Source organism: Lactuca virosa, chromosome 8, assembly GCF_052849685.1.
Source record: "Lactuca virosa cultivar CGN04683 chromosome 8, Lactuca_virosa_CGN04683_v6, whole genome shotgun sequence".
NCBI lineage: Eukaryota > Viridiplantae > Streptophyta > Magnoliopsida > Asterales > Asteraceae > Lactuca > Lactuca virosa.
The window spans coordinates 357,304,417-357,376,505 of record NC_136433.1 but is presented as its reverse complement, the minus strand read 5'-3'; positions in this window follow the sequence as shown (position 1 = coordinate 357,376,505).

The following is a 72,089-nucleotide window of genomic DNA, read 5'->3' as shown; positions in this document are numbered from 1 at the left end:
TTAATTGAGTGAATCTGCCCTAAGCCCACAACCAAACGAGGAACAGCGAGTAAGGCGGAAAGCACACATCCAACTACCTATTGGGTATTAGTTTTATATATAAACATGGTGTATAAACTAAGGTATTATAGAGTTACTCACCTAAGGTCCTTTAAATTGTACTGGTTTAATAAAATGGATTAAACCCTTTACTGGGAAGTTTCTAGTTTTGTATACCAAAAGTACTGATTTTGGAAGGTATGTTTTGTACTAGAAAAACTGTGCTTTGACTTTGTGTCCTATAACCTGACCTAGACCTAGTAACCTTATGATGACTTAATGTATACTAAGCATACATATATATAGAATTGGATAGAAAATAGATTGGGTGAATTCGTTCCAAGCCCACAAACAAACAAGGAACAGGAAATGAAGCGGAGAGCAGACATCCTATTATCTGTCGGACTCTGTTGGTATATATATATATATATATATATATATATATATATATATATATATATATCATGTGATGTATACATTAAGGAGTCATAAGACTAGCATTATGGTCCTTTCTTTTAGATGTATCCTTCTACCAAGGAATCTTCTGTTATGTGCTAGACTCGACTGTTCCGTTTGTCGTTTGTAAAAATGTATATTTTCCCTAGTTTATAACTATCTTGACTCGAAAAATAGTTTGAGTTTGACTTTCAAGTGGTATTGTCACTTTATGAAAGTAATGGGAAATTTAAGTACACAGTTGTCGTTTATAATGACATACGGATGTACTAATAACCTAAAAACATATTTGTTTTATTACGGTTATAATGTGAAGGCTAGAACCCCTACTAAACGCTCTCCCTGTCAAGAGATTAAGGGAACCAAACGCGATCTCTGCAAATTCTTGCAAGCCGTGTAATTCACATTAAAGTATATGATCATGTATACCCAATATAACTATCACCTTTTATTTAAAACAATGAGTTAGTGATTCATTGGTATAATTAGATCCTGTATGTGTTCTCATGCTATAGCAACCTAACTTCTTTGTTTTGTACTGTATATTGTACGTTGTGTTTGTTTCTTGTAATTGTGTGTTCTCTCTGTATGGTATTGTTTGATTCTCTTCACTATATGTTCTGTATGGTATTGTTTGATTCTCTTCACTATATGTTCTGTATGGTATTGTTTGATTCTCTTCACTATATGTTCTGTATGGTATTGTTTGATTCTCTTCACTATATGTTTGATTCACGTATGAACTGACTCTTTGTGTGCTTCATTGTACTAGAAGTAATGATTAGCATTCTCCTAAACTATACCTATTATAGTTTACTAATGTTCTACTTGGACTGTTACTGGAAAGACTCGTTTATCTACTAAGTTATGTTTGTATTTTAAAAACAGAGTTTTGTATAACTATAAAGTAACATAACTTTAAAAGAGTTTTTGAAATGTTTTGACAACTTATAAATGACATAAGTAACATTTTGAAAGATGTTTATAAAAAACATTTACACAATTATCATTGTGTTCAACTTGTAATCCCCCCCTTAATTCAGTTAAAACAGTTAAAAGATTCATTACGGGGTATGAACTCACCTGATGTGGGTGATTCAAACGGGTATGCGTGTAAGGATGAGAAGTTCCACGAATGAAGTCCCGAGACACAATAGGTCCTAAATGACATATAAGGACACATATTGACATGAATATAGTGTTTATAAACAACTATATGAAAGGAAACACCTTCCGGGACTAGGAAACACCTTGATCAAGTGTTGGAATCACATGTGATTCAACAAAGGAAAGTGAAATGGTACTAACATGTGTTTACGGTCATGGGTTTACGGCCCAAGGGAATTTACGGCCGTAAACTCATGGTCAAACATGCCTAATGTTGGTTTGAAAGCTATGGAAACTTTAGGGACTTTTGTTCTATACTTGTATGAGAAAGACCACCTTAAATGAGGCTTTTGATGAGTTTGCGGCCCAAAGGAGTTTACGGCCGTAAACTCATGGTCATTGTGAACTTGAGAGTAGTTTAAGGTCTTACAATGATCAAGGAAGAGTTCTGGGTCACTTGCCTTGCATCTTATAGGGTTTATGGACCTTACATGCTTCAACATTGATACTAACTAGATATGAAGTATAGGGAAGTGTACTTACGATCTAGAAGCTTGAAATGGTTGATATTGGCCCAGAACACTAGTGTGTGTTCTTGGTGTTTTTGGTGAAACTTGAAGATCTAAGAAAAGAATGATTTCCATGGATGAAATCATGTAAGGATACTAGATTAAGAGATGTATCATCAATTCAAGGAAGAATACTTACCACTGATGAAGATCTAGGAAGGAATTCTTGATGATACTTGAGAGGATTTGAAGGAAAATCGGCCAAGGAAAGGAAAGAATGTGCAAAATGGCCAAGTCTTACCTATATACATTTGAGTTTACGGCCACATGAGTTTACGGCCGTAAACTCATGGTCTTGTGGCCGTGAACTCATTTAGGTGAGGTTTAGGTTTGCTTTGCTACACTGTGGTTCTAGCAGGTACTTTCTGACACTTAATCCTTAAGTGTATTAGGTTCAAAACTCCTTAGAATGACCTTTAACCGGGATAGAACTCAGTACTAATGAGTTTGACACTCAGTTGAGTTGATTGACTGGGTCTTAAAAGCAAAAAAAATTCGGGTTGTCACAGCTATGGAATTTGTGCATTGGCAGCTATGGACTTAGTGCCGGCCTTATAACCCTGGAAGCAAGGGACTTCGGAATAAACGAATAGATGAATCTTAGGGTAGACCCTTGAGAGTAAGGAAGATAATGGGGATGGGTAAATGGGGTTGATTGGTTGTTGTCCAAACATAATAATTATATTATTGCGGGTTGAAAACCCTATGTACTCACCAGGTTTCCCAACCTGACCCACTGAAGCTTATTTGTATCATAGGTGTCGATACGAAGCTACTTTGCACTGAGAGATTTAAAAGAGATGTAGATTACTAGTGTAAATAATGTAAGTTCTGTTTATGCTTATGTTTCTGTATTGACAATGACATCCCAATGTTTTGAAAATGAATAAAAACATATTTCCTCGGAAATGCTTTGATAACCTATTTATCATGTTTTCTGGGAACAAATTCCGCAACATTTTTGTTAAAAGAAGTACTCTGATTTTTATAAAGCATAAACAAAATGGGTCTTTTCTGGCCGTGAAAATGGGGATGTCACATATTCTCAGGTAACCGTTAAGCAGGTGAACTTTTAAGTGTATGAATTTATTTTGTATAATGTCAATCATCGTACAATTAATATTTAGGAAAATGTAATCTAAGACAATGTACTTGATGTGAACAATACCAGTTGTAATATGTAATGTTTGGTGATGATTGTGTTATGTTTCATGTATATTCATTGTGATGATATTTCAATTTGTGACACCCCCGAACCAGACGGCGGAAACGTCTGGGGGCTAGTGTGACTAACAATTGAATAATCATCACAATGAATATACATGAAGCATAACACACCCATCACCAACATTACATATTACAACCAGCATTGTTCACATCAAGTACATTGTTAAAATACATAAGTTCAAATTGTTCAAAGTACGATAAGTGATGTTACATAAACAAAACCATACACTTGCATAACTTCCAGCTTAACGATTACCTGAGAATACAAGTTATTTTGAAAACGTTCAACATATATAATCTGGGTGAGTTCATAAGTATATTTGAGTAAAAGTCTCTGTATCTTTCCTAAAAACCCAGAAAATCCGATATTTTCTGTAAAATGTTTTGAAAATGATGTGAAAATCGAGTATAAATGCATGTGTGAATTTAATAGATAGAACTTGTAAGAGTGTAGTTTAGATTCATTGTATTTTGAATAAATGATAATTGTATACGAATAATTTCCCCAGAAAATCCGATATTTTCTGTTTTATAACAACGTCTAAATTCTTGTATCGTTAAATACGTCGTTTTGCATTAACACAATTAAAGAGTTTATCATCAAAAGGTTATCTTTTGGTATTGAATCCCTATATGAGCTGTTATAACCATGCATGATAATGACTAGGTCGCCCGTCTTGGTATTTTTCCAAATGCCGGTCTTGCTAAGGATGTTGTCGCCCTAGACTGGCCTAGTCTAGCTGTAGCGAACAGCTAAGGCATGGGGGGTCACCCCGTATAGATCTATACACATGTCACAACTAGCATTCTAGCTAGGAAATTTTGTACTCTTGTAAACATTATCTACTGTAACTCGTAACCCAAATTCATGTTATGCTTGAAGTTCAACCTATGGAAACACATTCAAACCTAGATTCATCAAGTAAAGTTGAAAACCCTAGAAATCCCGGTTTAGGTCCTATATGGACTAGGGTTTCCTTATTGGGCCTAATGGGCCAATAAGCTTCCAATTTGACTATTTTGGGCTAAGAACTCTTAAATGGGCTCTCCTTGGACCCACTCTCATAAGACTGATCCTTTTTGGACCTTATAAGCCTAAAATGGACTAGTTTATCTTTAATGGGCCTTATTGGGCCATAAGTAATCCAATTAGCTTTAATGGACTCAAATCCATTCTCTTATACAAAAATTGGGCCGTGAGCTACCCTAAGGGCCCAATGGGCTGTATGTTTTCCTTATGGGCCTCATGAACTCGAACCAAGGCAAGAATGGGCCAAAGTGATTCCTTCCTCCTTCCTTAGCCCATTTCGGCCCAAGTAAAACAAAAAAAAATATAAAAGAGTGGATAAATGAGGGTTGACAATTGTAGTGCCACCTCATAAATATACATAGGGTATCCATGCACCATTCTTATGTTTCCATGCATGTCAACTCATCTCACTCTCTCCCCTCTCCCCTCTTCTTGTTTCGGCCGAAGACACACAACACACACACACTACACAAAAATTCTCTCCATTTCTCTCTAAGGCCATCTCCTTCCTTCCTTCAAGGAATTCTCGAAAATTTGGCTTGGATTCAAGAGTCTTCATCAAGTGTTGTCAATCTTTGGTAAGTCTTTACACATCCAACCTTCATAACTTCACTCTCTTGTTAGATCATTCCTTTACACAAAGTTTTTGGTGTTTATACTCTTAGAAATATTCTTGAGTTCGAGATCTACTCAAGGAAGTTGCTAGGACCAAACTATTCCATTTCTTTCTTCAAAACCGAACCCACAAACCTAAGGTGAGTTCATACCCCTCTATTTTCGGTTTTCATATGATTTATGGGGGAGAATACAAGTAAAATGTGAAGATCTATGTGTATTTGTATGTTATGTGTGATTTCTTGTGTTTTTGTGGTAAATATGTGCTAAAAATGAAAGATATTTCGAGATCTACAGTTCAAGAAGGAAAAATATGTGATCTAGGTCATCTTTCACTTAACATGTCAAGATAAACTACTATACAAGCTTTAAAATAAACACACTACAACATAAAATTTGTTATTGGACCATTTTTGATAAATAAACAAAAGATGGGGAAAAAGATCTCATTCACGGTTTCTACAAGGATCAAAAGGTCAAAACAGCTAAAATAAGAGTTTTTATAAATATCAGGCCTTTTAAAGGACTAAAAATGTAAATTTTAGCCTAATGGGCTAAAATTTGGGCTTTTCGGCTATTTAGGCCCAAAAATGCGAAAAATCAAATATAAGGGGCTGAAATGGAATGTTTTCTCAAAACAGGGGCTATAAACGTATATAAACCTATTTCAGGGGTTAAAATGGCCTTATTTATCAAAAGGGACTAAAAATGCAAAGATTTTGGATTTTGGGTAAAAATTGAAAAAATTGCGAAAAATGAGGATTTAAATGCAAATCTTTTAACCAAGGGGCTGAAACTGTCCTAAATAAAATTTTGGGCTTAAAACATCATTTAATTAAGTGTTTAGGTCAAAAATGTCAAGAAAAATAGTTCAAGGACCTAATATGTCATTTTTCATAAAAAGGGCTAAAAATTGCCAACTTTACCAAAATAAGGGGCTGAATTGGTCAAACTAATATTTTTAGTCAATTATGTTAATAATAAAATAATTGGGTCAAAATATACAAAACTTTATAACTTATGGGTTTTAAATAGAAAAAGAACTATTTTTATAAATATATGAATCGGTATAAAACAAATTGGTGTTTATTACGACATATCGATTAAACAACTTCGCAACACTAATACTATACAAAACAAGTAAACATTCTAATTTTTGGGCTTGAAAGATTGTAATCATGCTTATTGGGCCTTCGTGACCCATTAACATGACTTTTGGGCCCAACATAAATAATACATGTTATTGGGCCTCCTGTGAGCCAATTACATGCTTAAGGGACTCTCAATGGCTTTTACATGCTATTGGGCCTCAGTGGCCCATTAGCATTGCTAGTAAGTTCCAAATGAATCTTAGGTGAAATGGGCCAACGCGCCTTTCGTATACTCGACAACCTTAAATAACATACGTAATTAGTAGGGCCTAGTAGTCCTCTTCTCCTCGTCTGTTTGGCTTACCTTCTCTTCAAGTAAACTAAAATCAGGTGTGACAACCCGAAAAATTTTAAATTTTTGCCTGATAAAGCTCCGCCAGCCAACTCGACTAAGTGTCAAACTCATTTTTTGCTATCTTCTAGCACTGTTTAGAGTCAATTAGAGTGTTAAAACCTAGTATAATCAAGGTATGAGTCGTGGGATGAGTATTGTGAGTGTAACATATTGCAAATGAGCCAAACACACCAACACAAGGTGTGTGCGGCCACACACCCATCCCAGCCGCACACTCCCACCTATATATTCAACACTTAGTCATTTTGAACACTTTTTCCACTTCTTCAAGGCTAGAACTCGTTTTCTCTCAAGTATCATCCAACTTTTTGCTTCAATCTTCAATCGAGTAAGTGATCCATAAAAACACCTATTTGGTGTTAGATCTCCAAGAACACCAAGAACACCAAGAACACACACTACTTTTAGGGCTTTTAACTACACTTTTAAGCCTCTAAATCGGGTATACACTTGCAATAGCTTGTTATAAGCTAAGGACCCTTGAATTTATGCATGAAAAACGCCATTTCATATGATCTTCAAGTGTGTATGGCCGCACACACCATGTGTAGCCGCACACACCATGTGTAGCCGCACACTCTAGCCGCACACACCATGTGTAGCCGCACACACACTTTGGCCGCACACCCATGGCCGCACACCCATCAATATGGCCGTACACTCCCATATAGTGAATCACAGGTGATTCCAACACTTGGACAAAGTGTTTCCTAGTCCCGTAAGGTGTTTCCTTGCATTTGGTTGCTTCTAAACACTATATTTATGTCAATATATGCCATTATATGTCATTTAGGACGCGTTAAGTCTCGGGACTTCATTTGTGGAACTTCTCATCCTTACACACATATTCGTTGAATCACCCACATCAGGTGAGTTCATACCCCGTAATGAATCTTTTAACTGTTTTAACTGTTTTAAGGGGGGGAATACAAGTTGAACACAATGATAATTGTGTAAATGTTTGTTATACAAGTTGAACACAATGATAATTGTATAAATGTTTGTTATAAACATCTTTCAAAATGTTACTTATGCCATTTAGAAGTTGTCAAAACATTTCAAAAACTCTTTTAAAGTTATGTTGCTTTATACTTATACAAAACTCCGTTTTTAAAGTACAAACATAACTTTGTTGATAAATGAGTCTTTTCAGTAACAGTCCAAGTAGAACATTAGTAACCTATAATAGATATAGTTTAGGAGAATGTTATCCATTACTTCTAGTACAATGAAGCACACAAAGAGTCAGTTCATACATGAGTCAAACACACAGTGAAGAGAAACAAACAATACCATACAGAACATATAGTGAAGAGAAACAAACAATACCATACAGAGAGAACACATAATTATGAGAAACAAACAGAACGTACAATATACAGTACAAAACAAACAAGTTAGGTTGCTATAGCATGAGAACTCACACATGATCTAATTATACCAATTGATCACTAACTCATTATTTTAAACAAAAGGTGATAGTTATATTAGGTATACATGATCATATAGCAAATGTGAATTACACGGCTTGCAAGAATTTACAGAGGTCGCGTTTAGTTCCCTTAATCTCTAGACAGGGAGAACATATAGTAGGGGTTCTAGCCTTCACATTGTGACCATAATAAAACAAACATGTTTTTAGGTCATTAGTACATCCACATGTCATTATAAACGACAACTGTGTACTTACATTTCCCATTTCTTTCAAAAAGTGACAGTACCACTTGGAAGTCAAACTCAAACTATTTTCGAGTTAAGATAGTTATAAACTAGGGAAAATATACATTTTTACAAACGACAACAGAAGAGTCGAATCTAGCACATAACAGTAGATGCCTTGGTAGAAGGCTACATTTAATAGAAGGGACCATAATGTTAACCTTATGATTCCTTAATGTATACATCATAGGATATATATATACACCAATAGGATCCGACAGGTAATAGGATGTGTGTTCTTCGCTTCATTTCCTGTTCCTTGTTTGGTTGTGGACTTAGGGTATCGGTTATTTGTCCGAAGGTTGTTTGAATCTTAGTTATATATTATGTATATGTGTATAGATATAAAAGTTCCTTCATTCAGTTCAATTCCTTTGGGTAGCAAAGGTATACAAACATGTTTATACATACAAACAACATCACTAGTAAACTATAATAGGTATAGTTTAGGAAGTAACAATACTATTACTAGAACAGTGAAACATACAATGAGTCAGTTCATACATGAGTCAATACACACAATGATGAGGAACAAACGTAACGTACAGATAGAGAATACTATAACGAGAAACAAACGATAACATACAGAGAGAACATACTTTTATGAGAAACCGAGAGAACATACATTCATACTAGACAGAGAGAGAACATACAATATAGCTAGTACATACAATACATATACAAGAACATTGCAACAGTTATGTGAGCCATGTAACGGGGCATGGCATCACCTGTCATGGCTCGTTTTGTATCCAGAATCTCCTTAAATGGAGAGCGTTGAGTTTGTGTATAGATCTATACTGGATTGACTATCCTACACCTTGTTGCTCGCTACGGTGGGTCTTTCAAGTCTACGGGTGCCAAATGTCATTTCTTCCGACTACTTTCATCGTCGTGTTTATAGTCGGTAGTATGGTACAGGCATGTCACATGTTACTTTAAATAACATTTTGGTTTAAGGTAATTAGTACAGCAGTAGTTACTTAATACAACACTACAGTACTTTATTATTTCCCCATTACATTCACTTTGTGATCTTCACACAATGAACGGTAATGTAAAACTATATTTTTGATTAATAATAGTCGTACTTGGGAAAATACACACTTTTACAAGAAACAGACATACAAACATTTGATGCCTTGGTAGAAGGCTACTTTTAGTAGAAAACATAGGGTTTTCTAGGAGAGTTCAAACATTTACAAACAATTACAAACATTCACAAACTTACACATCACATACTTACAAACAATTTCATACAAGAAATGACACTAAAATACTTATGATCTCAACAGCTTTAAAGCTGATAAACTCTTTCAAAATAACTTGTATTCTCAGGTCACCAGTAGACAGGTACTGGTGCCAGGTTTTAAGAAGATGGAGCTCGTTCAAAACTCATCTCATATTTTGATTTACATTTTTGGTGTCTATTAAACTTTATAGAACACACTTGTATTAAATTATATTATTAATGCAATGGATGATGTTGTTGCTTGTTTACTACTATGCATTGTTGTGATACTGTACATGACGTCCTCCACCCCCGAACGTTTCCGCCGTTCCGGTTTTGGGGCGTGACAGATTGGTATCAGAGCATTGTTTATAGTGAATCGAGTATATCAACCTATAAAAGATATACAAACTATAAACACAAACGGGATTAAAATACTCTGACTAAGAGTTTAAACTTTTAAATAATAAAATATTTAACCAAGTATATATACCTGCATTCATACAAAAATCAGTGTCACTAGGGCAGAACAAAAGTATTACGATTGTTGGGCATCGCAATTAGACTTAGACACATATAGTCAACCCTGGGAAGATAAAGCCTGATCAACTATATTATCCGTGGAGTGACTAGCATGTGCCTAAGGGTGGTTGTGAGGTTGCAGCAAGTCTAAAAACTTACCAACACTACTACAATAGAAACAATAGAACAGAACATAAACTTAAAATACTATAGGAGTATTTTGTGTTACTATAATTACTTATCTGAGAAGTAAAGGTCTTTATTAGTATGTCAATTGTTGCTGAGTGGATACGCTAAGGTTATATGTGACTAAGATGTCATAGACTTAGAATCTGTGATCTTTGCTTTACTTCCTGTTCCTTGTTTGGTTGTGGACTTAGAGTTAGGGTCACCTATTCGAAGGTCTATCCTATTTTGAGTACATATAACTGGTATGCACTAAACAAGTATTAGAGTAACTGGTAAAGATCATCTTATAGTTATCTAATTAGCGCGTCTATTTAGTTATATCTTATACCCATTTTCTCGCGTAGATATCATGGATCGATTCGATATCCCCAGAGACACGTACTATCCCAACAACGGCAATGCAGGATGGCTGGGAGAAGAACCAGAAGATGATCATCCAATCCCTCTGGATGATCACCTCCCTGAAGGCTTTTCTGATGATTCTGACTCAGATCCATAAGTTAACAACCTAACCCCAGTAGCTCAAAACCCAAACCCTCGTCCAGCATTTCAAGGACTCACACCTCTGTGGGCCACAAACTTGAACAGCTGGAGTCAGGAACAGGGTCAATCCATTCCCTACAATGGGGACAGAAGCTTTTACAACCTAAACGAGGGAGGTTCAGCTGATAGAGTCCTACCCATCATGGTCTGTAGGATAGCTCGGAATGTGGAGCAAGGTCGAGCAACTATCGATCGAGTCGTGGAGATTGACGCCAACTCTGGAGTCAACACAATCTGCATTCTTCAGCTGGAGTCTGCTCGCGAAAGGACTCAAAATCAGAATGCAACTCTGTAGAGAGAACTTGATGAAACCCAAGCTGAAGTCAGGTAACTTCGAGCTCAGCAAGTAAGATCCGAAAGGCGCATGAGGGACATAGAACGCCTTCTGTCGGAGTCAATAACTCACTCTAGTAGTTCTCGTCACAGATAGAGTCTCCTCTACTTCTCTTTTGGATATAACCTAGTTTATGTAAAAACTCTAGTCTAATTTCCTATCTTTGTTAAAAACTTGGACCTGTTAGGTCTTGATTAGGTCGTAGTTCTGTCAAAATTTTCCGACTTTGGTTGATGTAAGGCCTACTTCTAGGTCATTTTTTCCAAACTTGTTACATCTGTAATTCCAATATTATTGACAGATATCTAATCTCATGGAAATTATATCCAAATGCTTTCATCTTTTAGTACTAAATCTACATTCAATCATACGATTCAATTGTGTTGTTGGGCTATGGAGAGTTAGTCCATGAGTCAGTATCACTAAATTCTCCCTATTAAATTCTTATCAATATCTTCATCTTTGTAAACTTATAGTTAAAAAATGCCTCCACGCCGATCAACGAGACGCGCTCCTCCGATAACTGCAACACCACCTGCTCCTCAAATCGATATGGCAGCTCTAAATGCTGCAATAGCTTCTGTGGCAACAGCCATGGCTCAATATCATTCTTCGAGTGCCACCAGAGGTTGTACACCTGTTCATTCTACCCATGGTGAAGCCCCTGTGCGCTTGAGAGAGTGCCCCTATAAGGAATTCACCAACTGCAAGCCATTATCCTTTAAAGGGACTGGCGGAGTCATTGCCCTCTCCCAATGGTTCGAAAAGACAGAGTCGATCTTCGAGATCTGCTCATGCCCGGAAGGAAGTAAAGTCAAAATTGTTGCGTGCACCTTCGAGGCAAAAGCCCTGACATGGTGGAATATCCATGTCAAGTCACTATCTCTCATAGTGGCTAATGCTATGGGTTGGGAAGCTCTGAGAGAGCTGATGATCAAAGAATACTGCCCGAGGGGCGAAATCCAAAAACTGGAGCAGGAACTGTGGAGCCTAACAATGAAAGGCTCTGACATAGTCTCCTACACCGCCAGGTTGTGCGAGCTGGTGGCCCTCTGTCCCAACATGGTTCACACAGAGGGAAAGAAGATAGAGAGGTAGATATAGGGGCTGGTGCCTCCATTTCAAGGGAATGTTTTGGCTTCAAACCCCACTACATTCGATAGTGCCAAGCGGTTGGCACAACGGCTTATTGACCATGGGGTTCGTACCCCAACAGGAACAACAACCCTAGTCATCTCAGAACCTTCCAAATCCGCTGATTCCAAGCGGAAGTTCTGGGATGACAAGAAGAAGAAGAAGGCTGCCAAAAAGCAGCAGGTCGTGGCAGTTCATGCTGCGATAGCACCTGCTGCTGCTTCTCCGGTCAAGCAGTACACTGGAAGTTTGCCTAAGTGCAACAAATGCAACTTCCACCACATCGGAGCCTGCCGGGAAATGCAGTGTTCAAACTGCAACAGGAAGGGGCACACTGCCCGTTTCTGCAAAGCACCGGCGAGGCCAATAAACGAAGTCCCCGACTCAGGAGTGGGCCAAGCTTGCTACGGTTGTGGCGAGGTGGACCACTACAAGAGGAACTGCCCTAAGGCAGGGAATGTCGGTGGAGTAGGAAGGGTTCTGGCTATAGGCCACGAGGAAGCGGTTGCCGACCCCACAGTGGTCACTGGTACGTTTCTCCTCGATAACTCTTATGCATACTATTTGATAGTGGAGCGGAGAGGAGTTTCGTGAACCAAAAATATGCTCATTTACTTAAGAAAAAATCATGAGCACTTAAAGAACCGTTCACTATAGAAATGGTTAATGGATAGACGGAGAGCACTAGTAGTATATTCATAGGGTGTACCATAACTCTAGATAATCATTCATTTTCGATCGACCTCATGTCGGTCTCAATTAAAAGCTTCGACGTCATTATCGGCATGGACTGGTTGAGTCTACATCGTGCCGACATCATGTGTTATGAAAAGGCTGTTCGCCTTAATCTGCCGTCTGGCGAAACTCTGGTAGTCTATGGCGACAAACCCGGCACTAACCTTCGTATCATCTCAAGCATTCAAGCCCAGAAATTCTTGCGAAAGGAATGTCGCGCATTCCTTGCTCATGTTGTCGATGTGAGCAAAGAAACGAAAGTCATTAAGAACATTCCAGTAGTACGTGATTTTCCCGACATCTTTCCAGAAGAACTCCCAGGATTACCTCCGCAACGTCAAGTCGAGTTCAGAATCGACTTAGTTCCAGGGGCTACCCCAGGAGCCAAATCGCCCTATCGTCTAGCACCTGCAGAGATGCAAGAACTGTCCGGTCAACTTAACGAACTGCTCAGCAAGGGCTTTATAAGACCAATTTTCTCGCCATGGGGAGCTCCGGTCTTGTTCGTCAAGAAGAAAGACGGATCATTTCGTATGTGCATCGACTACAGGGAGCTCAACAAACTAACCGTCAAAAATCGTTATCCTCTGCCTCGTATTGACGATTTATTTGATCAACTGCAAGGGGCAAACTTCTTTTCAAAAATCGATCTAAGATCCGGATATCACCAACTACGAGTGCTAGGAGAGGATGTCCCGAAGACAGCCTTCCGAACTCGTTATGGGCACTACGAATTCGTAGTGATGCCGTTCGGATTAACCAAAGCCCCCGCAGTATTCATGGATTTAATGAATAGGGTGTGTCGTCCTTACTTGGATCAGTTCGTCATCGTCTTCATCGATGACATACTTATCTACTCTCGTAGTAAGGAGGAGCATAGTCAACATCTGCGACTACTCTTAGAAACACTGCGTTCGGAGAAGCTTTATGCGAAGTTCTCGAAATGCGAATTTTGGATCCGAAGAGTCGAATTCTTAGGGCACGTGGTTAGCGAAGAGGGAATACACTTGGACCCTTCCAAAATCAAGGCCATTGAGAGCTGGTCAGCACTAAAGACGCCTATAGAAATTCGTCAATTTCTTGGCCTCGTTGGCTACTATCGCAGGTTCATTCATAACTTCTCCCGAATTGCGAAACCTCTTATAACTTTGACCCAGAAGGGCGTAGCCTTTGACTGGGAAGAGAATCAGGAGAGAGCGTTCCAAACGCTCAAGCGAGCCTTTTACACCGCATCAATACTATCCCTCCCCGAAGAAATAGAAGACTTCGTTGTCTATTGCGATGCGTCAAATCAAGGGCTCGGCTGTGTTCTGATGCAACGAGGTAAGGTCATCGCCTATGCCTCGAGACAGCTGAAGAAACACGAGGTCAACTACACCACTCACGATCTTGAGCTAGGAGCAGTTGTGTTTGCTCTGAAGATCTAGAGACACTACCTATACGGTACGAAGAGCACGATCTTTACAGACCACAAAAGCTTACAACATATATTCGACCAGAAGGAGCTCAACATGAGACAACGACGGTGGGTCGAGCTACTCAGTGATTACGAATTCGAAATTCGTTATCATCCGGGTAAAGCCAACATAGTAGCTGACGCCCTAAGTCGGAAAGAATACTCTGGTCGTAGAGTCAAATCATTGACTATGACTATCCATTCACACTTGTCCACGCAATTTAAGGAGGCTCAGCTCGACGCTTTGAAACTTGAAATGGTGGTGGGTGAATCCCTGAGAGGGATGGACAAGAACTTGGAAGTTAAAGGTGGCGGAGCCTTATATCTCATTGATCGGATCTGCACACCGAAACACGGTGGTTTCAGAGACTTGGTCATGACCGAGGCGCACAACACTCATTATTCCGTCCACCCAGGTTTAGATAAAATGTATCTGGATCTTAAGAAGCTATACTGGTGGCCTAACATGAAAGCAGAAATTGCTACCTTCGTGAGTAAATGCCTTACTTGCGCCAAGGTCAAGGTCGAATACTAGAAACCCTCAGGTCTATTACAGCAACCGGAGATACCGGAATGGAAGTGGGAGCGAATCACAATGGACTTTATAACCAAGTTACCCAAGACAACGGGTGGACTTGTTACCATTTGGGTCATCGTCGACAGATTCACCAAGTCCGCACACTTCCTGCCTATCAAAGAGACAGACAAGATGGAGAAGTTGACAAGAACCTACATTCGGGAGATTGTACGACTGCACGGTGTTCCCATATCCATTATCTCGGACAGAGATAGTAGATTCACTTCGAGGTTCTGGCAGTCGCTACAAAGTTCCCTAGGAACTAGAGTGGACATGATTACAGCCTATCATCCACAGACCGACAGACAAAGTGAGAGGACTATCCAAACCTTGGAAGATATGTTGCGAGGCCCTCTATGGCCGAAAGTGCAGATCCCCTCTGTGTTGGGCTGAGGTGGGTGATACCCAGTTAGCTAAAGGACGAGTTCCTGAAATCACTCTCACAGGTCCGGAGATCATTCGGGAAACGACAGAGAAGATCGTTCAGATTCGTGAACGATTGAAAGCCTCTAGAGACCGACAGAAAAGCTACACAGATAAACGAAGGAAACCGTTGGAATTGCAGGTGGGCGACCGTGTTCTATTGGAGGTCTCACCCTGGAAAGGCTTGATACGCTTCGGAAAGCGTGGAAAGCTAAATTCAAGATACATAGGGCCTTTCGAGATTCTCGCTAGAATCGGCCCTGTAGCTTACAAACTTAACTTACCTCGTGAACTCAGTAACGTACATTCTGCTTTCCACGTCTCGAACTTGAAAAAGTGTCTATCCGACGAGACTCTTGTAATCCCACTCGACGAGATCGAGATCAACGAGAGCCTCAACTTCGTGGAAGAACCTGTAGAGATCATGGACCGAGAGGTCAAGCAAACAAAGCAAAGTCGTATCCCGATAGTGAAGGTTCGCTGGAACGCCAAGCGAGGACCTGAATTCACTTGGGAGCGAGAGGATCAGATGAAACTGAAATATCCTCATCTTTTTGCTTAGTTATTTGTAACTACTTAATTGCTTAAACTCTAATTTCGGGACGAAATTCCTTCTAACGGGGGGATGATGTGACAATCCGAAATTTTTATCTTGTACTCTTATTCAAATCAATGAAGGTCAAACTAGTTTTTGTTATCTTCTAGCACTGTTTAGAGTCAATTAGGGTGTTCAAAACCTAGTATAATCAAGGTATGAGTAGTGGGATGAGTATTGTTAGTGTAACACCTTGCAAATGAGCCAAACACACCAACACAAGGTGTGTGCGGCCGCACACCCGAGTGTGCGGCCCCACACCCATCCCAACCGCACACTCACCCCTATATATTCAACACTTAGTCATTTTTGAACACTTTTCCACTTCTTCAAGACTAGAACTCGAAATCCTCTCAAGTATCATCCAAATCTTCATCTTTATCTTCATAAAAGTAAGTAATTCTTCCTTTTGATTTGTTGATGCACGACCCTAACTAGCAAAACCCTTTGCTTTGATCCATGAAAACATCCATTTTTAGTGAAGAACACCAAGAACACCAAGAACACACACTAGTTTTGGACCCTAATCACCCTTTCAAGCCTCTATAACGTGTATAAACATATCATAACTTGTTATATGCTAAGAACACTTGATGATATACTAGAAATTCACGATTTTATCATCTTCATAAAGGGTGTGCGGCCGCACACATCATGGTGGCCGCACACACCCTTTTTAGGTCCAAAAATGGCAATGAACTCCATATAAGGCTAAAGCATGAAGTAAGAAACCTTCCTAGATGAGTCCTAAAGCCTTAAAATAAGTTTTGGCACATTTCATATAGAGTGTGCGGCCACACACACACCTTGGCCGCACACCTTGGCCGCACACACACAAATATTGTGCTTTTTCACCATACACTCCCTTGTATGGCCATATACCCCTTATATACAATCATATATGGTTGTAACACTTCAAAATAAGTGTTTACTAGTCCCTAAGGTGGTTCCAATTCAATAATTAGTTGTTATAAGCACTAATTGTATTCATATATGTATCATTATATGTTAAATAGGATCCGCGTGTATGCTCAAGTCTTCACTTGACACTTAGCATCCTATCCAGCACTTTCATCCAAACCACTCATTACAGGTGAGTTCATACCCCTTAATCAATCTTTTAAATGATTTTAAATGCTTTTATGGGGGGGGGGAATACAAGTTGAACTATTATAGTTATTATATCAATCACATGTGATTAATAACTACCAAACAAGTGGATTTCTTACTTTTCAAACTGTGTTAACAAACAAACTACTTCAAACTGTTTTTACAAACTCTTTTACATGTTAAATACTTTTATTAAACTTATACTTTGTAAAATGTATATCTATATAGATATAGTTATATAAGTGGGATTGAAAGGACTTAGGACTGATAGCTCACCTTACTTCCTGTTCCTTGTTTGGTTGTGGACTTAGGGTATCGGTTATTTGTCCAAAGGTTGTTTGAATCTTAGTTATATATTATGTATATGTGTATAGATATAAAAGTTCCTTCATTCAGTTCAATACCTTTGGGTAGCAAAGGTATACAAACATGTTTATACATACAAACAACATCACTAGTAAACTATAATAGGTATAGTTTAGGATGTTACAATACTATTACTAGAACAGTGAAACATACAATGAGTCAGTTCATACATGAGTCAATACACACTATGATGAGGAACAAACATAACATATAGATAGAGAATACTATAACGAGAAACAAACGATAACATACAGAGAGAACATACTTTTATGAGAAACCGAGAGAACATACATTCATACTAGACAGAGAGAGAACATACAATACAGCTAGTTTTCTATCCAGAATCCCCTTAAATGGAGAGCGTTGAGTTTGTGCATAGATCTATACTGGATTGACTATCCTACACCTTGTTGCTCGCTACAGTGGGACTTGCAAGTCTACGGGTGCCAAATGTCATTTCTTCCGACGTCTTTCATCGTCGTGTTTATAGTCGGTAGTATGGTACAGGCATATCACATGTTACTTTAAATAACATTTTGGTTTAAGGTAATTAGTACAGCAGTAGTTACTTAATACAACACTATAGTACTGTTGGGTTATAAGCATTCTAACACTCCTAAGTGTACATGCAACCCTAAATACCTTGGATCTATGTTTTCTCTATTATACATACAATTATGAACATCCAAGGTATTATCCTAATCTAGCATACAAAATAATAAATATAACAAGATAGAATACATACCTCTTTGATGTAGAATGTCTTCATGAAGCTTGAGTGCCTAGTGCCCCAAGTGTGACACCTCAAATGGTTCACACAACACCAAATACACTTGGAATAACTTGAGAGAAACTTGAACACTCCTTGAAATCGTCTAGCCCTCACACTCACACATTAGTGTATGATTTCTTGAGCCATCGGATTCTTTTATATGGTGGCTATTAGGGTTACACCATGTAACTCATAACTTTACCCATTCCTTATGCTCCATGGATTTTAACCTCCATGGAGTATCCATGGGTCACCCCATGGACTTAGTCCAACATAAGGAATCTTGGATCACAAGCCCACATATATAAGAATGAATGATTTACACAATCAACCCATATATTTAATTAGTCTTCTTTTGATCACTTAATTAATTCCAAATTAATTCTTGATCAATACTAATTAAATAACCTTATTAATATATTAGAACTTATAATATATTAACCAACCTTAAGTGTTATTTCTCTCATTATAGTCTATCCAAATGCATGATGCCATGCAACCCAAATGGACCATGCCGGGTCGGGTCAAGTCTTACCAATTATAGTTATGGACTTAGACATTAATCCAACAGTCTCCCACTTGGATAAGCCTAAAACTATTATTGCGTATGACTTCGGGAACCGATCAGCAATCGTAGCTCTCAAAAGCTTCTGTCGAACTCTGACCTTGTCGATGAACTCTGACCTTTGTCAATGACTTGTCCATTAGATAAGGGATCATATATTCCTCCATTCTAGATATCATATGGACTGAGACATGGATTATCAATCATTATCTCTGTCCATTTGTTGTTTCCCGATTTCCGATTCATGATTACTGACTGATTGAACAAATCAAATCAGTCCTGGCTTGGCCAAGCACTCACATGTATCATCTTTAAATCATCGAGGGGCCCACAGATATTGCTTTTATCCCGAAGGTAAAAGGAATGGATAAACTTCGACTCATATGGCTTGTTCTACTACTTGTTGAATCATACACAAAGGCACGTTTTATAACATCGAGTTACCAATGCGTTTTCGTGCAATCAATGTATAACCAACTCATAGTAACAACTCATATCTCTAGGTTTGAAGAATATAAGATACTATCGTCTCATGATCACTCGTGATAAAATCCATGAAGTGATTCAAATGAGCGCGGGTTGAATCCAATACTCAGAACTTATGAGCACTCATGAGTGTTGTAGCACCACTTTTGTCCACCAACTTGGACCTCTACAAACCAACCCATGATAGTCTTGATTCATATCTACTTCCAACATATGACCGACTGTGGATGGTTTGAATAACTTAATCATTCAGGAAGAGCGACTTAGTTATTCTGGAAGTCAAAACATGCAAAGTGAAACACAAGAATAAATGAATCAAATATGGTATCAAACCCTATGAATATAAATAAACACTTTTATTTATCACCATACTGATTACTCATTATTCATTGTTTCGGTTTTATCAACTTTATACTTGAATTTAAAACAATAGTTGTCCCATGCTCCAAGCATGTACACTATGTTTTCTAAACACTAGTCATGCCATACACCAAGTATGCATACTATGTTTGTCTATGATCTTTACTTTGTAAAATAGATCAATTGAACATCACTCCAATGATCCTCTTTTCACAGTCCCAAATCCTTACTACAAATGCAAGAATTCCAAGTTCATGCCATTTACTGAAATCTGTTAGATTCTAAACTTATATGCATTGATCCTCTTAATGATTATGCACGAAGTCAGAAAGACTTGACAACAATCATTACAGAGCATTCCAAAGGAGATCAGCTCCTTGGAAACATCCTTCTTTCATTAAGTTTCCTAATCTTACACAGATTGAATAATTTCTAACTTTGAAACATTTCCATATTCCATTTTGACTATCATTACAGAGCATTCCAAAGGAGATCAGCTAAAGGGTTGTATCTAAGGAGAGTATCGCCTCACATTGGAGTTTACTCCTCAAATGGTAACCCTATATGTGTTTACGGTTTCTGGACCATTTCCCCCATGAGTTTACGGCCGTAAACTCATGGTAATGGTGTATTTGTGTGTTTTAAGGTCTTATACCTCACAAAGAAGTGTTCTAGGTTTGCATCAAAGGTTTGGGAAGTGATTAGGGCTCGAAATGGATCACTTTTGGAGTTTACGGTCCTTGGACCACCCGTGAGAGTTTACGGTCGTAAACACTTGGGTTTACGGTCGTAAACCCATGCGTTTACGGCCGTAAACTCATGGTTACTCCAATAGTTTCGTGTTTTGGTGTTTCTAGTTCATGCATGCAAGGTTCTAGTCTTTTATCCAAGCTATAGAAGGTGTTAGGGGCATCTAAACACCACTTGGTGGTGTTTACGGTTCAAGGATATCCCTTGACCGTAAACACATATGATCTTGGGGATTTTGATGTTCATTCCATGGATTAGCAAGTATACTAAGCAAATAACTAGTTAGGGGGAGTATACTTACTTATATGAAGCTTTTAAGAGTGTTTAGGGCCTAAGAACACTAGTGTGTGTTCTTGGTGTTCTTGGTGTTTTGAAGAACACTTGAAGATCTAAGTAAAAATCAAGAATCCATGGATGAAATGATGTATAAACACTAGATTAAGTGTTGTATGAACGAATCTAGGAAGGAAACACTTACATTTTGGCGGATTTGAAGAAATGATCCTATGATAGTTGAGAGAAAAACTTGGGTGTTCTTGAGGTTGGAAGTGTAAAGTGAGGGAACAATGGGTAAACTCATGCTATATGCATGAGTTCTTGGAGAAATGGTGTTTACGGCCCAAACTCCTCTTCTTTGGCCGTAAACATCTAGCTAAGGTGTTGTTTGTTTTGTTTGTAACACAACACTCATAACGACACTTCCTTTTATTTATTCGTTTGACGATTTTTAAAATTAAACACCCAAACGGACTTAAATCTGGCCAAAAATGTACTGAAATGTATTTGACTATTATTTGAAGTATTTGACTGTAGAGATTATACAAATGAAAATTTCGGGTTGTGACATGTATCTGCTGCAGTCACAGCAGCCATGGCGCAAATCCACCAAGAGAACAATGGCGGAGGAAACGGGCAGGGGGCTGGAAGTTCAAACAACGGAATAAATCAAGGACCTACCAAGACATGCTCTTACAAAGATTTTACCAACGCCAAGCCAGGAACCTTTAATGGAACGGGAGGTTCCATAGCCCTAAAGAGGTGGATTGAGAAAATTGAATCCGTCATTGAAATTTGCAGATGTCCAGATGGGTGTAAGGTCAAGTTCGCAGCATGTACCTCTGTTGATCAAGCTCTCTCAAGGTGGAACGGTCACATCGAAGCCATGACCCTTCCAGTGGCAAACGCGATGCCCTGGGAAGAACTGCAGGAAATTATGTTGGCAGATTGAAATTTGCAGATGTCCAGATGGGTGCAAGGTGAAGTTCGCAGCATGTACCTTTGTTGATCAAGCTCTCTCAAGGTGGAACGGTCACATCGAAGCCATGACCCTTCCAGTGGAAAACGCGATGCCCTGGGAAGAACTGCAGGAAATTATGTTGGCAGAGTACTGCCCTAGAGGCGAGATACAAAAGATGGAACAAGAATTGTGGAACTTGACAGTTCAGAACTCCAATATCAACGCATACATATCCAGGTTTAGCGAGCTATCCCTTCTGCGTCCTGGTATGATCACCTCGGAAGGGAAAAAGATTGAGAGGTTCATCTGGGGGTTGACTGCACCTATCCAAGGGAATGTCATTGCGGCAAACCCTGAGACGTTTGATAGCCCCAAAATATTGGCCAAGAAACTGTATGATCATGGCAGCAAGAAGAGTGTTAAGATTGTGGAAGCGGATGTTAAGAAGGAAGAAGAGAATAAGAATGGGAAGAACAACAAGAGAAGAGGTAAACAGAACTCAGAATCATCTAAGAAGCAACAGACAATGACTGTCCATGCAGCAACCCAAGCTACTACAGCACCACATGCTCCAGCCTCATCCACACCGAATGCTCCGAAACAGTACACAGGGAATCTTCCCAAGTGTAACAAATGTAACTACCATCACCACGGGGAATGCAGAGAGATGATGTGCACAAGATGCAACCGGAAGGGCCATACAACAAAGTATTGTAGGACCCAGCTTCCACAAAATCAGATGCCCAACAACAATAACAACAACAACAACAACAACAACAACAACAACAACAACACAAAGGATGCAGCCATTTATACCTGTTATGGGTGCGGGAAGACCGGACATTTCAGGCGGAAGAGTCGCAATGCAAACAACCAGGCGACAGGAGCAGTAGGAAGAGTGTTGACTATGGGTCAAGGAGAAGCGGTTCAGGATCCCGTTGTTGTCACTGGTACTTTTCTCCTTAACCACTCATATGCATGCATCCTGTTTGATACTGGAGCAGAGCGAAGCTTTGTGAGTAATAAATTCAAACACTTGCTAAAACAACAACCCCAAAAGCTTAATGAAACCTTTACGGTGGAAATGGCTAATGGGAAAATCGAATCAACTAGGGAAATCTATGTAGGATGTACCCTAACCTTAAATCAACATGCCTTTCAAATAAACATGATGCCTGTAACTATTAGGAGTTTTGATATGATGGTTGGCATGGACTGGTTAAGCCCCCATCATGCCGAAATTATGTGTTGCGAGAAGGTCGTTCGCCTTCATCTCCCTAACCACGAAACCCTAATTATATACGGGGACAAACCCAGTACGAACCTTTGTCTTATCTCGTGCATTAAGGCACAGAAGTATCTACAAAAGAAGGACTTGGCGTGTCTGGCTCACATAGTGGATAAGTCCAAGGAAGAGGTCAATATTCGAGACATCCCAGTGGCTTGCGACTTCCTAAATGTCTTTCCTGAAGATCTTCCGGGGATACCCCCAGAAAGACAAGTCGAGTTCCGAATTGACCTGGTGCCGGGAGCCACGCCCATTGCCAAATCACCCTATAGGTTGGCTCCTGCGGAGATGCAAGAACTGTCAAGCGAACTTGGCGAACTCTTGAGCAAAGGATTCATCCGACCTAGCTTCTCACCCTGGGGAGCTCCGGTCCTCTTTGTTAAGAAAAAGGACGGATCCTTTAGAATGTGTATTGATTACAGAGAACTAAACAAGCTCACTATCAAAAATCGCTACCCACTTCCGCGAATCGACGATCTATTCGACCAGCTCCAAGGAGCAAGTAACTTCTCTAAGATAGATCTGCAATCCGGATACCACCAACTCAAAGTCCGGGAAGAGGATATCCCCAAAACCGCTTTCCGAACTCGCTATGGACATTACGAATTTGTTTTAATGCCCTTCGGTCTAACGAATGCCCCCGCCGCATTCATGGACCTGATCAATCGAATATGCCGACCATTCCTCGACAATTTTGTCATTGTTTTCATCGACGATATCCTTGTCTATTCTCGAAGCGAAGAGGAGCATGGCCGACATCTCCGAAAAATCTTGGAAACCCTATGAACTTAAAAGTTATACGCAAAACTCTCTAAATGTGAGTTCTGGCTCCGTAGTGTGAACTTTTTGGGTCATGTTGTCAGTCAAGAAGGGATACATGTAGACCCTTCTAAGGTCAAAGCCATAGAAGGATGGGTGGTCCCAACGACACCCACATAAATTCATCAATTTTTAGGTCTCGCAGGCTAGTACAGGAGATTCATTCAGAACTTCTCCAAAACAGCCAAGCCACTTACCATGCTTACACAAAAGGGCGTGCCATTTGAATGGACAGAAAAGTAGGAGGTTGCCTTCCAAACTCTGAAGCGAGCTCTCTGTAGTGCACCAGTACTATCACTACCAGAGGGAACGGAGGACTTCGTAGTTTACTGCGATGCTTCGAATCAGGGTTTCGACTGTGTACTCATGCAGCTTGGAAAGGTGATAACTTATGCATCCCGACAACTAAAGACACATGAGGTGAATTATACCACCCATGATATGGAATTGGGATCTGTGGTCTTCGCCTTGAAAATTTGGAGGCACTACCTTTATGGTACCAAGTGCACCATTTTCACCGACCACAACAGTCTCCAGCACATTTTAAATCAAAAGGAGTTAATCATGAGGCAGCGAAGATGGGTTGAGCTGCTAAACGATTATGAGTGCGAAATCAAGTACCACCCAGGCAAGGCTAACGTGGTAGCTGATGCCTTAAGTCGGAAAGAATACTCAAATCATCGTGTGAAGACCCTTTCGATAACCGTTCAATCCCATCTGTCCTCGCAAATCAAAGTAGCCCAGTTCGATGCCATGAAGATAGAAAACAGAACAAGCGAAGCGTTACGTGGAATGGAAAAGAACTTTGAAGTCAAGAAGGACGGAGCATATTACTTCATGAACCGAATTTGGATCCCTAAACTTGGGGGATTCAGAGAAGTAGTCATGAATGAAGCCCATAAGACACGATACTCCATTCATCCGGGTTCAGATAAAATGTACTTGGATATCAAGCAGCAGTATTGGTGGCCTAACATGAAGGCAGAAATTGTCACTTACGTTAGCAAGTGTCTCACCTGTGCTAAGGTGAAGGTAGAATATCAGAAGCCCTCGGGACTATTACAACAATCAGTAATACCCGAATGGAAATGGGAAAGGATTACTATGGACTGTGTGACCAAATTACCCAAGACAACCGATGGATTGGATACCATATGGGTAATAGTCACCAGGCTGACAAAATCCGCTCATTTCCTGCCAATAAAAGAGTCATACAAGATGGAACGATTGACGAGAATCTACATCAAGGAAATTGTGAGATTCCATGGAGTACCAATATCTATCATCTCAGATTGCGATAGTAGATTTACTTCACGCTATGGGAACACAACTCGACATGAGCACTGCCTACCACCCACAAACCGATGGTCAAAGTGAGCGAACGATTCAAACGCTTGAAGATATGCTTCACGCATGCGTGATAGACTTTGGAAGGTTGTGGGATACCCACTTGCCTTTAATTGAGTTTTCGTACAACAACAGTTATCACTCAAGCATCAAAGTTGCTCCTTTTGAAGCCTTATATGGACGTAAATGTAGATCACCGTTGTGTTGGGCTGAGGTAGGTGACACTCAGCTAGCAAGAGAACAGACACCAAGCAATGCATTAACAGGACCATAAATGATATGCAAAACGACAGAGAAGATAGTTCAAATCAAAGCTCGACTTTAAGCATCACGAGACCGACAGAAGAGCTACGCTGATAAACGACAAAAGCCCTTGGAATTTCGAGTCGGGGATCGGGTGTTGTTAAAGTCTCTCCCTGGAAAGGGGTGATTCGTTTTGGGAAACGGGGAAAACAAAACCCACGATACATTGGACCATTCGAGATTCTTGCCCGAATCGGTCCAGTGGCTTATAGACTGCAGCTACCTACCGAACTTAGCAGTGCACACCCCGCGTTCCATGTTTCAAATTTGAAAAAGTTCTTATCCGACGAGACTCTCGTCATCCCGTTGGAAGAAATCGAAATCAACGAGAATCTCCTGTTCGTGGAAGAACCCGTCGAGATCATGGACAGGGAGGTGGAAGAACCCGTCGCATTCCAATAGTGAAGGTTCGGTGGAACGCAAAAAGTGGACCGAAATTCACATGGGAACGCGAAGACCAGATGAAGAAAAAGTACCCTCACCTATTCTCGCATTCTCAAATCTAGCTTCAAAAAGAATTTCGGAACGAAATTCCCTCTAACGGGGGGATGATGTCACAACTAGAATTTTTGCTAGGAAATTTTGAACTCTTGTAAACATTATCTACTGTAAACTCGTAACCCAAATTCATGTTATGCTTGAAGTTCAACCTATGGAAACACATTCAAACCTAGATTCATCAAGTAAAGTTGAAAACCCTAGAAATCCCGGTTTAAGTCCTATATGGACTACGGTTTCCTTATTGGGCCTAATGGGCCAATAAGCTTCCAATTTGACTATTTTGGGCTAATAACTCTTAAATGGGCTCTCATTAGACCCACTCTCATAAGACTTAACCTTTTTGGGCCTTATAAGCCTAAAATGGACTAGTTTATCTTTAATGGGCCTTATTGGGCCATAACTAATCCAATTAGCTTTAATTGACTCAAATCCATTCTCTTATACAAAAATTGGGCCGTGAGCTACCCTAAGGGCCCAATGGGCCGTAAGTTTTCCTTATGGGCCTCATGAACTCGAGCCAAGGCAAGAATGGGCCAAAGTGATTCCTTCCTCCTTCCTTAGCCCATTTCGGCCTAAGTAAAACAAAAAAAAAATATAAAAGAGTGGATAAATGAGGGTTGACAATTGTAGTGTCACCTCATAAATATACATAGGGTATCCATGCACCATTCTCATGTTTCCATGCATGTCAACTCATCTCACTCTCTCCCCTCTCCCCTCTTCTTGTTTCGGCCGAAGACACACAACACACACACACACTACACAAAAATTCTCTCTATTTCTCTCTAAGGCAATCTTATTCCTTCCTTCAAGGAATTCTCGAAAATTTGGCTTGGATTCAAGAGTCTTCATCAAGTGTTGTCAATCTTTGGTAAGTCTTTACACATCCAAGCTTCATAACTTCACTCTCTTGTTAGATCATTCCTTTACACAAAGTTTTTGGTGTTTATACTCTTAGAAATCTTCTTGAGTTCGAGATCTACTCAAGGAAGTTGCTAGGACCAAACTCTTCCATTTCTTTCTTCAAAACCGAACCCACAAACCTAAGGTGAGTTCATACCCCTTTATTTTCGGTTTTCATATGATTTATGGGGGAGAATACAAGTAAAATGTGAAGATCTATGTGTATTTGTATGTTATGTGTGATTTCTTGTGTTTTGTGGTAAATATGTGCGAAAAATGAAAGATATTTCGAGATCTATAGTTCAAGAAGGAAAAATATGTGATCTAGGTAATATTTCACTTAACATGTCAAGATAAACTACTATACAAGCTTTAAAATAAACACACTACAACATAAAATTTGTTATTGGACCATTTTTGATAAATAAACAAAAGATGGGGAAAAAGATGTCATTCACGGTTTCTACAATGATCAAAAGGTCAAAACAACTAAAATAAGAGTTTTTATAAATATTAGGCTTTTTAAAGGACTAAAAATGTAAATTTTAGCCTAATGGGCTAAAATTTGGGCTTTTCGGCTATTTAGGCCCAAAAATGCGAAAAATCAAATTTAGGGGGCTGAAATGGAAAGTTTTTCTCAAAACAGGGGCTATAAACGTATATAAACCTATTTCAGGGGTTAAAATGGCCTTATTTATCAAAAGGGACTAAAAATGCAAAGATTTTGGATTTTGGGTAAAAATTGTAAAAATTGTGAAAAATGTGGATTTAAATGCAAATCTTTTAACTAAGGGGCTGAAACTGTCCTAAATAAAATTTTGGGCTTAAAACATCATTTAATTAAGTGTTTAGGTAAAAAATGTCAAGAAAAATAGTACAAGGACCTAATATGTCATTTTTCATAAAAAGGGCTAAAAATTGCCAACTTTACCAAAATAAGGGGCTGAATTGGTCAAACTAATATTTTTAGTCAATTATGTTAATAATAAAATAATTGGGTCAAAATATACAAAACTTTATAACTTTTGAGTTTTAAATAGAAAAATAACTATTTTTATAAATCTATGAATCGTTATAAAACAAATTGGTGATTATTACGACATATCGATTAAACGACTTCGCAACACTAATACTATACAAAACAAGTAAACATTCTAATTGTTGGGCTTGAAAGATTCTAATCATGCTTATTGGGCCTTCGTGACCCATTAACATGACTTTTGGGCCCAACGTAAATAATACATGTTATTGGGCCTCCTGTGACCCAATTACATGCTTAAGGGACCCTTAATGGCTTTTACATGCTATTGGGCCTCAGTGGCCCATTAACATTGCTAGTAAGGTCCAAATGAATCTTATGCGAAATGGGCCAACGCGCCTTTCGTATACTCGGCAGCCTTAAATAACATACGTAATTAGTAGGGCCTAGTACTCCTCTTCTCCTCGTCTGTTAGGCTTACCTTCTCTTCAAGTAAACTAAAATCAGGTCATTAATCAAGGTTAATCAAATTCATTTGGATTAAGTGAGTAATAACGGGCGATACCAATAAGTTTCGGTCATAGTCTGTAGTTGTAATCAAAGTCTCCTAGAGGGAGAGCGAGAGTTTGTGTATAGATCTATACAGGGGTGACTTCCCCACACCTAAGCTGTTCGCTACAGTTAGACTCGGCCAGTCTAGGGTGACAAAATCTTAAGATCAATTCCGGTGTTCATTAGAATGCCAAAGCAGACAAACTAGTCATTATCATGCATGGTTATAATGACTCACATAGAGATCCAATACCATCTAAGTAATCAGGGGAAATCATATTCATTCGCTGTGACGATACAATAATACAAAACAATCATAATATTTTATCGGAAAACATCGAGTTTTCCGGGGAAACCAATCTTACTCACTTGTACTTTCAAAAACTATAATGCAAAACTTCTCATTTATACACGTTTTGAAATCATTCACGCATATACTTACAAGATCATCACAACATTTTCATGAAAAGTCTTATTACAGAAAATATCAGATTTTCTGGGTTTTACGAACGACATAAACTATTTTACATCAAACATACTTATGAACTCACCAACATTATATATGTTGACCGTTTTCAAAATAACTTGTATTCTCTGGTAATCGTTAGAAGGAGGAAGCATCCAGTGTGTTGAAAGTTTCTTTTGTAGTTGCTAATCACCAAAGACTTTATATTTTGGGATCATGTAATGTAAACCATGTACTTGATGTAAACAATGCCAGTTGTACTATGTACTGTTTGGTGATGAATGGGTTATGTTTCATGTATATTCATTGTGATGATATTTCAATTTAAGTCACACGAGCCCTCGGACGTTTCCGCCGTCTGGTTCGGGGTGTGACAACACAAACTCCCGCTTTCCTACTAGGAAACTCTGATTATAACTACAGGCTACGATCGTACACTCAGTGGTGCCAACCGACAAGTCTCACTAGATTCTTAACCTCGTTTTGTATTATGTTTAATGTTTAGGTATTTGTGAGATGTTTTTGTATTCATAAGGGTATCGTTACGGCTTACTATCACATGAAATTTCCATTCCAAGCCCTATTAGTATGAAATTTGGCCACAAAGGCCCAATCACATGTAAAAGGGTAATTTAGGCCCAAAAGGCATGTAAATGGGCCACAAAAGCCCAATAAACATGTAATCCATAACTTAGGCCCAAATTAACAGGTAAGTGGGCCACAAGACCCAATAAACATGTCATGGAAAATATTGGGCTCAATACACACTTAATTGGGCCCTTAGGGCCCAATGGCCAAGAAATGTGAATATTGGGCCCAATAAATATTTTTTGACGTATCTCGTTCGTTCGTTTGATTCGGTTGTTTGTTTTAGTTCGAGACTTAATAGATTGATGATAAAAAGCTTTCATTTTGTAAAAATGACATTATTGGCCAATAATACTCAAATCTTTAATTAAGGTCCAAAGTTTTGTAAAAATGATGCTTTAGTCCATAATTTATAAAAGTTTGCAATTTTCTCCCAAATGTCTGTAAATTTATGGTTTTGACCTAAAATGTTATCTTTTCACATTTAAAACCCTGTTTCGCAGAAAATTACATTTTTAGCCACTTATTGGTAAAAGTTTAGCTTTTCGACCCAATTTTGGAAAAACTTTACGCTTTTGGTCCAATTTGAAAAGAAATGATATTTTCACCTCTAAATTTGGTTTATTTACATTTATGACTCAAACATTGGCCAAATAACATTTTTAAACCTAAAATCTTCATTTGTTTCGCAAATTGGGCCCAAAGGCCGTGAGGCCCAATAGTTTGGGCCAATAAGCTTAATTTTCATTTTTTACCCTTTTAAAAGTATGTTTAGCATAAAAAGTCCTTTTTATATATGTAGGACCTGTTTGGCCCTTTTAAAAACAGAATTTTCACTTTTTACCGTTATCTTTTGTTTTCTTGACAATTTTGACCTTTAACAAGGTTTTTGTTGAATTCTTTTGCATCTTAAACATGTGTTCACATTTGGCTTCATAATATGATATATATAGTGTTGTAGTTCTTAGATCTTTGCTACATAATACTTAAAATTTTGAGATTCACTAAGATCTAACACATTTTTACCAAATAAACTAAGAATTCACACAAAACATGCATAACACACATAGATCTACACATTTTACTAGCATTCTCCCCCAAAAATCATATGAAAACCGAAAACAAGGGGGTATGAACTCATCTTTGCTTTGATGTTTCGGTTTTGAAGAAGAAATGAAGAAGATTTTGGTCCTAGCAACACCTTGAAGTAGATCTCGAACTTAAGAAGATTTCTAGGAGTATGATCACCAAAAACTTTTCTTAAAAGAGTGATCTAACATGAGAATGGAGTTATAAACTTGGATGTGTAAAGACTTACTAAGAAGTGATGATTGTCTTGTGAAAACCTTCTTGAAACACAAGCAAATATCGAGATTTTTGATGGAAGGAGTAGGATGATCCTTGAGAGTGTTTGAGAGAATTTGGTGTAGTGTGTGTGTGTGGGTTGTCTTCGGCCGAGAGTAGAAGAGGAGAGGGGAGAGAGAGGTGAGGTGACTAGTATGGATACATGTTGGTCCTTGCATGGATATATGATGTATAAAATGGAGGTGACACCTCCCAAAGTCAACCCTCCCCATTTCACTTCTTTTCCTCTTTTTTTTTATGTTTTATACATGGGCCGAGATTTTCGGCCAAGAAGAAAGGGTGGAGTAGTTTGGGCCCATTAACTTTAGCTAGGATATTTGGATCCTAAATATAAAATTTTTCGGCCTATTAGGCTCTTGGAAGCATTCACGGCCCAATTAGAATAAAAGAATGGGCTTATGGCTCACTAATGGTTAATTGGATTAGTTATAGCCCAATAAGGCCCATTAGGGTTAGAATGAATCATTATATACCCAAATGGTCCAAATTGTTTTAGATTTATGAATTGGGTCCAATTAGGATCCAATTAGGGCTTCTAAGTCCAGTAAAGTTGAATTGGCTACTTATTGGTCCATTAGGCCCAATAAGGAACTCCTAGTCCAATATGGACTTAAACCATGGATCTTAGCGCTTCAGACTCTTTGATGACCATGAATGGTGAATCTAAATGTGCATTGAGTGAGATTTACTTAGAATATAAATTTTACAATAGTTGAATGGTTACACAGGAATAGAATTTCCTAGCTAAAATGCCAGTTGTGACATCATCCCCCCGTTAGAGGGAATTTCGTCCCGAAGTTATTTTGAAAACTAGGATCGTGAAGGAAGGAATAAGTGAATCCGGGGAAGAACCTCGAAAGGTCCAATGTACCGCGGGTTCAATTTTCCTATTTTCCCAAATCGAATCATTCCTTTCCAAGGAGAGACCTTTAACAACACGCGATCCCGGAATTGAAATTCTAGCGGCTTCCGCTGATTGTCAGCATAGCTCTTTTGTCGGTCTCGCGATGCTTGAAGTCGAGCTTTGATTTGGACTATCTTCTCGGTTGTTTCACGAATGATTTACGGTCCTGCACGAGCACTGGCAGGCGATTGCCCTTTTGCTAGTTGAGTGTCACCCACCTCGGCCCAGCATAGGGGCGATCTACATTTACGACCATAGAGAACATCGAAGGGAGCAACCTTGATGCTCGCATGGTAACTGTTGTTATAAGAGAATTCGATCAGAGGCAAGTGCGCATCCCCTGATTTGCCGAAGTCAATCATGCAAGCTCAGAGCATATCCTCGAGTGTCTGGATTGTACGCTCACTCTGAAAATTCGTCTGCGGGTGGTAGGCGGTGCTCATATCTAGCTGTGTTCCCATTTCCTTCTGAAGAGATTGCCAGAATCTTGAAGTAAATCTGCTATCTCGATCCGAGATAATTGATACTAGCACTCCATGGAGTTTCACGACCTCCTTGATGTAGATTCGGGTTAGCTTTTCCATCTTGTAGGATTCTTTTATTGGCAGGAAATGAGCGAATTTTGTCAATCTATCGACAATTACCCAGATAGCATCTAATCTGTCCACTGTCTTCGACAATTACCCAGATAGCATCTAATCCTTTCCCATTTCCACTCGGGTATCAATGGTTGTTGCAATATTCCTGAGCGCTTTTGGTATTCCACTTTCACCTTGGCGCAAGTAAGACACTTGCCCACGAAAGTAGCTATCTCTGCCTTCATATTAGCCCACCGATATTGCTGCTTGATATCCAAATACATTTTATCTGACCCCGAATGAATAGAATGTCGCGTCTTGTGGGCTTCGTGCATGACTATCTCTCTGAATCCCACAATTTTGGGAACCCAGATTCTATTCATGAAGTAGTGGGTTTCGTTGTCTTTAACTTTGAGCTCCTTCTCCATTCCACATAGCAATTCACTAGCGACATTCTCTGGCTTCAATGCGTCCAATTGAGCTTCCTTAATCTGTGAAGCCAGATGAGATTGGATGGTGATCGACAGAGTCTTCACACGATGATTTGAATTCTCCTTTCTGCTCATGGCATCGGCTACCACGTTAGCCTTGCCGGGATGATATTTGATCTCACATTCATAATCGTTTAACAGCTCAACCTATCTTCGCTGCCTCATGTTTAGCTCCTTTTGATTTAGAATGTGCTGGAGGCTCTTGTGGTCTGTAAAGATGGTGCACATGGTACCATAGAGGTAGTGCCTCCAAAATTTTAAGCCGAAGACCACTGCCACCAGTTCTAGATCATGCATAGTGTAATTTACTTCATGCGTTTTCAGTTGTCTGGATGCATAAGCAATTACTTTCTCTCATTGCATGAGGACACAACCTAAGCCCTGATTTGAAGCATCACAGTAAACTATGAAGTCTTCGGTTCCCTCCCGTAAGGATAGCACTGGAGCACTACAGAGGGCTTGCTTCAATGTTTGAAAGGTAAATTCTTGCTTTTTGGTCCATTTGAAGGGTACGCCTTTTTGGGTTAACGTGGTGAGGGGTTTGGCTATTTTGGAAAAGTTCTGAATGAATCTTCGGTAGTAACCGACAAGACCCAAAAATTGGCCAATTTCTATTGGCATTGATGGAATTGCCCAATTTTCGATTGCTTTGATCTTGGAGGGGTCCACATGTATTCCTTCCTGACTGACTACCTGGCCCAGGAAGTTCACACTGCGGAGCCAGAATTCTCACTTGGAGAGTTTCGCATATAACTTTTCATCCCGTAGGGTTTCTGAAATCTGTCGAAGGTGTTGGCTATGATCTTCTTCATTTCGAGAGTACATGCGAATATCGTCGATGAAAACGATGACGAATTTATCAAGGAATGGGCGACAGACTCGATTCATGAGGTCCATAAATGCAGCGGGGGAATTTGTTAGACCGAAGGGCATTACGACGAATTCGTAGTGACTGTATCGAGTTCGGAAAACAGTCTTAGGAATGTCCTCATCTCAGACTTTGAGTTGATGCGGATCTCAGATCTATTTTTGAAAAGTAACTAGCTCCTTGAAGCTGATCAAATAGATCATCAATTCATGGAAGTGGATACCAGTTTTTGATGGTGAGTTTGTTTAATTCCCTATAGTCGATGCAGATCCTGAAGGACCCGTCTTTCTTTTTAACGAAAAGAACCGGAGCTCTCCACGGCGAGAAGTTGGGTCTGATGAGTCCTTTCTCTAGGAGTTCGCCCAGTTGGCTTGATAATTCTTGCATTTCATCAGGGGCCAACCTACAGGGTGATTTGGCTATTGGAGTGGCTCCAGGCACTAGGTCGATTCGGAATTCGATTTGTCGCTATGGGGGTATTCCCGGAAGATCTTCTGGAAACACGTCCGGGAAATCACACGCCACTGGGATGTTGTGAATGCTTGCTTCCTCTTTGGTTTTTTCCACCACATGAGCAAGGACTACATAGTTCTTCTTTTGTATACACTTTTGTGCCTTGATACATGAGATAAGGCGAAGGTTTGCGCCGTGTTTATCTACGTAGATTATTAGGGTTTCGTTATTAGGAAGATGAAGGCGAACGGCCTTCTCGTCACACATAATATCGGCATGATGGGGTCTTAACCAATCCATGCCGATGATCACATCAAAACTCCTAATATTTACAGGCATTAAGTTTATTTGGAAGGTGTAATTTTTTAGTGCTAACGTACATCCTATATAGATATCTTCTGTTGTTTCTGATTCCCCATCAGCCATTTCCACCGTAAAGGCTTCGTTGAGCTTCTGGGGTTGTTGTTTTAGCAAGTATTTGAATTTATTACTAACAAAACTTCATTCCGCCCCACTATCAAATAGGATGCATGCATACGAGTTGTTAAGTAGGAACGTACCGGTGACAACGGCTGGGTCCTACACTGCTTCACCCTGACCCATTGTCAGCACTCTCCCTGCTGCTCCTGCCCCTTGATTGTTCGCGTTAGAGCAGTTTCGCCTGAAATGCCCGGTCTTCCCACATCCGTAACAGGTATAGATGGCTCCAACATTGTTGTTGTTGTTGTTGTTATTGTTGTTGTTGTTGTTGTTGTTGTTGTTTGTCATCTGGTTATGTGGTAGCTGAGTCCTACAATACTTTGATGTATGGCCCTTCCGATTGCACCTTGTGCAACTCATCTCTCTGCACTCTCCATGATGGTGGTGGTTTCATTTGTTACACTTGGGAAGAACTCCTGAATACTGCTTTGAAGCATTTGGTGTGGATGAGGCTGGAACATGTGGTGTGGTGGTAGCTTGTGTTGCACCATGGACAGACACCGTTTGTTGCTTCCTAGATAATTTCGAGTTTTGCTTCCCCTTTTCTGTTGGGTTTTAAGCATTCTAACACTCCTAAGTGTACATGCAACCCTAAATACCTTGGATCTATGTTTTCTCTATTATACATGCAAATATGAATATCCAAGGTATTACCCTAACTAGCATACAAAACATTGATACTTGGGTAATAAACTAGATAGAAATACATACCATGTTGATGTAGCATGACTCCATGTAGCTCGAGAGCCTAGTGCCCCAAGTGTGACACCTCAAATGGTTCACACAACATCATATGCACTTGTAAGGACTTAGAGAGAAATGATACTTCATGAAATCGGCTTTCCCTTTCCTTCACATACTTGTGGCCAATTTTTCCCAAGAATATGATCTTTATATAGTGTCACAATTAGGGTAAACCCTAATTGTCATGGCTTTCCATTTCCTTGGATCCATGGGTTCAAATACACCATGGAGCATCCATGGAGCATCCTATGGGTTTTAGCCCAACTTGATAATCCATGGAGTCTTAGCCCACTATACAAATATGGATGATTTACACAATCAACCCATATATTTAATTAGTCTTCTTTTGATCACTTAATTAATTCTAGATTAATTCTTGATCAATACTAATTAAATAATCTTATTAATATATTAGAACTTATAATATATTAATAAACCTTAAGTGTTATTTCTCTCATTTTAGTCTATCCAAATGCATGATGCCATGCAACCCAAATGGACCATGCCAAGTCGGGTCAAGTATTTGAACCAACTGGAAATCGTAGCCCTCAAAAGCTGTTGTCGAACTCTGACCTTGTAGATGAACTCTGACCTTTGTCAACGACTTGTCCATTAGATAAGGGATCATATATTCCTCCATTCTAGATATCATATGGACTGAGACATGGATTATAAATCATTATCCCTGTCCATTTGTTTTTTCCCGATTTCCGATTTATGACGACTGACTAATTGAACAAATCAAATCAGTCCAGGCCCGGCCGAGCACTTACATTTGTCATCACTAAATCATCGAGGGGCCCACAGATATCGCTTTTATCCCTGTAAGGTCCTTGATGGAAGGATCTTCACCAATGATCAATCAAGCAAATGAAAATAAAGAAGAAATGGAGTAGAACTGGAATGAAACTTGAGCTTGCATAAAACTCACACTTGGAACCGTCTGATACAACTCAATGGACCGAAAACTAGCAATGAACAACTGTAGATTAACAACATCCTACTGACAACCTGACAGCCTATATATACTTATGTGGACCGAAAACAGGTTTCGGTCAGTAGACCGAAAGCCTGTTTTCGATCACTTCCAACCGAGAACTTGCCTAGACCGAAAACGTCAAACACACACAAAAGACTCCAAAATACATTGACAAATGCCCTAACTCATCTATACATTGTTGCCTAGCCCAAACCATATATATTGGCCCTTCAATCTCCCCCTTGGTTTGGTGCTAGCATGAATTCAGTCTTTGTCAACCACCAGCACGTCTGACTTTCCCATGGCTCCATTCCACATCTCCTTCTGAATAATATCAGCAACCATCGAAGTGTACTCCTTAGCAGCAGACTCAAAAAGGTCTTCAGCCACCTTGATATGATGATGAGAAAGCTCATGTATATCCCACTTTCTAAACTGTAGCAGATCCCTCTTGTCATACAAACGAATACATCCATGTTCAAGTTTGATAACAGCGGAAGCTGTAGTTTCATCAAACACCCAGTATTGCATGGATTTTAGTGATCCGTCTGGATGGTTCTGAAGGATAGGAATCTGCTTTACTTGATTAGTAGCAGGCCACTTCACAGATCGAAGTGGCTGATTTGTTTTGGCATCAATGACACTCGGGTATATCTTGATGATAGACTCTGCAGTCTTCATTAAAGGAAAGCCCTTTGCCACTTGACCTTCTAAAAATAACTTGAACTGTGTCGCCTTGTGTTCATTTGATGGATTTGCAAAAGGAGCTTTGGATAACTCAGTTAGATCAACCCTGGTCCAAGAGTTGAAATCGTGAGCATGTTTATATAATTCGGTATTGCCACTCTTCCTTCTTACGATCCACATTTTCAGAGGGTCATGGAATCCCCATGAGATGATCCCTGATCTATCACCATAAACGTCTCTGAAGCGATTTTCTCCAAGATCCGTAAAGGTGATCCTTCTCGACATGGAATCCCCATGGAATCCCCATGAGAGGGTCATGGGAGCATTCTGATCCGAGCTCCTCTTGAACAAAAATTGACCCTTCTCGACAGACTTGGCTAGTTTAGCACGTTTTAACGCCACGACATTTGGAGCCTGCGCTGGTTCTTTGTCAAAACGATTGACAATCGTGGTTGTTCTTGTAGGAGGTGGAACCACGAGAGTGTCTTGATTGGGAAGATAGACCCTTGGCTCATCGACAGATGATTTGAATTTGTCACCAAATTCTTCTTCCAGCTTCTTCTTCAAATCATAAGAGCTGGCGGTCAACAAACCAAAATGCGTCTGAAGATCGGTGATCTGCTTTGTCTTCAGAGCTTTATCTTCAAGAAGATCGGCAACTTGAATATTTAGCTTGACGTTCTCAGTTTGAAGGTCTGCAACCTTGATATCAAGCTCGATATTTTTCTGGTTCAGCACACCAATCTCCTTTCTCAGCTCAGGCACTGAGGCATCATCATCTCCAGATATACCTTCCTCAAAGGATATTCCTTTTCCGTGTGATGAGTGAGTTGGACTTGATTGTTGGGCCAAATGAATGGCTAGTCTCTCAGAGACAGCATCATGATAAGGCCTTGGAGGAGATGATCCCTGGCCAGCTGACGAACCACCAACTTCATGGATTGAGTTGGGACCTTCTTGAATGGGCACAGATGAGGAAGGGGCAACTGTTGCAGATGGAGGAGTCTCTGTGGTTTGAGTTGGGTCAGGAAAAATTACTCCCACCCTTGGATCAATTCTGCGTCTTTTCATCGGGGGCTGGGAGGTCAGGACTGTCTGGGAATCACTTGTAACTGGCTCGGATGTACGAACCACATTATCAAGAGGAGGAATTCCTGATGATGTGTCCATTTGAGTTGAAGAATCAGCCACTTGACCGGTAACTGGAGGCTCAACTTCTCGATCGTCAGCTTTCTCCCTTATCTCCGGTGTAGGATTGGCACCATCATCGATATCTTTGAGGAAGTCATCGAGGTCTTCATTTGGGAAAGGGTGCTCAAGTCCAGTAAAATGCATCGAAACATCATCTTCGTCATAACCAGACAGATTAAGATTATTATACTCATCCTCTTCTCCTCCTTCAGTCTCAGTGAATTCTTCTGTAGTGCCCTCACTGAAGTCACTCTGAACCGCCATGTTTGTGAGAACATGCTCTGTAGCAATAATTGCAGTTGGAGCAACAGTTTCTTCCTCATGGTCTGACACATCGATAACTGTTGGGTTTTGAGCATTCTAACACTCCTATGGTGTACATGCAACCCTATAAACCTTGGATCTATGTTTTCTCTATTATACATGCAAATATTAACTATTCCAAGGTTTCATCCTAACTAGCATATTATGAAGCACCTATACTACAAAGTTCTAGTTAGATGACATACCTTTTGATGTAGCTTGATGTCTTCAAGCTTTAAGAGCTTAGCCCCAATAGTGTGGAAGCCTCAAATGGAATCACAAATCACCAAAACACCTTGGAAGAACTTGAGAGAATATGTATGCACACTAAAATCGGCCCACTCTTATTTTCACACACTTGTTCCAATTTTGTGAGCCAAGGACCCCTTTATATATTATGGAGGATTAGGCTTACATCCATGTAAACCCTAATACCCATGACCTCTCATTTACATAGGATCCATGGGTTAAAAGCTCCATTGACCATCCATGAAAGCTTAGCCCAACCTAAATGAACTTGGCCCATTCCATATATATAAGAGTCCATATTTAATTAGTTCTTTTTGATCACTTAATTAATTCTAAATTAATTCTTGATCAATACTAATTAAATAATATGATTCCATATTAATATATTAGAACTTATACTATATTAGTATAAATCATAAATATACTATTCTCAAAAGACTATCCATATAAATTGTGTCGTTGAAGTGCAACCCAAATGGACCATGTCGGGTCGGGTCAAGTACATACCAAATATAGTTATGGACTTAGACATTAATCCAACAGTCTCCCACTTGGATAAGTCTAAAACTATTATTGAGTATGACTTCAAAACCTAACTCGCAATCGTAGCTCTTAAAGCCGCTGTCGAACTCTGACCTTGTCAATGACTTGTCCATTAGATAAGGGATCATATAATCCTCTATTCTAGATATCATATGGACTGAGACATGGACTATAATCATTCTCTCTGTCCATTTGTTGTTTCCCGATTTTCGATTTATGATGACTGACTGATTGAAAAAATCAAATCAGTCCTGGCTTGGCCAAGCACTCACATGTGTCATCGCTAAATCATCGAGGGGTCCACAGATATCGCTTCTATCCCGAAGGTAAAAGGAATGGATAAACTTCGACTCATATTGCTTGTTCTACTACTTGTTGAATCATACACAAAGGCACGTTTTATAACATCGAGTTACCAAATGTGTTTTCGTGTAATCAATGTATAACCAACTCATAGTAACAACTCATATCTCTAGGTTTGAAGAATATAAGATATTATCGTCTCATGATCACTCGTGATAAAATCCACGAAGTGATTCAAATGAGTGCGGGTTGAATCCAATACTCAGAACTTATAAGCACTCATGAGTGTTGTAGCACCACTTTGTCCACCAACTTGGACCTCTACAAACCAACCCATGACAGTCTTGATTCATATCTACTTCCAACATATGACCGACTGTGGATGGTTTGAATAACTTAATCATTCAGGAAGAGCGACTTAGTTATTCTGGAAGTCAAAACATGCAAAGTGAAACACAAGAATAAATGAATCAAATATGGTAACAAACCCTATGAATAAAAATAAACACTTTTATTTATCACCATACTGATTACTCATTATTCATTGTTTCGGTTTTATCAACTTTATACCTGAATTAAAAACACTAGTTGTCCCATGCTCCAAGCATGTACACTATGTTTTTCTTAAACAATAGCTTTGCCATACACCAAGTATGCACTCTATGTTTGTCTATGATCCTTACTTTGTGAAATAAACCAATTGAACATAATTTCAATGATTCTAATTTCACACTCCCAAATCCTTATCGAAAAATGTGAGAATTTCAAATTCCTATCATTTATCGAAATCTGTTTAGATTTTAAACTTATATGCACTGACCCTCCTGTAATGAATATGTACAAAGTCACAAAGACTTGTCAACAGTCATTATAAGGTATTCCAATGGAGATCAACTCCATGGAAACTAAGTCTCATATTCAAAGTACATTGCTTTGGACATGCTTCTTGCATTAAGTTTTCTAATCTTACACAGATAACTTCCACCTATGGAGACAACTCCATATTCTCATTTTGACTATCACTTCTGAATAAGAGATGCCTCTTTTCATAATATGTCAATATGGTCCTTCCAAAATTAGCACTATACTTCCAACTGTCCCTGAGCAACCAATCTTTGGTAAACCTCAGATTGTCCTCGACAATTGCTTAATCATTTTTGTCATATCCAATTCTAGACCTTTTCCCTTCTTAATGCCTCTAGGCATTTGGAAAAATTTAGAAATGACAAATATTATAGCACATGCAATCGATCCTGTACCCAAAGCAAATGGTACACGATTCATGATGTCTCACATAAAGACATGATTCTAGACCAGTCTTTTGCTACAATATTTTTATTTGCCATGTTTTCAAAATTTGACTATGAAGAGGGATGCCGTAATCATAATCGAATTTTGAGAACGCAATATATAGAATTTCCTTAAGTTGAACCAATCCAACATGAAATTCATATATATATTCTTGACTAAAGATGATTAAGGTCTCAATCTAAGCCTTTAGAACTGAAATGAAGTATATCATCTCCCTTAATTATAGCAAAACAACTTTTTCAATCCCTGCAGCCTCACAAATTGAAACTTTTGTTTTCTATAATTAACATTGCTAACTTGCAACACTAACAATAATTATCATGCTCCCACTAACATGATGATTATTAGCATAACACTTATGCTCCCACTAACTTTGACATGTACTCAGAAATCAGCTGCACTTCTAGAAATCAATACTTTATTGACTTTCTTACCAAAGTTCAGATTTCTAATACGAGATGCTTTGATAAAACTTTATCAAAATCATACACCTTTCCTTAGATAGCATGCATGTGTTTCTAAACAATTTCAGAACTATCAAAAGGGATGTCGTAATCATAGTCTCAATTGTTTAGACCTTTTGCCATCTGCTTCAAATCTACTTGGTGGAAGTGTTTCCTCACCATCATTTTCATGAATCGGAGAGAAACCTTATGACCCTTAGATTTTATGGTGTATGTGTTCTTATCCATGTGAATCGTCAAAACCATAGTCACAAGACAAGGATAATGACAAACCCAAACTCATATGGACTGAACTTATGCAATCTTAACTTCTTGCCACCTGGCAGTACAGGGCCTGCCATTGCTTCCAAGTTGTTATGCAACCAATTGAGAACTTTCAAAACTCCTATGCAAAGCCAACTTTAACTGGAATGGGCACAAAATATGTCAACACGATAGGTTATAAACCTCAAGTCGTGTGCTAGTGAAGAACCCCAGGTTTTATTCTTGATTAGTTCTTGAAATTCTTTTTAGGATCTTTAAGACTCCCACTATCGTCTTGACATATAAGACTATCTTGCCAAATATTCAAGAGATAGTGCGGATTCTTTATCAAGACAAACACTTCACACAATTGGCCTTAGTTGGTCTTTGTTTTATCCAAAACATCACAACTTACCAATTTCAAATGTACAAGAGTAAGACACTTTTACTCTTACATTTGACAAGTGTTTTAAACCTTTCTTTAAGATATGTCACTCAAGTTACAATCTTGGATTATGAATCTAAGAATTGTTTTGGAACGAAGTATGACTCATCTTCCTGATCTAACCATTTCAACAATTCATGACTCCTCTTCTTAGTCATAAGAATGCACTAAGATGGCCTTTAGAGGACTAATTGTGATATGATTTCTAAATCATTAAGATGATCACAAACATGATACTAAAGTACTCTCCTATCTTTTCAAATTTGAGAAACTTTTATCTTTCTGCCTAATTTGATTCTTCCCATTCGTTCTGCCATACATTGGGACTTTTCCAATGTTTCAGAATTATACTTAAACTTGTAAGTATAACCATATTTACTAAACTTTAGTAAATCAAATAGTCTTAACGAGCTTTGTGGTGGACATGACCAGTGCACAAGAATGTGTACTCGATCCCTTTAGTCCTTCACTTGACTCACACATCCATGTGAACAAGTAATTAGTCTTGATTTTCCAATGCTTGAAAGTTCTCATTCATCATACTAGTCAACTTGCATGATTCCAAGTTTCGGTCCAATTGAAACTTGGGTGATGAGGAACTTTCCTGATTTGGTAAATTTAGACATTACCATAAATAAAAGAATCAAATCCATTTTCCAATATTGCTGTCAGTGGAATCATATAAGCAACAATTTTCCACAAATGCCATTGTAAGGATACTTCAAATAAATAAAATTAAACAATTTCCTTTTATTTTAAAACTTTGCGGAAAAACTTATCCTTACAATCCACATGGAAAATTGTTGTTATCTATTCCTTAGCAATATATCATAACTTCTTAAGCAACTGCTCAAAATTCTGATGCGATCGAAATCCACCTTTGCGATCAGAATCAGCATATACTTCCTTTAAGACTTCTCTCTATTCTTTGATTCTTAAAACATCAACATGTGACATAGTCACATCATGTAATGAGGATCTCAGAATAGAACTTAACAGAGTTAGATAATGGGCTCTACCTGATGTAGAGTCAAACTTATTGACATTAACATCCTTAGGTAAATTTGGCAGCTTTCCAATCAACGCCCCTTCCTTTGGTAAAATAAACATATGGACCCTTTGGTAATAGGACCTCTCTTTACCATTTGGTCAACCGGGTTGACTATGGCCAATCCCTTTCCATTAGGAAGAGAATGCTTTTTCTAGATTTCCAGTGTCACCATTGTCACTGTCCATAAAGTTTTTGGGAAGTTGATCTTCTAATCAAATTTGCTTTACTATCGTTCCAAATCATTGCTGATTCAGCAGCACCAAGCAAATAGATATGATCATTAAGGTTCATGTCATAGTCTGTTTCATAGTAGTCCCAAAGGAACTCACTATGTGACTTAGAAAGTGATTGAACATCCATCTTTCTCAAGACTTTGACACCCAACTCTCCCGGCTTGTCAATATGTGACTTCATCTCTAAGATGTGATCACACATAGACCTTGCTTGCCATTAGGGCTTGAGTGACCTTGAACTTGTGGGTTAGGGAGAATAATTGGAGGAGGTGGAGGAAGAGAAGTATGACTTCCATGAGCCAAACTCGGGAAGTCATATTCATTAGGAAAGCTTGGTTTGGGAAGATCATTGTTGTCTAAACCAGACATCAACAATGGGAGAAATTCACGTAAAGTTGATTTAAGTCCTTAATATAACACCCAATATGATATATTAAGGCTAGGACCCAACAAACTATTTTATAACTTGGAAGAGGGATGCCGTAATCCAAGCTATAAAATATTTGAAGGTAGGTGAATGACGATTCACCAATTTCCACCAAGATAAACGAAATGTATTATTAGGTTTTAATTGGTTTTGAAACTCCTAGATTCTTTTGAGATTCATTGAACTTTTCAATGGCATGTTTCAATCTCGAGTGTGCCCTTCAGGTTTTGTGACTGGGATGTCGAGGATCACAAAAGAAGGTGTGAAGTAACCATGCAAATATACTTGGTACCCTTAATATTTACCCCTCAATCGATGTGCCGTTTAACCACACACGCTCCAACGATACTATGATAAACATTAAGTTACCCTTTGCCTACCTTGTTAAGTCCAGGTTAGTGTGCCGGTTAACCACACACGCTCCACTAACAGCTTAAACAAATTGCAAAGTGTAATTTCATGGATTAGCACCTTATTCACATTTTCCTAAGTAACTAAGATTGGGAATTTATAAGTGTTTAGTTACTTAGTATTTATCATTATACTTATAATGAAGGGAGAATTATAGTCCTTGTCTTACCTGTTCGGCAAACGACCCTCCACCGGTTAAGGAAGCGGTGAGTGAGAGTGAACACCCATTAAACTGCCATTTTATAGGCAGTAACCTTATACCCCCCCTTATAGACCGGCTTCGTGAATGAGGCCTACTAATGGTTAGACGACTTGCGCTTATACGTATAATATATTAAACTTTTAATATTATAATAGTATAAGGGTGTATTTTAGACATTTAAAATACTTGGTGGTTTAATCTATTAATTAAACTAGACTTTTAATTTAATTAAACTCAAACCATATATTTACGGATTAATAATACTCTTTTAATTAAACGCTTTAATTAACTATTAATAAAGTCCATAAGAGTTAATTTGAACTATTCAACAAAACATCATAATTCCAATTATTAAACTCAAAATTAAAACAATTTAATTAATTGTTTAAGTTATGAACCCATGAGTTTTAGAATTCAATTCTTTTTTTCATAAAAAACTTTTCTCACATTCCAAAACTTGAGGGCAAGTTTTGTAATTCTTGAAAACCTTTGGATTCCATAACTTATGGAATTAATGGTGTTTTATGATGAAACTTTCCATGTTCTATAACTTAAGAGCAAGTTATGGAATTCTTTAAAACATTAACACCAAATTTTGTAACTCCATAAAAACTTTGAATCAAATTTTTTTTTTTTTAAAAAAAACTTTCATATCCATAACTTATGGAAGTTTCAAAAACCCTTAAGATCACAACTTTAAAAAAAACTTTTGAGCTCCAAAATTTTATGACAAAATATGTAACTCCTTAAAACATTTAGATCAAACTTTTAAAACTATTAAATAATCATATCATTTTATCTTTTACTAAATTTTACCTAATTCAACTCATATAGCAAATGATTCAAATTTTACAAATAATTAGTTTTTCACAAAAACAATTAATTATCTTAAAATTTGACAAACGTCATGTTTTTTTTTTCCTTTTTTTTCAACTTGAAAATAAAACATTTGCATCAATATAACAGAAAACAACCCATGGCTCTGGTACCACTGTTGGGTTTTGAGCATTCTAACACTCATATGGTGTACATGCAACCCTATAAACCTTGGATCTATGTTTTCTCTATTATACATGCAAATATTATCTATTCCAAGGTTTCATCCTAACTAGCATATTATGAAGCACCTATACTACAAAGTTCTAGTTAGATGACATACCTTTTGATGTAGCTTGATGTCTTCAAGCTTTAAGAGCTTAGCCCCAATAGTGTGGAAGCCTCAAATGGAATCACAAATCACCAAAACACCTTGGAAGAACTTGAGAGAATATGTATACACACTAAAATCGGCCCACTCTTATTTTCACACACTTGTTCCAATTTTGTGAGCCAAGGACCCCTTTATATATTATGGAGGATTAGGGTTACATCCATGTAAACCCTAATACCCATGACCTTTCATTTACATAGAATCCATGGGTTAAAAGCTCCATGGACCATCCATGAAAGCTTAGCCCAACCTAAATGAACTTAGCCCATTCCATATATATAAGAGTCCATATTTAATTAGTTCTTTTTGATCACTTAATTAATTCTAAATTAATTCTTGATCAATACTAATTAAATAATATGATTCCATATTAATATATTAGAACTTATAATATATTAATATAAATCATAAATATACTATTCTCAAAAGACTATCCATATAAATTGTGTCGGGGAAGTGCAACCCAAATGGACCATGCCGGGTCGGGTCAAGTACATACCAAATATAGTTATGGACTTAGACATTAATCCAACAATAATATCGTCATTCACGTTTGCATGTTCTAACGATGCTTGATCAGTTGACATTTGCTCAGACGACCCATGAGATTCTGAAGAGTCTGACAGCTCAGCAAACATTCCAAATTTCACGAGAGGGTACTTCCCTTGGACCATGATTTTCCCCTTACGGTTCTGCTTGATTAGGCTCACAGTGTTTGGTCCGAAAGCTTTCATGTCAAGTATTTCTCCTGTCTTGACCAAATCGGGAAATAGGCTATTGATGAAGATTTGAATAAATCTTGGATAGAGCGGGAATTGATCCTTCGACTTCTTGTTAGCATTAGTAACCATCTCCTCCAGGATAAACCTTGAGAAGTTGAAGTCAATCCCGGCAGCCAATGCAACGATCGCCTGAGTATTTCTCGAGGATATTTCGTCTGAACCACCCTTTCTCCCTGACATGCAGTTGACAAAAACATGGGCTAGAAACCTCCAGTAAGGAGGTAACAGCTTCTTTAGGGTTGGTGGAAAGACTCCTTCTTATCCCATCTTCTCAAGATACTCATCAACAATTCTCAGATCGATGTCAGCGGGTAAGCAGCTTTGTCATCAATCTTCAAGATATCTCTGATGAATTGCTCAGAGATAACAACTTTGCGTCCCCTGACAGAAGCTTCAATTTTCACTTATCCATTGTCTCCATTCTTGACACTTGCAGATTTCCAGAATTCGTTGATCAGGTTCAGATAAATGATGGGGTTCCAGGTCAGTGCAGTTGAGATGCAGGATTCCCTTAGCATGTATATCATTGATTTCAACTCGTTGTGTGCTACTGGAGGATCATCAAGAAGGATGGACACATTGTGACTGTCTGCAACTTTGAGACTTGCCATTTTATCTGCACAAAACAGTCCAGGTGAGAAAACAATTGATTAAAACAAATTAAAATTATTTTCTCAATTTTATCAATTAATTTTGGCCATTTCATTTGAATTTTATTAGTCAAACATGGATTCTCGGTCAAGACAGTTAGACCGAAAGCTCATGGACCGAACAGAGTGTAGACTGAAAGCCATATGGGACCGAATACAGCTCAACCGAAAGTCGTCTGAGCCGGCTTGAAAGAAAACGGCTCGGCTTGACCGAAAGCCGGTTAGCCGATGAACCGAAAACGGCTCGGCTTCGACCGAAAGCTGAGAAGGACCAAAAGCTCACCGACAGTTCTTGTTTTCACGATTTGGCCACGATTTCACAGTCGATTCTCGGTAAAAATTACATGGGCATGGTCGGAATCTTCATACCTTCAAGAAAAACAAGTCGACTTGAAGAAATAACACAAAAAAATTTTCGAGGGTTGAGAGGATTCTTGGAGACTTTCGGTCAGAGAGAATGAAAAGAGGGAAGAAGCTGATTTCGATATCCCCATTCCCTTATATACCTGGTCCGTATCCGGTTCATACCCGGATCCATAACTGGATCCATAATCGATGGGTTGCACCCTTTTTAAAATTATGAGACCCAATACCCAAAAATTTTAAAAATAAATCATTTTGAGGATTAACTTCAAAGTAAAATAAAATTTTTCTAAATTTTACCATTCCAAAAAAAATTTAAAGACTAAAAATAAAAATAAAAATAAAAAACACTTTCTAAAATTTATCAATCCGAAAATGAAAATAAAATAAAGTAAAAATACCAAAACTTTAATTCAAATTAATTTTAATCCTCTATCTTGAAATTGATAAACTTTTTGTGATATGGGATCAAAGTTGTTAGACAATCATTTTCCATTTATCAGTACCTCTCCTTTCATAAATAGATCTGGTCGATCGCCAGTATTGTGGTTCACTTAAGCACGAAAAATTGTGACAACTTTTAGGAATGCTATCAGTGACTGGACAGATTGATCCTAAGTTACTAGATAAAAATATCTAAGGACCATTTATCTGACGACGACCAAGGATATTGTTGTCCACCTAAATGGAGCAGCGAGATCTACAGACAATCTAGAATTGTTCAATTTTAAGATGTACTAGAACATGTTTCCCGCTTCCTGACATACCCCAATAATCAAGAACTTCCGAGATACTCCTTACTTTAGGTGAGAAGACTATTATTCATAGAGAGGATAGATTTAGAATGCATATGATGTACACTCAGGTCGGATCTTTCAATCACGCAGAGAGTGAAACATATGACTGACTAGAATTTCAGAGGGATTGAGAAGTAGAAGGTTGCATATGCTGTGTACCAGGTCGGATTGTTAATCACGCAAAGGAGACAGCATATGGCTACCAGATAGGAAGAATTGCATAGATAGAAGATGCAGAGAAATAGAGTTGCATATGCTGCATTCCAGGTCGGATCTTTCGATCACACAGAGGAGGAAACATATGACTAACAGTAGGAGAGAACAAAAATAATTTCCTACAGACCTACTTTATCGGAATTCCCCAGTCGCTCCATCAATACCGGAATTAAGGACATAATCCGTACATCGAGGAAAAGTTAAACCACAGTTCTAGATACGGGTTCTTTAATGTGACTGGTGGATTCTCATGTATATCTCTCTGCTCAACCTATCCAAGCGTCGAATTGTCAGGCTAAATGGAACTATCTAGATCAGAAATTGTCAAATCTCTAGATTCCTTAAGTTCATCTGTACCTAGTCTAGTCCATTAAACTTTTCGTGCCTACCAGCGCGTCGAACAGAGAGCTTAGACAATTTAGCTTTGGTACTTTACACAGACTCAGATTGTCTGTTATCACAAGCTGATATCACTTCCCAAAACATCACTTCTCATTAATATTTTTGATTTTTCTGTTTTTCTAATGTTTTTGGATTTTCTGATTTTCTATTGTTTTTGGATTTTTAATTTTCTAATTTTTGTTTGGTTTTTGTTTATTTCTCCCCCTAAATTTGTGCATGGGTGAGAATGAAATTAAAATACGCAAATTTAAACTAAACTAAACAAAAATTAATCCTCAAAGCGAATCATTTTCAAAAAGTTTACCAGCACATCGAATCGAGCTTTGTTAAACGGCTTGGTGAACAAGTCTGCCACATTATTAGTAGTGGGAACCTGTTCTAGCCGAATGAGCGAGCGCTCATAACAATCTCTGATAAAATGAACTTTGATGTCGATGTGCTTGGTTTTTGAGTTGTGGACTGGATTTTTAGCAATTTGGATCGCAGCCTCATTATCACAGAATATAGGGGTTTCTTGAAAGTTCAAACCGTAATTCAACAGCTGATGTTGGATCCATATGACTTGAGAACAACAGGCAGACACAACTACGTATTCTGCTTCTGCTGTTGAGGTCGAGACAGTAGGCTGCTTCTTGCATTGCCAAGACACCAACCTATCTCCGAGATATTGACATCCGCCTGAAGTCGATTTCTTGTCAAGCTCGAAGCCTCCGTAATTGCTGTCTGCAAAAGCATAAAGATCAAATTCGGAATTTTTCGGATACCAAAGACCCAGTTTTGGGCTGCCTTTGAGGTACGAAAAATCCTTTTAACAACAATAAGATGAGATAGTTTAGGATTAGCCTGGTAGCGCGCGGATTGACAGACCGCAAACATAATGTCTGGGCGACTTGCAGTTAGATACATCAGCGATCCGATCATCGATCTATAGTACGTTTGATCTACGGATTCGCCTTCAAGATCAGGAGTCAGCAGTGGTCTCTCCGCCATGGGCGTCAAGGCAGGTTTAGCGTCTCTGAACCCGAACTTCTCAAGCATATCATCCACATATTTGGCTTGATGAATCATGATTCCGGCTGAACAATGTTTGACCTGAAGCCCCAAAAACATGGTCATTTCCCCCAAGAACTCATCTCGAACCACTTTTTCATGACGTCCACCAACTTCCAAACCCCGAGCTTAACGAATTGATTGAGCTTGTCATGCATGGCATCCACCCAGCTGGGCTCATTCAAAGCCATTTCGACGTTCTTGGGCTCCATTTAAGAAATGAAGCAAGAATAGAGACATGTGTTGACGTCTCCACTCTGACTTCTCATTTGAACTCCGTCGCCCAGCTGGCCAATGATGTTTTCTATCGGATGATCGCGCTGTATGCGAGAGGGGATTTCGTGACTGATGTCATGGACAGAAACGGGAAGATTATGGATATTAATTGCTCCTTCATTTGCTGAAGAATCCACGGTAAATGAAACAGTTTCGTTTGTTGGATTTGCTACAAATTCATCTGCGATATGATCGGTGTGACAACTGTCAATTCAGGTCATTCTCAGACTCATGCATCTTTATAATAACCATTCATGCACATCATGTCATGGCCTAGTAGTATAAATTAGGTCAAAATATTACATAAACTAGGATCCATCTAAGACCTAGGACTAATATATTTGACACTTACGATTCTAGTAAGTTGCTTAACTACAATAGGAAATGCCAATGCTATAATTTGAATGAAACTTTCAAGCTTTGTTATAATTGAAAAAGGGTATAAAACCCTAAAAATAAATTAAAATATTCTAATTATACTTCATTATGATGATGAATATCAAACAATATTCCAAAAACCCTAACAGAGCTAAAAATCCAAATTTATAAATCATAAAGCTTAAAAACTTTATAAAATTTGGCTATAAACTTTCTAATATCAAATTTTTATTAATCAAATTATGGATTATAATCATTGAAATAGAAATTAAATTATCATGCAATAATCATAATTTATTAGTTAAAAACAAGATTTTTACAAATAAATCAAGAATTGCTTAATAAATATTTTTATAAAAATTAGGGTTTTTATAAAATTATTGGAGGGAATTTTATAAAATTTGAAATTAGGAGAGAGGAGGCCTAATGCATGATAGAGCCATCCATTCTCCCCTCCCCATGCACTCTCTCTTCCCAAAACTCAATCATTAGACTTAAACCTTCACTCTACCTCTTCTCTCTTCACTCTCTCACACTCCACCCTCCTAACACACAAACTCTCTTCCTCTCTCTCTCTAACTCACGAAATTTCTCTCATTTCTCTGCCAAATTTCGAGATTTAGAAGACCTTGAAGTGTTCTTACTTCCCTCAAGATCAAAACCAAGGTAAACAACAACATCTTCTTCCATAGTTTCATGATTCTACTTCCTTTTCTTCTTAGTTTTCTCTTCTTTTCGGATTCTATGCCTTTCCATGGCTAGAAATCTTTATTTTCCCCTTGTGGTTTGTAGATTCTCACCATAACACAATGCATGTGTTTGAAATGGTGAAAATCCAGGATCAAACCCATGCAAGGAGTGAAAATGATGCACATATGTTCATGTGACTTCAAAAACAAGTATTACATCTTCTTCTCCATTTCTTTTGTGTTCTTGCATGGTCAAAAGCATTTAAACCATTTATAGTACATCTTGGATGCTCATTCACTCCATGCATGTGCTAGAAATCGGACCTTATCAAAGGCATGCATGATGTTCTTGTCAAAATGTCCTAAGGATGCACTCAAAGCAAACATGCAATCTGCCATATTACTTTGTTCAACTTTGAACGACCATAACTCGGTCATTCCTTAACCAAATCATGATATTCTTTTTTCATTGGATAGCTGCATGAGTTAACTTTCAAACCCAACTGGTCTCACTGTAAAATATTAAATATCCGATTTTTGGCAATTTTTACAAAATGGTTGCGCAAACAGCTCTTTTTCTATGATCACCATTTTTGCCTAGCATTATCGATGGCCTTAAACCCAACCATAAATCTGAGGAAAAATACTTTAGAAACTTAACATATGCAGTGAATGATGGTTGAAATTTCGTGGCTTAAAACCCCACTGAATGGGCTACATAAATTTATAAACTTCAGCCACATTTACATCTCATGCACCATTGCATGCAACATTTCTTATCTTGTGTGGGTTCAATACCCCTATTTCCCTTCTGAATAAATTTCGAACATTTTTCCTTTTGGAAGCCCTCACATGCATGTGATAATCTGTAAAATACCAAAAGCTTTATTTATTTCTTTGATTTATTAAAATTATTGCTAGAAACCAAGGGCATAAATCACATAAAATACTTCCAGAGGTCAATAAATCCGGAACAAATTCATGAATGACCCTTATGATGGATAATGACCCCTCACTAAATTTCAGCAATTTTTGTTGCTGTTTGGTATGATTTCCAATTTTCTTTTTGTTAGGATATAATAAATCACAAAACCACTTTGGAGAGTGTGAAAATTTTATCTAACAATTTTCGCATACCTTACCTGTGATGGATGACTCAGAAAAATAATTTCAGAATTTTTCATCATGCCTTACTATTTTTCCCAATTTTTGGTAATTATAATGGCCTAAAAATAGGAAAAATAGTTCTGATTATCCAAAATTCATGAAAATTTACCAGAACATCATGTTGTACAGTAGGAGATTACATAAAAATTTTGATAATTTTTCTCTACTGTAAACTATTTTTCTTCTATTTTCTAAAGTTAAATACACTTAAATACACATAAATACCCAAAACCGGACTATACAATATGAAAACCACTTTTGGTATTTTTCTCAGATTACTTACACTGTAAATGATGTTACAAAATTTTTTGGTAATTTATTTTAACTGTTTAATATTATTTCTTCAATTAAAGATTATTTAAAGGAATAAAACAAGGAAAAATAGAAATACCCACTGAAAAATATCTTTTATATTTTTTCCAGCCTATTTATGTATAATAACAGTTAAATAAAAAGTTTGGGTAATTTTGGAAACTGTTTTCTATTTATTTCAATTTTTATTGGAATAAATGCTCAAAAATCATAAAATATAATTAAACAGCTTGGAAATCCATTTTTATACAGCTTAGTATTGTGTAATAACAGTTAAATAAAAAGTTTGAGAATTTTTATCCTTTGAATGCTATTTCCGTGAATTTATGTTGTAATAAGGACTTAAAAATTTGGAAAATTTATATTCCGATGTTGTAATTAATCGCACGATTTGTAGAATTTCATTATTTCAGAAAAAGTGTAACCAATTAATATAAAATCAAATACTAAAACATAAATTGGCATTTCACTATATGTAGAATTTAGTATATTAGCATTAGATTTCGACATGGAAACTCACTAGTGTGTGTTTGATGTCGTAGGATCCCGGTAGTAAGACGTTGGTGCATTCCGAAGTACCACTTGTACCTACTCGGAACGTTGTGACTATTCACGCACTCCCCTATTTTCAGTTTTTATGTTTTGGGGTGGAAAAGCATGTCCCGAAAAACTATTATTTTAATGTTGTATTTAAATTGATTTGTATCAAACATGATTGCTATTTTATTGCTATGTCTCTCTATGTATGTCTATGCAACACGGAACATGAGAACTTATCGTACTAAGGCCCTTCCCTTATCTCTAACCATTAACTCTTTGAGCCAATGGTCATTATGGATAGCGCTATTAGGAATTGACAACTCCTCACTCGCCCGATTGCTGGAGTGCATGATACCATATTCATCTATGGAACGATAAGCATAGATCTTGATAGGGCTTCAGTCATAGGTTTGGTTGAGACTCATTGTTTGCTCATACACATACAAACTCGTTACACATTATAGCAATAAACTTGTTATCTATTATGGCAATAAACTCGTTTATCAATTTTAGCATTCAACTTTGTTTCTCATTATAGCAATGAACTTTGTTCTCATTAAAGCAATGTACTTGTATTTATGAAAAGTCTTATACCAAATCTTGATTTTATAAACCTGTGAACTCACCAACTATTTTCATAGTTGACGCTCGTTTTACATGCTTTTTCAGAAAATAATTAGTAAGTGGATATAGAGATTCATCATCATAGAGCATGCTGCATCGTGTGGAAGTTATTTTATGAAGTTATATTTTGAACAATGTCATTTTGGAAAACTTGTACTTTGTTTTGTTTAAGCTATGGGTTGTAAACTTTTAAATATTGCTATGGTGATGTATCTTTATCTTTTGCAATGAAACCTTTGTCGCTGTCATACCTTGCGTTTCCGCTTTAGCGGGGTGTGACAGAAATGGTATCAGAGCTAAAGTTATAGAGAACATCAGTTTTCCTTTAAGAAAACACAACCTATAACCAAAACTTATAAAAATTCTTTTTACATCAAACATATTACTAGTATAATTAGGTCGGGAATTGTATCGTTAGACCTCAATTAAACATAGCCTGATCACCTATGTTTAATTAAGGAAAGATTTATACAAAGCTTGAGCTAATTATAATGGGAATATGTTCAACAAAATTTTTGAGAAAACTTTATTTCAAAAATTCAAAAAGGTTAATTTTGGTGTGTGTAAGCAGTGCATATTATAGGCATGCATTGTCATTTATTTCATATCTCATTGAATCTATGTCTCAGTCCACTATATCGACATCGTTATCTTCTCACGCTACCGCCTCAGCTGATGAGTCCGGCTACGTCACTATTATCCCTCGACATAACCCCCCCGCCTCGGTAGAAGAAGACCCATCGGAGGATACGGAAGATACAGGAAACTCGGTGGAGATCAGCAATGACAACGCCCCGAGTCAACGACGCGAGGCATCGCCTTCATCGGTGTTGCCACAGCCACCACTTTATGGGCTTCGTATTCGGAGGACGGCGAGGAAGAGTGTTCCTATTCCAGGAAGGATAGCCACCAGCACAGCAGGACTTGGCGCGGCAGGACCTAGCGGGGTAGGACCCAGCGTTGCAGGACCGAGAGCACCCTCACCACAGCAAGTCATAGGGATACCTGTCAGGCAGCCAGGTGTGACCCCGGAGGAGTCCCGGAGATTGCAGTCGCTGGCAGCGGGCCTACGTCATAGTCTCGCTGTGATAGCTGGGTATCGGGAAGTTTTTGATGAAGTCTTGACAAGGATGGAAATCATGTTTCAGCATTCGATGGAGGCTACTGACACTGCTAGTGCTGCTAGACGAGTGGCATGTCGTGCGATGACCGCATATTATGTGCTTGTTGGGCTATTACTGATTGTGGTGCTGATGATTCTTGTTGGGATAACGATTAGTGTTTGGTTCTGATTTCAGTATTTTATTTTATTTTGTCATGAAATGAAAACCCATGTTGGGTGTCTTTTGGGAAAGACATTTAAAACTTTATTTTGGGATTGATGTATTGGTTTGGTTTTAAGACTATTTCAAATGGTAATGAAGAAGTTTATTTTATGTTTGAAAACTTTTACTATGAGGTCAAACCCTAGAACTTATTTAGTCAATAGTTGAATAAAAAGATTTTTCTTTTCTTTCCTTTCTAAAATCTATATGCCTAGTATTAATGCAAACCATTAATTTGACAACACTTACGGTTTTCAAAATAGTAGTGAACTAAATATTATACATTATTTTATGTATTTATGCGTATTTCTTCTCCTGTGTAATTGAACCATGTCAGGAAGGCCTAATCGCGGGCGCCCACAGAACGAAACACCCGATGTTGCTCAAATTGTAGCACAACAACTCATGGAAGCAATCCCAAACATTGTTACTCAAGTAACTGCAGGACTTAATGCTAACCAAGGAAGTAGTGGAGGAAACCGGGGAAACAATGAAAGAGAATGCAACTACAAGTCCTTTATGGCCTGTAAACCTAAGGAGTTCCATGGAAAGGAAGGTGCGGTCGGGCTGCTGAAATGGATTGACAGCATGGAGTCGGTCCTTCACATTAGCAAATGCCTCGAGCGCAACAAAGTTGAGTATGCATCTTGCCTATTCCAAGATAGGGCATTAACCTGGTGGAATACTCTAGTGCAAACCCGAGGCCGTACAGCGGCATATCAGCTAACTTGGGAAGACCTAAAGAAGCTGCTGATAGAGGAGTATTGTCCCAAGGATGAAGTTCAGAAGCTTGAATCTGAGTTCTGGAACCATTCTATGGTTGGAACACAAATAGAGAAGTACACAGTCCGATTTCATGAACTAGAAAAACTGGTACCTCACATGGTTACTCCTGAGGAGAAACGGGTAGATCGTTACATCTGGGGTCTGGCACCAGAGATTCGGGGAATGGTTACTTCAGCAAATCCAACTACAATTCAGAGTGCAGTAAGTCTAGCAAATCGACTAACCAATGATGTGATAAGGATGGGAGCATCGACAAAGGAAAACTCTAGTAGCAAGAGGAAGCCAGCAGATCAGGGAGAGAAGAAGTATGGAGGCAAGTCAGGGAGGAAGCAGAAAGTCTCAAGAAACTTTATGGTAAGAGCCCAGGAGCAAGAACCAGTGAAAACTCAAGAACAGGAAGTGCAGGAGAGAAAGCAGTACTCAAGACCGCTTCCGAAGTGCAATAAGTGTAACTTCCATCACAAGGGAGCTTGCCCAGTGTGCCAAAACTGTAAACAGACAGGCCATTACCCGAAGTATTGTAAGCTGAATAAGGATGGAAAAAGGGCATGTTACGAGTGCGGGAGTACTGATCATCTGCGTAGTGCTTGTCCCAAACTGAACAAGGGGCCTGGTAACAATGGACAAGGCCAAGCTAGGCAAAATTTCCAAGGAAATCAAGGTGGGCGGCCAAGAGGTGTAGCCTTTGTGATTGGTGCAGAAGAAGCTCGTCGGAACCCTGAAGTGATAACAGGTACGTTTCTCCTGAACAATCATTTTGCATCAGTAATATTCGATGCGGGAGCAGATAGGAGTTTCGTTTCTTTAACATTTAGACCGGTACTCGACTTGAAATCAAGAAAGATGAGGAATACTCATACTATTGAACTTGCTGATGGGTATGAAATTAGGGCTAATGAAATAATTCCTGGCTGTACTCTGAATTTAGCTGATAAACTCTTTAGCATTGACCTAATTCCTATCGAGCTAGGTAGTTTTGATGTAATAGTAGGAATGGATTGGTTATCCAAGAATAGAGCGGACATTGGTTGTTATGAGAAAGTCATTAGGATACCTCTCCCTAATGGAGAAACCCTTATCATACACGGTGAAAAGCCAGGAAGAAGTTTAAACATTGTATCGAGCATAAAGATTCATAAGTACCTGAAAAAGGATTGTATTGCATTCATGGCCCACGTGATAGAAAGAGAACCTGAAGCTAAGCAACTCAAGGAGATCCCGGTGGTTCAAAACTATCCCGAAGTGTTTCCGGAGGAATTACTCGGTCTACCCCCTCACAGACAGGTCGAATTTCGGATAGACTTAATTCCCGGAGCGGCACCGGTAGCAAAAGCACCATATCGCCTCGCGCCATCCGAGATGCAAGAACTGTCCGGACAACTTCAAGAACTTCTAGACAAAGGGTTCATACGACCAAGTTCTTCACCTTGGGGAGCTCCAGTGTTATTCGTCAAAAAGAAAGACGGGTCATTCCGAATGTGTATTGATTATAGAGAACTGAACAAGTTGACAATCAAGAATCGATATCCTCTCCCTCGAATAGATGACTTGTTCGATCAGTTGCAGGGCGCTTCATACTTCTCAAAGATCGACCTCCGATCAGGATACCATCAACTAAGAGTTCACGAAGGAGACATTCACAAAACAACATTTAGAACCCGTTATGGACATTATGAGTTCTTAGTCATGCCTTTTGGACTAACGAACGCACCCGCTGTTTTCATGGATTTGATGAATAGGGTCTGTAGACCATACCTAGACAAGTTTGTAATTGTATTTATCGATGACATACTTGTTTACTCACAAACCAAAGAAGATCATGAGAGACATGTGAAGCTAGTGTTGGAGCTGTTGAAGGAGCAGAAATTGTATGCCAAGTTCACTAAGTGTGAATTTTGGATTCGGGAAGTACATTTCCTTGGTCATGTGATCGGCGAAAGAGGAATTCATGTAGATCCAGCTAAGATCGAGGCAATCAAGAAATGGGAAGCCCCCAAAACCCCGACAGAAATACGACAGTTCCTAGGATTAGATGGGTACTACAGACACTTCATTGAGAATTTCTCTAGGATTGCTCAACCATTAACATCTTTGACCCAAAAAGACAGAAAGTTTCTCTGGGAAGAGAAACACGAAGAGGCGTTTCAAATCTTGAAAAACATGTTGTGTAATGCACCAATTCTGGCTTTACCAGAGGGATCAGAGAACTTTGTAGTGTATTGTGATGCGTCTCATCAAGGATTAGGATGTGTGTTAATGCAAAAAGATAAGGTCATTGTGTATGCTTCCAGACAACTCAAACCGCATGAGAAGAATTATACCACCCATGATCTAGAACTAGGAGCAATAGTTTTCGCTCTTAAAATATGGAGGCATTATTTGTACGGAACCAAGTGCACCATTTATACCGATCACAAAAGCCTTCAGTACATCCTAGATCAGAAAATGTTAAACATGCGGCAGAGGAGATGGGTAGAGTTGTTTAGTGATTATGACTGTGAGATACGATATCACCCAGGGAAGGCTAACGTAGTAGCCGACGCTCTTAGTAGAAAAGAAAGAGTGAAACCTTCCCGTGTGAGAGCTTTGGGAATGGTAATTCAGACAAACTTGAAATCTCAAATCATTGATGCCCAGGAGAAAGCTTTATTCAGGGAAAATCTTCCAGGTGAAACTTTACATGGTTTAGAAGTGAGATTTGAAACCAAACCTGATGGAGTTCGTTATTTTAAGGACAGAGTCTGGATTCCAAGGGTTAACAATCTGAGAGACATAGTACTAGAGGAGTCTCATCGATCTAAATACTCAATCCACCTTGGAGCGGATAAGATGTACAAGGATCTTAAAGAGTACTATTGGTGGCCTGGAATGAAAAGGGATATTACCTTATATGTTGGGAGGTGTTTAACTTGCTCAATAGTCAAAGCTGAACATCAAAAACCATCCGGCTTATTGCAACAACCCGAAATTCCCCAATGGAAATGGGAGCAGATATCCATGGATTTCGTTACCAAACTTCCTAGAACTTCTAAAGGTCACGACTCAATTTGGGTCATAGTGGACCGACTGACGAAATCTGCTCACTTTCTCCCCATTCGGGAAGACTTCAAGATGGAAAAATTGGCCCAAATCTACATCGACATAATTGTTTCTCTGCATGGTGTACCCCTATCCATCATTTCTGATAGAGATTGTTGTTTTACATCACGATTTTGGTGGATGCTACAGAAGGCACTAGGGACCAAGATAGATTTGAGCACAGCTTACCACCCTCAGACAGATGGGCAAACAGAGAGAACAATACAAACATTGGAAGACATGCTACGGGCGTGTGTCATTGAGTTCAAAGGAAATTGGGATACTCATTTGCCTCTAATTGAGTTTTCCTACAATAACAGTTACCACACGAGTATCCAATGTGCTCCATATGAAGCATTGTATGGACGCAAGTGTCGTTCGCCCTTATGCTGGACAGAAATCGGAGACAGACAGTTGACTAAAGTCGAACTTATCCAGGAAACATCTGACAAGATTGCTATCATCAAGGATAGGCTTAAAGCTGCTAGAGATCGTCAGAAAAGTTATGCAGATAATCGTCGAAAAGCATTAGAATTCCAAGTAGGAGACAAGGTACTTTTAAAAGTGTCGCCTTGGAAAGGGCTTGTGCGTTTTGGTAAGAAAGGAAAACTAAGCCCGAGATATGTTGGACCCTTTGAAGTCATTGAAAGGATTGGTCCGGTAGCTTATAAACTCCAGTTGCCCCAAGAGTTAAGCACCATTCATGACACATTCCACGTCTCCAATCTTAAGAAATGTCTAGCCAACGAAACATTGATAGTACCCCTGGAGGAAATTAAGATCAATGATAAGCTAAACTTCATTGAGGAACCGATAGAAATCCTTGGCAGGGAGGTAAAACAACTTAAGCGGAGAAAGATCCCAATTGTGAAAGTTCGATGGAACTCAAAACGCGGATCGGAGTACACCTGGGAGCGTGAGGACTTCATGAAGGAAAAGTATCCACAACTTTTCCCATACGATGACAAGCGATGACATAGAATGAATTTCGGGACGAAATTCTTTTTAAGTGGGGGATACTGTGACAACTGTCAATTCAGGTCATTCTCGGACTCATGCATCTTTATAATAACCATTCATGCACATCATTCCATGGCCTAGTAGTATAAATTAGGTCAAAATCTTACATAAACTAGGATCCATCTAAGACCTAGGACTAATATACTTGACACTTACGATTCTAGTAAGTTGCTTAACTACAATAGGAAATGCCAATGCTATAATTTGAATGAAACTTTCAAGCTTTGTTATAATTGAAAAAGGGTATAAAACCCTAAAAATGAATTAAAATATTCTAATTATACTTCATTATGATGATGAATATCAAACAATATTCCAAAAACCCTAAGAGAGCTAAAAATCCAAATTTATAAATCATAAAGCTTAAAAACTTTATAAAATTTGGCTATAAACTTTCTAATATCAAATTTTTATTAATCAAATTATGGATTATAATCATTGAAATAGAAATTAAATTATCATGCAATAATCATAATTTATTAGTTAAAAACAAGATTTTTACAAATAAATCAAGAATTGCTTATTAAATATTTTTATAAAAATTAGGGTTTTTATAAAATTATTGGAGGGAATTTTATAAAATTTGAAATTAGGAGAGAGGAGGCCTAATGCATGATAGAGCCATCCATTCTCCCCTCCCCATGCACTCTCTCTTCCCAAAACTCAATCATTAGACTTAAACCTTCACTCTACCTCTTCTCTCTTCACTCTCTCACACTCCACCCTCCTAACACACAAACTCTCTTCCTCTCTCTCTCTAACTCACTAAATTTCTCTCATTTCTCTGCCAAATTTCGATATTTAGAAGACCTTGAAGTGTTCTTACTTCCCTCAAGATCAAAACCAAGGTAAACAACAACATCTTCTTCCATAGTTTCATGATTCTACTTCCTTTTCTTCTTAGTTTTCTCTTCTTTTCGGATTCTATGCCTTTCCATGGCTAGAAATCTTTATTTTCCCCTTGTGGTTTGTAGATTCTCACCATAACACAATGCATGTGTTTGAAATGGTGAAAATCCGGGATCAAACCCATGCAAGGAGTGAAAATGATGCACATATGTTCATGTGACTTCAAAAACAAGTATTACATCTTCTTCTCCATTTCTTTTGTGTTCTTGCATGGTCAAAAGCATTTAAACCATTTCTAGTACATCTTGGATGCTCATTCACTCCATGCATGTGCTAGAAATCGGACCTTATCAAAGGCATGCATGATGTTCTTGTCAAAATGTCCTAAGGATGCACTCAAAGCAAACATGCAATCTGCCAGATTACTTTGTTCAACTTTGAACGACCATTACTCAGTCATTTATTAACCAAATCATGATATTCTTTTTGTATTGGATAATTTCATGAGTTAACTTTCAAACCCAACTGGTCTCAATGTAAAATATTAAATATCCGATTTTTGGCAATTTTTACAAAATGGTTGCGCAAACAGCTCTTTTTCTATGATCACCATTTTTGCCTAGCATTATCGATGGCCTTAAACCCAACCATAAATCTGGGGGAAAATACTTTAGAAACTTAACATATGCAGTGAATGATGGTTGAAATTTCGTGGCTTAAAACCCCACAGAATTGGCTACATAAATTCATAAACTTCAGCCACATTTACATCTCATGCACCATTGCATGCAACATTTCTTATCTTGTTTGGGTTCAATACCCCTATTTCCCTTCTGAATAAATTTCGAACATTTTTCCTTTTGGAAGCCCTCACATGCATATGATAATCTGTAAAATACCAAAAGCTTTATTTATTTCTTTGATTTATTAAAATTATTGCTAGAAACCAAGGGCATAAATCACATAAAATACTTCCAGAGGTCAATAAATCTGGAACAAATTCATGAATGACCCTTATGATGGATAATGACCCCTCACTAAATTTCAGCAATTTTTGTTGCTGTTTGGTATGATTTCCAATTTTCTTTTTGTTAGGATATAATAAATCACAAAACCACTTTGGAGAGTGGGAAAATTTTATCTAACAATTTTCGCATACCTTACCTGTGATGGATGACTCAGAAAAATAATTTCAGAATTTTTGATCATGCCTTACTATTTTTCCCAATTTTTGGTAATTATAATGGCCTAAAAATAGGAAAAATAGTTCTGATTATCCAAAATTCATGAAAATTTACTAGAACATCATGTTGTACAGTATGAGATTAAATAAAAATTTTAATGATTTTTCTCTACTGTAAACTATTTTTCTTTTATTTTTTAAAGTTAAATACACTTAAATACACATAAATACCCAAAACCGGACTATACAATATGAAAACCACTTTTGGTATTTTTCTCAGATTACTTACACTGTAAATGATGTTACAAAAATTTTTGGTAATTTATTTTAACTGTTTAATATTATTTCTTCAATTAAAGATTATTTAAAGGAATAAAACAAGGAAAAATAGAAATACCCACTGAAAAATATCTTTTATATTTTTTCCAGCCTATTTATGTATAATAACAGTTAAATAAAAAGTTTGGGTAATTTTGGAAACTGTTTTCTATTTATTTCAATTTTTATTGGAATAAATGCTCAAAAATCATAAAATATAATTAAACAGCTTGGAAATCCATTTTTATAATTTTCCCAGCTTAGTATTGTGTAATAACAGTTAAATAAAAAGTTTGAGAATTTTTATCCTTTGAATGCTATTTCCGTGAATTTATGTTGTAATAAGGACTTAAAAATTTGGAAATTTTATATTCCAATGTTGTAATTAATCGCACGATTTGTAGAATTTCATTATTTCAGAAAACGTGTAACCAATTAATATAAAATCAAATACTAAAACATAAATTGGCATTTCACTATATGTAGAATTTAGTATATTAGCATTAGATTTCGACATGGAAACTCACTAGTGTGTGTTTGATGTCGTAGGATCCCGGTAGTAAGACGTTGGTGCATTCCGAAGTACCACTTGTACCTACTCGAAACGTTGTGAGTATTCACGCGCTCCCCTATTTTCAGTTTTTATGTTTTGGGGTGGAAAAGCATGTCCCGAAAAACTATTATTTTAATGTTGTATTTAAATTGATTTATATCAAACATGATTGCTATTTTATTGCTATGTCTCTCTATGTATGTCTATGTAACACGGAACATGAGAACTTATCGTACTAAGGCCCTTCCCTTATCTCTAACCATTAACTCTTTGAGCCAATGGTCATTATGGATAGCACTATTAGGAATTGACAACTCCTCACTCGCCCTATTGCTGGAGTGCATGATACCATATTCATCTATGGAACGATAAGCATAGATCTTGATAGGGCTTCAGTCATAGGTTTGGTTGAGACTCATTCTTTGCTCATACACATACAAACTCGTTACACATTATAGAAATAAACTTGTTATCTATTATGGCAATAAACTCGTTTATCAATTTTAGCAATCAACTTTGTTTCTCATTATAGCAATAAACTTTGTTCTCATTAAAGCAATGTACTTGTATTTATGAAAAGTCTTATACCAAATCTTGATTTTATAAACCTGTGAACTCACCAACTGTTTTCATAGTTGACGCTCGTTTTACATGCTTTTTCAGGAAATAATTAGTAAGTGGATATAGAGATTCATCATCACAGAGCATGCTGCATCGTGTGGAAGTTATTTTATGAAGTTATATTTTGAACAATGTCATTTTGGAAAACTTGTACTTTGTTTTGTTTAAGCTATGGGTTGTAAACTTTTAAATATTGCTATGGTGATGTATCTTTATCTTTTGCAATGAAACCTTTGTCGCTGTCATACCTTGCGTTTGCGCTTTAGCGGGGTGTGACAATCGGGATAGAGAAGGTTGTCACACCTCAAAATCGGGACGGCAGAATCCTTCGGGGATGGAGGACGTCATGTACAGTATCACAACAACGCAAAGTAGTAAACAAGCAACAACATCATCCATTGCATTAATAATATAATTTCATACAAGTGTGTTCTGTCAAGTTATTTAGACACCAAAAATATAAATCAAAATAAAAGATGAGTCATGAACGAGCTCCATCTTCTCAAAACCCAACACCGGTACCTGTCTACTGGTGACCTGAGAATACAAGTTATTTTGAAAGAGTTTATCAGCTTTAAAGCTGGTGAGATCATAAGTATATTAGTGTCTGTGTTTGTATGAAAACGTTTGTAAGTATGTAATGTATAAGTTTGTAAAAGTTTGTAAATAGTTTGAACTCTCCTAGAAAACCCTATGTTTTCTACTAAAAGTAGCCTTCTACCAAGGCATCAAGTGTCTGTGTGTGTGTCTCTTGTAAGAGTATGTATTTTCCCAAATCTGACTATCATTAACCAAAAATATAGTTTTTACATTACTGATCGTTGTGTGAAGATCAAAAAGTGAATGCAATGGGAAAATGAAATAGTACTGTAGTATTGTATTAAGTAACTACTGCTGTACTAACTACCTAAAACCAATTGTTATTTAAAGTACCATGTGATCGGCCTGTACCATACTACCGACTATAAACACGACGATGTAAGACGTCGGAAGAAATGACGTTTGGCACCCGTAGACTTGCAAGTCCCACTGTAGCGAGCAGCAAGGTGTAGGATAGTCAATCCAGTATAGATCTATACACAAACTCAATGCTCTCCATTTAAGGAGATTCTGGATACAAAAGGAGCCATGACAGGTGATGCCATGCCCCGTTACGTGGCTCACATAACTGTAGTAATGTTCTAGTATATGTATGTGCTAGCTGTATTGTGTGTTCTCTCTCTGTCTAGCATGTATGTATGTTCTCTCTGTATGGTATTGTATGTTCTCTCTGTATGGTATTGTTTGTTTATCATCATAGTATTCTATATCTGTATGTTATTGACTCATGTATGAACTGACTCTTTGTATGTTTCACTGTTCTAGTAATAGTATTAGTATCTCCCTAAACTATACCTATTATAGCTTACTAGTAATGTTGTTTGAATGTGTGAACATGTTTGTATACCTTTGCTACCCAAAGGTATTGAACTGAATGAAAGAAGGAACTTTTATATCTATATTGTCATACCCCCAAACCAAGGATGGCGGAAACGTCCGGGGGTGGAGGACTTCATGTATAGTATCATAACAACATTTTGCAATAGTGATCAAAGTAAAGACAACCAACATATATATAATTGAAAGAGTTACATCATTGTATGAATTACATGTTTCCAAACCAATTACAATATGTTGACAAAACGTGAAATGTTTGACGCCTTAACGTCCCATCCTCAAAAGCACTTGGTTACCTGTTTAGTGATTTCCTGAGAATACAAGTTGGTTTGAAAAAGTGTCAACACAAAGGTTGGTGAGTCCATAAGTTTTTGTATGCAATTATGAAAACCTTTTTCTTGTAAAAGTAGTGTCCGTTCCAGAAAATCCAATATTTTCCTTAATGTGTAAATGTAGTCTTAAAACCCAAAGACCGTAATGTACAATTAATTTGTCATATTTATAGTAAAACAATGCAAGTTTAAATCGACATAAACTCGTTTGATTTCAATGAAATCCCCGTAAATTCTATGTTTGTTAATACTTTCTGTGAGTTATTATAACCATGCTATGACCTAGTTGGCCTGAAACGACGTTCTTCAGGCGTCGGAAATGTTATGACATTTGTCACCTCAGACCTGCCGGTCTAGCTGTTGCATGCAGCTCAGGTGTGGGTTTGTCAAACCCAATATAGATCTATATACAACTATCACACTCTCCCTCCAGGAGACTCTGGTTACAATATACAGGACTTATTGGTAAATGTGAAGCGAATGTCTCACAAAGTCATTAACGAATTTACGTGTAACGAAATGAAAATCCCTTTTGTATAAATGTACCCTTTTGTATGAGTGTGATATGTAAAGTATCATAAACTATACCTATTATAGTTTATCAAAACAATGGTAGTAGTGATAATGTACGCAAACTATACTTAACATAGTTTATTCAAATGTTTGTATGTAATGGATGTACTTTGATTATAACAATTTGTTATCTTTTATATTCTATATATATATATATATATATATATATATATATATATATATATATATATATATATATATATATATATATATATATATATATATATATATATATATATATCAAAATCCATTTATTAACTGATGGATGTCTACATACTAAGACAAAATGTCATTTATTTGCATTAACATATATTCACATAAAGATATACACCTTGCTCGACATGTTACAAGGTGAAATGAAATTGATAGCATTTTTCTGTTGTTAACATTTTCTGTTACTGTTCTTAGAAAATTCATAGAAAATTCATAACAGGTCCAAATCAGAATCCGTAAATTCTGGGAGTTTGGAAAACGTGTCTAGTTTGCTCATAAATTTTCTCATGATTTTTAGTTGTCTCCGACATGTGTGAAAACGTCCATAATCACAGACTGGTCTGGATTAGTTCTTGAAATGATAGACAGTTTTGTAAAAATCACCATAAATTGTAGAAAAATTGTATGGACATATGTAAGTAACCATTTTAAAGCTAAGAACTGGAAATACTTTCACGTAAAACAGTTTTGAAAACTAAAATGTTTAAGTTGACCAAAACAGTCCGTGAATGGATCCCAACTTTTCTGATGAAAGCTGTTAGAAGCGTTTTAATTGTGTTCTTGGTGTTTTAACTTGTATTCCCCCCCTTAAAACTTAAGAAAACACAAAAATGTAGGGGTATGAACTCACCTTGTGTGATTTCAGTGGATGAGGATTGGAGAAGGGAAGTGTTCAACTCAAGAACACTTGAAGAAGCCTTGAAGATTTCGAGAATCTAACACCAAAGGGATGGAATTTGTGTGAGCAACCCATGATTTGAGTAGAATGAAGTGTAATAATCACAAGGAGGATGAGTTATACTTACCAAGAGTGGAAGAAAACTTGATGATCAGCCTTGAAATCCCGAAATTGAGAGAGAAAGTTGGAGAGAAAAGTTGTGTTTGATCTTTGGTGGAAATGAGTGAAGTGGGTGAAATGAAGAGAGAGAGTGGGAGTCTTTCAGCTCTTTGGACGAGATAATGGCTAAAAAATGATGAGAAAGTACCTTGACATGACCAAGGTAGGGTGGGAGGAGTGGCTGGCCATAGAGTGTGTGAGGGGGGGGGGGTGCTTGTGTCATAAAGTAAAGCAAGGTCAACACTCCACCTTAATTACTCCAACCACTAAATATTGGATAAGATTTGCATTAAAAACGTGATTAATTAAGACATATGGGTCTTAATACGTTAAAATAAAGTTTTGGGTGGAAATCCCCCGTTAAAATAATTAAAGACGGGCTTAAAACTGAGTCGGGGTCGAAAACCGGGTAGAAAAGAGGAGAATCCAAAGTCTGGCGAGGGTTGGGTCATCAGCAGCCTAAATCCGGAGTGGCATTGGTCGCATGACTGCGGTCCGAGGAGAAAAGAGGTTGCGGATCCGAGCTGCTACCGCAGGCAGCTTTGTCCAAAGGAAGACCGAAGGCGAGGTGGCTGCGGGCTTGACGGCTGCGGCTCCGGGCTTCGGCTTGGTGACTGCGGCTGCTGGCTGCGGTCGGTGGCTGCGGCTGCTGGCTGCGGTCGGTAGCTATGGCTGCTGGCTGCGGTCGGTGGCTGCGGCTGCTGGCTGCGGCTCGCTAGTTGTGGCTGCTCAAGGAGACTCCGGTCCAAGGAGGGTTTGGCCCCTATAGGGGGACTTCGGCCTTAAAAGGGGTTTCGGGTCTTTTGGGGTATTTTTCCCGTTCTAACCCCGTTTTAAGCGATTTTTGACCCGGTTAAGGGTCGGGATGACCCGAATGGTTTCAAAAAGTTACGGGAACTTTTGAGAGAGATTTGGGAGAGATTTGGGAGAGATTTCAAATAGAAGGAGATAGAGTGAAAACGATTGAGGGAGTTTTCGTTTGTGACCTTTTTGAGTGTCCGGCTTTTCAATGCAAGGTCCGTAAACCCCGTTAAATCATGTTTTAGTGTCCTACACACTCCCGATGAGTGTGCAATAGTGTTTTATCTCTTTGGTTCATTGTTTAGCGTTATCAAGGCTAAGAAAAATTAAACACACGAATTTTCCAAATGATGTTTTCTCATTAAAATAGCGAGTTGTTTAGTAATTACATAGAGTAAACCCTAACATACAAGGGTCAACTGAGTTGACCGGTTTGACTTGTTGACTTTTTTTGACTTTGACTTGACCGGAAATTGACGATTGTCACATCATCCCCCCGTTAGAGGGAATTTCGTCCCGAAATTTACATTTTGGCTGGGACTTTAAGAGTTTGTGAAGAGATGCGGGTATTTTTGTTTCATTTGATCTTCGCGTTCCCAGGTGAACTCAGGTCCTCGTTTAGCGTTCCAACGGACCTTAACGATGGGAATATGATTTTGTTTCGTTCTTTTGATCTCTCGATCCATGATTTCGACTGGTTCCTCCACGAAGTGGAGATTTTCGTTAACTTCGATTTATTCGAGTGGTATTACGAGTGTCTCATCAGACAGATACTTCTTTAAGTTCGATATGTGAAATGTGGGATGTACGTTATTAAGTTCTTGTGGTAATCAGAGTTTGTACGCCACGGGACCAATCCTGGCAAGGATTTCGAACGGTCCGATGTACCTCGGGTTCAGTTTCCCACGTTTACCGAAACGTATCATTCCTTTACAAGGGGAAACCTTCAGTAGTACCCGATCTCCAACTTGGAACTCCAAGGGTTTGCGTTGTTTATCCGCGTAACTCTTTTGCCGATCTCGGGATGCTTTCATTCTTTCCCGAATTTGAACAATCTTTTCTGTGGTCTCCCTTATGATTTCAGGACCAGTGAGGGTGCTATTAGAGACTTGCCCTCTAGCTAGCTATGTATCCCCCACTTCAGCCCAACACAGTGGGGATCTGCACTTGCGGCCGTAGAGAGCTTCGAATGGGGCGACCTTAATACTGGTGTGATAGCTTTTATTGTAGGAGAACTCTATAAGCGGTAAATGGGTATCGCATGCCTTACCAAAGTCTATCACACAGGCTCTCAACATGTCTTCCAATGTATGTATGGTTCACTCGGTCTGCCCGTCGGTTTGTGGATGGTAGGCCGTACTCATGTCAAGCCTAGTTCCTAGAGATTTCTGTAAGGACTGCCAAAATCGCGAGGTGAATCTACTATTTCGGTCGGAGATAATGGATATTGGTACATCATGCAGTCGCACAATCTCCTTGATGTACGTCCTGGTTAACTTCTCCATCTTGTCGCTTTCCTTTATCGACAGGAAGTGCGCAGACTTGGTCAATCTGTCTACGATTACCCATATGGTGTGAAGCCCACCCGATGTCTTAGGCAGCTTGGTTATGAAGTCCATGGTTATCCGTTCCCACTTCCACTCGGGTATATCCGGCTGTTGTAGTAGTCTTGATGGCTTCTGGTATTCTACTTTGACCTTGGCGCAAGTCAGGCACTTGCTCACATAAGTAGCAATCTCGGCCTTCATGTTTGGCCACCAGTATAGCTTTTTGAGGTCTAGATACATCTTATTTGATCCGGGATGGATGGAGTATCGAGTCTTGTGTGCTTCATTCATGACAACGTCGCGAAATCCACCAAACTTCGGTGTCCAGATTCGGTTCATGAGATAACGAGCTCCATCATCCTTGACTTCTAAGTTCTTATCCATTCCCCTTAATGCCTCACCTGCCACATTTTCTGGTTTCAAGGCTTCTAGTTGTGCTCCTTTGATCTGTGTGGTTAGGTGTGAATGGATTGTCATGGTTAAGGATTTTACTCGGCGGCCCGAATATTCTTTTCTGCTTAGGGCATCGGCAACTACATTGGCCTTGCCCGGATGGTAGCGGATTTCGCACTCACAGTCGCTCAGCAGCTCTACCCATCTTCTTTGTCGCATGTTGAGCTCTTTTTGATTGAGGATATGCTGAATACTTTTGTGATCGGTGAAGATGGTGCACTTTGTGCCGTAGAGGTAGTGCCTCCAGATCTTTAAGGCGAACACTACTGCTTCCAGCTCAAGGTCGTGGGTAGTATAATTAACTTCGTGTGTCTTAAGTTGCCTTGACGCGTAAGCGATGACCTTCCCTCTCTGCATGAGCACGCATCCGAGGCCTTGACTTGAAGCATCGCAATATACCACGAAGTCATCAGTTCCTTCTGGAAGAGACAAGACCGGTGCGCTGCACAGGGCTTGTTTTAACGTTTGGAAGGTGGCTTCCTGTTTATCTCCCCACTTAAACATCACACCTTTCTGAGTTAAGGTGGTGAGTGGTTTGGAAATCTTGGAGAAATTTTGTATGAATCTTCGGTAGTAGCCGGCGAGCCCTAAAAATTGTCGGATTCCTGTCGGCGTTGTAGGTGCTGACCAGTTTTCGATTGCTTTGATTTTTGAGGGATCCACGTGTATTCCTTTCTTGCTAACCACGTGGCCAAGAAATCCCACTTCTCGGAGCCAAAATTCGCAATTCGAAAATTTAGCATAAAGCTTCTCCTTTTTTAGAGTCTCCAATACTAGTCGCAGATGTTGGCTGTGTTCTTCTTTTCTTCGTGAATAGACCAGTATATCGTCAATGAATACGATCAAGAATTTGTCTAGGAAGGGTCGACACACTTGGTTCAACAGATCCATGAACACCGCAGGCGCGTTTGTTAATCCGAATGGCATCACTACAAACTCGTAGTGTCCATAGCGAGTCCTGAATGCCGTCTTGGGGATATCTTCTTCTTGAACTCGCAGCTGATGATAACCCGACCTTAGGTCGATTTTTGAAAAGTAGCTTGCTCCCTGAAGTTGGTCGAAGAGGTCGTCGATTCGAGGTAGGGGATATCAATTCTTGATGGTAAGTTTGTTTAACTCCCGATAGTCGATGCACATGCGAAAGGATCCGTCCTTCTTCTTTACAAAAAGGACTGGTGCTCCCCAAGGTGAGAAGCTCGGTCTAATGAACCCTTTGCTCAACAGTTCATTCAACTGGCTGGACAACTCTTGCATTTCTGCTGGTGCTAGGCGGTATGGAGCTTTGGCGACGGGGGTAGCTCCAGGAATTAAGTCGATTCGGAATTCGACTTGTCGCGCGAGCGGTACGCCTGGGAGATCTTCTGGGAATACATCGGGGAAGTTGCACACCTCGGGAATGTCTTTGATGTCCTTCACCTCCTGTTTCTTATCTACTATGTGGGCCAAGAAGGCGTGGTATTCCTTTCGGAGATACTTTTGGGCTTTGACGTAAGAGATGACTTGTAAATTTGCACTGGGTTTATCACCATAAATGAGAAGGGTTTCGCCATTTGGCAGATTTAGGCGAACGGCCCTTTCGTAACATAGAATGTCGGCACGATGAGAACTTAACCAATCCATACCCACAATTATGTCGAAACTTTTTATTGTGACTGGCATTAGGTCAATTTTGAATGAATGATTGTCTAAAGTGAGGGTACACCCTGAGTATATATCATCAGTGCGCTATACTTTTCCATTTGCCATTTCTACGACGTATGAATCTTTTAATGACTGGGGATTTTGTTTATGTAATTGTTTGTATTGGTGGCTCACAAAACTGCTCTCCGCTCCACTATCAAATAGTACGCATGTATAAGAGTTATTGAGGAGAAACGTACCCGTAACCACTGTAGGATCCTTGACTGCTTCCCCATGTCCTATCGCCAGGACTCTCCCCACACCAACAACATTAGGGGCTTGTGCTTTGGGGCAATTTCTCCTGATCTAGACTAGTATCCAAGGCTTGGTAAGGGACTAGGGCACACTTTGGCCCCTTCATTAGGGTTTACGGTCCAAGAACATGTTGGACCGTAAAAACCTTTGATCTTGTGTTTCTTTGTGTTTTCTAGATGATTAAGAAGTAAAACAAGCCTTATAACAAGCCAAGGTAAGAGTACTTACTATGTAGAAGCTTGAAAGGGTGTTAAAAGTCCAAGAACACTAGTGTGTGTTCTTGGTGTTCTTGGTGAAACTAAGAACACTTGAAGATCTACACAAATGGAATGATTTCACGGATGGAATCATGTAAGATCACTAGATTAAGTAAGATATCAACTTATTAAGGTAAGAAACACTTACCAAGTTGAAGATCAAGAAGGAAAATCGGATTATACTTGAGAG